The sequence below is a fragment of the Rana temporaria genome, chromosome 6, assembly GCF_905171775.1.
Source record: "Rana temporaria chromosome 6, aRanTem1.1, whole genome shotgun sequence".
Classification (NCBI taxonomy): Eukaryota; Metazoa; Chordata; class Amphibia; order Anura; family Ranidae; genus Rana; species Rana temporaria.
The window spans coordinates 6987065-7057759 of record NC_053494.1 but is presented as its reverse complement, the minus strand read 5'-3'; the positions used below and the strand labels follow the sequence as shown (position 1 = coordinate 7057759).

The 70695-nt window shown below is 51.1% G+C and overlaps 4 protein-coding genes across 4 annotated transcripts in view; 2 read left to right on the top strand and 2 right to left on the bottom strand.

The window, feature by feature from the left end:
* Window positions 1-4474, top strand: part of LOC120942979 (interferon-induced very large GTPase 1-like) — a 15658-nt gene extending 11184 nt beyond the window's left edge. Inside the window, exon 4 of the mRNA XM_040355990.1 lies at window positions 1-4474. This exon is cut by the window's left edge and continues 1072 nt beyond it. Coding sequence (XP_040211924.1) covers window positions 1-3628 — 3628 coding nt within the window. The 3' untranslated portion in view covers window positions 3629-4474.
* Window positions 4475-10391: 5917 nt separating this feature from the next.
* Window positions 10392-16975, bottom strand: LOC120942978 (vitamin K epoxide reductase complex subunit 1-like protein 1). The gene is made up of 3 exons (XM_040355989.1): window positions 16770-16975; window positions 14794-14903; window positions 10392-11111 (listed from the first exon to the last, which is right to left on the bottom strand). Exons 1-3 carry the CDS (start codon window positions 16922-16924, stop codon window positions 10873-10875), a joined length of 504 nt encoding a protein of 167 aa, XP_040211923.1. The 5' UTR covers window positions 16925-16975; the 3' UTR covers window positions 10392-10872.
* Window positions 16976-21860: 4885 nt separating this feature from the next.
* MAPK7 (mitogen-activated protein kinase 7) lies at window positions 21861-40598 on the bottom strand. Its single transcript, XM_040355988.1, has 7 exons — window positions 40407-40598; window positions 35341-35560; window positions 33062-33227; window positions 30846-32032; window positions 26613-27565; window positions 24053-24180; window positions 21861-23335 (listed from the first exon to the last, which is right to left on the bottom strand). The coding sequence occupies exons 1-7, from the start codon at window positions 40590-40592 to the stop codon at window positions 23182-23184; spliced, it is 2994 nt and encodes a 997-aa protein (XP_040211922.1). The 5' UTR covers window positions 40593-40598; the 3' UTR covers window positions 21861-23181.
* Window positions 40599-49504: 8906 nt separating this feature from the next.
* Window positions 49505-69797, top strand: LOC120942976 (zinc-binding protein A33-like). The gene is made up of 6 exons (XM_040355987.1): window positions 49505-50940; window positions 52669-52764; window positions 56118-56351; window positions 59162-59184; window positions 65492-65622; window positions 68688-69797. Exons 1-6 carry the CDS (start codon window positions 50590-50592, stop codon window positions 69230-69232), a joined length of 1380 nt encoding a protein of 459 aa, XP_040211921.1. The 5' UTR covers window positions 49505-50589; the 3' UTR covers window positions 69233-69797.
* Window positions 69798-70695: the final 898 nt, after the last annotated feature.

Here is a 70695-nt window from a genome sequence, read left to right as displayed (position 1 = left end):
TTATTACATCGCCCTGGAGGAGATGTCTCACATAGCCGCAGATCTAGGCATATGCATTGACGAGGGTTCAGAAGAACAACAAAATACAAGGACACTTGCGCTGGAAATTACCAAGAATGTGAAAGATGTTGTGCAGTACAAGAATGAGACAATGGTACTACAAGGAGAATATTGGAAACAGTTGGCCAGAATCGAAAAGGAAATGTGTCGAATGAAAGGACTGGGTAGTGAGAAAGCAGAGGATTACAGAGCCAAGCTAATAAAGAAGTGTGCCGGCCTAAGGAGGAAACAAAGCGAGTGCAGTATGCCTGATGGAATACTCACATTTATAGCTGCACTCAACAACCTGCCACGTATTGAGAAACATTATTTTTTGAAGTGGATGAAACTCTACCTCGATTCAGTCACTAGAAATCATCTTTCAGCACTCCAAGCTGAGTACAAGGAGCAGTACTTTAAAGTTAACCCCAACGTAGAAAGACTGAAGGAACTAGATCAAATCATGATGAACAGCTCACTAGGAGTAGAACATTTCATTCGAGAAGTTGGCCAGTTTTATGAAGCGGAGCACTTCCTCGCAGATGGATGTACAAATAATCAAGAGCTTCATAAGCTACCAAGTATTGCTGCTGATCTATTGTTGGATGGGTTCCCATTGGAGCTAATTGATGGAGATGCCTCAAACATCCCCATGCAGTGGATAACTGATGTCCTGACAGAGTTGGACGCCAAGACAGGGGGACAATGCAGAATTAAAGTGATAACTGTACTGGGAGTTCAAAGTACTGGGAAATCCACCCTTCTCAACACCATGTTTGGTCTGCAGTTTCCAGTGGCCAGTGGGCGGTGTACACGAGGGGCCTTCATGACTCTCCTAAAAGTGAAAAACAACTTAGTGGATGACCTTGGGTGTGAATTAATTCTTGTAATTGACACAGAGGGTCTGAAAGCTCCTGAGTTGGCTTCTGTTGAAGACAGTTATGAGCACGACAACGAGTTAGCAACCTTTGTGGTTGGGTTGAGCGACATTACTATAATTAACATGGCCATGGAAAATACTGCAGAAATTAAAGATATTTTGCAGATAGTGGTCCATGCATTTCTGAGGATGAAAGAAATAGGTAAGAAGCCCAACTGCCAGTTTGTTCATCAAAATGTTAGCGATGTGTCTGCTCATGACAAGAACATGAGAGACAGGCAGAAACTCCTGGAACAGTTAGATGAAATGACCAAAGTAGCTTCTAGAATGGAAGAAAAAAGTAACATGGCCAAGTTTTCAGATGTCATGGACTACGATATTGAGAAGCACAGCTGGTATATTCCAGGATTTTGGCACGGAGTTCCACCAATGGCTTCAGTAAATACTGGGTACAGTGAAAAAATGTTTGAACTAAAGAGGCAACTATTTGAAACCATGAAAAGGCAGCTAGAGTCCAGAAGTCCTCAGAGTATATCTGATTTTATCAAATGGATAAAGAGTTTGTGGAATGCGGTGAAGTACGAGAAATTTATTTTTAGCTTCAGAAACAGCTTGGTGGCCGAGGCCTACAATCAACTATCAATAAAATACTCAGAACTGGAGTGGAATTTCCGAAAGAGAATGCACACGTGGATTAACGAGGCTGAAAATGAGATCTTTAATCAGCCGGCTTCAGAACTTGAAACTGAAATTTGGGCTGGCATTAAAGAGGACATGTATCAAGTTTTACAAGAAGAAGAGAAAGTCATGCTGGAAGCCCTGGAAGAATACTTTGAGAGCGGGAACAAATACGTGCACCTTGTAGAGAGATACAGGGAAGATTTCTTTAGGAGTGCAACAACCCTTAAGAATGAAGTTGAAGACAATTTAACTGTCAAATGTGAAGAAGCGATCCGCATACAGAAAGGAAGACATGAAATACAGTTTGTTCAGAACAGCTATCTGAGGATCATTGAAGAGAAAGCCACCAGCCTCTTGGACAACTGCAAAAATGCAAAACATCAGCTTAGCAACGAGGAACTAAAATCTGAGTTTGAGGTCATGTGGAATAAAACAATATCCGTGTTACAGTTTAGCAGTTTAAAAAAGCACAACATCAGCCAAGAAATGATCGACCAACTCAGGAAAGACATGAGGCACAAAGCGGGTTACATTAATGAAAAGCTGAATGAAGTAAAAAATTTAGATGACTATGGACAAAACGGGCTGGACTTGGATAAGAAATACACTCAGAGCAGTTGGTATGAAAACATGCCGGAAGTGAAAAATGAGGAATACTGGAATAAGGTGAGCAGTCTTGTGACTTCTTTGAAAGAGCAGTGCAATCGCTACGTAACAGAGCAAGTAAACACAATGAAAGATTACGATCAAACATATTGCCAAGAACTTCTAAATGTTGTTAACGAAAGACTCAATGAGGAGGTGGTCAGGAGTCTTCATCTCACGCCATTGTTCGAGCTGGATCTGAAGCTTCTCCTACTGGGTCAGGCTGCCCCGGTCTTCCAGAAGAAGCACAATATTTTTTTCCAGGAAAATAATATGAAGTCCTACCTTGATAAAATAAAACCTCAGTACTTCTCCACATTTAAGAATGTCTACCAAAAGAAAGACGAGTCTAAAGTCAGAGCCCAGAGATTCTGTGAGGTGTGCCTAAAGCCGGCTCTTACAGACTATGTGTTCAAACATTTGGGTGGTGAAATTGTGAACGACGTACTAACCAGCAGAGATTCGATCAGGTACAGCAGTAGAACCTTCTTCCAATACACTTTGCTCGAAGAGCTTTTGGAAGACCACGATTTCACCCGTTACATAAAATACAACAGTCAATACGAGATCTTTGTAAAAAACTGGATAGTCAAATTTATTACCAACAAATACAAGGATTCCACCTCCCTTGAAACGTTAAAGTCAAATATTCTTGCCTGCGTCATGAAAAAGGTAAGGCAAACCCTAAAGGATCCAAGAGTACGAGAAACACCTAATGTTTCCCAGTGCTTAAAAACATTTTGCGCAATATTAAAGAAAGATTTGGTCATTGTGCAGAACGAGATGAAAGTAATTACGTTTCAGAACAATGCGAGTCCTGTCCAGTTTTCGGTTGACATTGGAGAGTTCCTGGAAGGTGCCGAGAAAGAAATTATCACCGAAATCAAACACTTCACTATTGAGTATGTGCTGAACAAGAAAACCTTTAAACCACAAGATGTATTGTTTATGAAGGTCTTTGGATGTGGTAAGCAGTGTCCATTCTGTAAAGCCCCCTGTGAGGCCGGGGCCGCTAATCACAAGGAGCACTTTGCATCGGTCCATCGGCCTCAAGGTTTAGGAACGTACCGCTGTACAGAATCCAAAGCTCTCTCGCATTCGATATGCACCACCGATGTGGTCGGAAACACGACGTTCCTAAATTCAGACACTGACTGGAAGCCATGTCTTTACAAAGAATACCGCAAAATTTATCCCGATTGGACAATACAGCCCGATGCCACCATTGGAGCCTCCAATTACTGGAAATATGTCTTCAAGGAGTTTATTAAACAGTTTTCAGATTACTACAATGGAAAGCCAGCTACCCTACCAGAGGACTGGTATAAAATCACCAAAGAACAAGCTCTTCAAAACCTAAAGGAATCTTTCAATATGAACTAAATTGCATATTATCTGATTGTAGGTTCCAATGAAACACAGGACAAATAACATGGGACTAAATAAACAAAGTAAAGAAGAGCCTATCAGGTCAAGTAGGTTCTTTTTTCATCCTGGCAATTCGTAAGTACACAGGTCAATCTGGACTGTAAGACCCCGTGGCTGCTCGTAGCCTGGTACGCTAGTGAAGGTGAATAATTCTAGGCCATCAGTCTCACTGCAGTTTAATTACACACACCAGTCATTCAACGAGAAATAATTCACACCCTACTAATACCCAACCACAGTTTACAGCATAGGAATGATATCTTGAGGAGAAAGTGGCAAGAGGTTGCGGTACCCGACTCTGGAAGCCGTGAAATATCGGCGGTGATAAAACGACATAAAACTCAAATTAAATAGAACACGTGGACAGAAAATGTGAATTGTGTGGAAAAATGTCAACCCTACAACCACCAGCTTCTATGAACAATTCTGAGATGTTATATATTCCTTGTATGTGACATACTAATGGTCGTGGTTGCACAGTGCTCAAACTCTTCACTCAAAAAAAAAAAATCAAAAGCGAATAGGAACATCCAAACTGAAGCCTGAGTCTAGAGATATGGCAAGAGGATCTTGCTGTTTTAGGTTTTCTAAGACATAATGAAAGTGAAACAAAAACAATCTTTTTGTGGACTGATCCTTTAAAGATGATGTAATTTATCAAAAAAATATTTTAATATTTTTTTAAAAATATGCTCTGTAACACTGAGTGAGGTCAGACAATAAGTCTAATACATAAGTGTATTCAAGGCAACGCCCCCCAATATCTATGCGAAAAAATAAAAGCCCATAACCCCAATCGCATTCTGCGATCCACCAATCAAAACCTCCTCCAGATACCCAAAGCCAGATACAAGTCCAAAGGAGATCGAAGATTTGCAGTCCAGGGACCTCGGCTGTGGAATGCACTACCAACCACCATCCGACTGGAGTCAGACCACTTGGCCTTCAGGAGAAAGATTAAAACCCATCTCTTCTGAGGTCAAGGGGTTCCTTACCCATGAAATGGATACAGCGCCCAGAGATGATTCAGTTCACATGTGTTGCGCTTTACAAGTCTCTCACTCACTCACTCTCACTCACTCACTCACAATGGCAGCTCCCAGGTATTTACCTATTGAGGGACCACTTGAAGGACATTTGGTTATTTTCTAATTGTGAGCTACAGCAAAGCCTACAATCAACTATGCAGCTGAGGGATCGAAGAAAAGAACAACTCGAGGATTCAATGGAGGATGAAACTTTGTGGAGTCTTATATTCCCTTTAATGAGAGCTTATTCCAAAAAAAATATATATATTTAAAATGTTGCATACATTCTCCCTCTTCCAGTTGTACAGAGCCTGTAAAATGCCAATATCAAGTCAAACACGGGTACTTAAAGTGCTAGATTTAAAATAAATAAATGTAATGATTTATTCATGGATACAGAGATGTATTAATTTGTCTCTTTTATATCTGCCTGGAGTTCAGAATTAAGGTGGATTCAACCCATTAAAGTACTTAAAAATCCTGAATTAAAATAAATAAATATAATGATATATTTATGAATACAATTTGTGTTTTTTATATCTGCTTGGACTTCAGCTCTATGGTGGATTTCACCCAGGTGGAAGTAATATTTTTTAAACCTTGTAAGTATAATTATAAAGGGTGAAATCACCAAATGTGGAAGGTAGACTAAAGCCCCGTACACACAACCGGGATTCCCGGCGGTAAAAAGTCCGCTGGGAATCCGGGGCGGGGGGGGGACCGCGAGAACCTGCTCAGTCACTTTCCCCCTGTACACACCAGAGGTTTTCCCGTGGGGAAAATTGCGGTGAGAGCTTTGGCCGGGAATCCCGGCCGTGTGTATGCTCCATCACAGTGTTTCTCATAGGAAAACTGCCGGCTTAAAAACCGCTGCGAATACCGGCGGGAAAAAAAGAGAACCAGCTCTCTTTTTTTCCCGTCTCGATTCGCGGCAGTTTTCCTGTCGGGAAAACTGCCATGGAGCATACACACGGCCAGTTTTCCCGGTCAAAAGCTGTCATGGCAGTTTTCCCGACGGGAAAACTGGTCGTGTGTACGAGGCATGACAGTTGGTCTTACCATTTCAACACTTTGTTATTCAAATTATTCTATACAATGAATATCACTAGATGGGTCCAGTCTGCCTTTGATTTGTCTGGCTGGAGCCTGGGGGTGCTCTGACCTGGTTGGTTCTCTCATAGCAGCAGTCAGGCTGAAACATGTAATTGAAAAACCTGTATGAGTGACACAATAAAATACAATTGTGCCCCTAAACAATGGGGCACAATTCCTCCCAATGAAACCAATGATGGGGAACAAGTCCTCCCAATGACACCAAAGATGGGGTACAATTCCTCCCAATGACACCAATGATGGGACACAATTCCTCCCACTGAAACAAACGATGGGGCATTATTTTTACCCACTGAAGTCAGGACCTTTTCTACTCCCAATAGCGACAGTCCGGCCCCCCTAAAGTCTGAAGGACAGTCAACTGGCCCTTTGTTTAGAAAGTTTGGAGACCACTGATTTAGGGAGAAGTGGAAGGAACCAGGGCACAGAGTGGAGGACAAAGGCATCCAGCACTTCCAGAGATTTTGAATGCTGAAGAGGCTTATGGTGACTACAGTGCTAGAATGGAGGGAAATTTGGTGACATGGAACACTGGCGAGGCAAGTATAATAACTCTTCTATTATAGGGAACGGAGGGGAGATAGGAGACAGGGGACAAAAGAGAGGCAAGTATAACACTTTTACTATTACAGGGAACAGAGAGGAGGTAGGAGACAGGGGACACCGGAGAGGAAAGTATAATATATTTTCTATTACAGGGAAAAGAAAGGAGGTAGGAGACAGGGGACACCGGAGAGGCAAGCATAATACCTCTTCTATTACAGGGAACAGAAAGGAGGTAGGAGACATGGGACACTGGAGAGGCCAGTATAATACCTCTTCTATTACAGGGAACAGAAAGGAGGTAGAAGATAAGGGGCACCGGAGAGGCAACTCTTCTATTACAGGGAACATAGAGGAGGTAGGAGATAGGGGACACCGGAGAGGAAAGTATAATAATTCTTCTATTACAGGGAACGAAGGGGAGGTAAGAGACAGGGGATAACGGCTAGGGGAGTAGAATACCTCTTCTACTACAGGGAACAGAGAGGAAGGTAGAGACCGGGGACACCGCCAAGGGGAGTGTAACGGGAGTCACTTTTGGGTACAGATTGAGCCAGGAAATAATGGACATATCTTGAATTGTTTTAGCATGGAACAGTAATCCACAATATATTCTTTAATGTCTAGAAGAATATTACAAGTTGTTCATTCTGAACCCAACAGATCAAGAGTGTTTCATTCAATGAGGGGACACATACTTTTGAGGTGTTAATTGAGTCGGGCTCCTAAGATATTTCATTGTCTATTGTGTGATGCTAATTACCCTGTATTGTGTGAAAGTTCTGTTGATGATAGATGTGTGTTGGCAGTCTGAAAGGTCAGATGTCTGACCTTTCAGGTGTAGTGGATTAGCATGTCAATTATGTTTACTAAAGGAATGTGTTTTATGTAGCAGGTGAGAATAACTTATCGCAGAGTCAGAACGTCTGGGGAATGATTAGTAATTAGCTCATCTGAATGTCATTATCTAACGGAATGTGTATTGAGCACCCATTGTGTCATGTTGTGGGTGGAGTCGAGTCATTGTCCATATTTGGCTTCTAACTGTATAAAATCCTGAGAGTTTACCATTAAAGTGTTCATTCGTTTTGGAACCAGAGACAGAGCTGTGTGTGTCTCGTTTCTGGGAAAAATCCAATGGGTCCTGTCTGCTGGATGGTGGAGTGTCGATAAGCTGTCTTGGGTGGAATGGAATATCGTAAACGGCGTTAACCCCTGACCGTTACAGGGAGTATAATACCTCTTCTATTACAGGGAACAGAGAGGAGGTAGGAGACAAGGGACACCAGAGAGTCAACTGTCTGTAACACCTCTTCTATTGAAGGGAGGTAAAAGACACCGAACACAGGAGAAGTGTAATACCTTTTCTATTGAAGGGAACAGAAGGGACGTAGGAGACATGGAACATACACACACACATATATATATATATATATATGCACACACATATACATAGACTACTCTATTACAGGGAATGGAGAAGAGGCAGGAGATAAAGGACACTGGAGAGGACAGTATAATACAGTATAATACCTCTTCTATTACAGGGAATGGAGGGGAGGTAGGAGACAGGGGACACCGGAGAGGGGAGTATAATAACTCTTCTGTCAGAACATGCATTTTGATTCATTTAGAGACTGGCCAGGGTATTTTTATATTCCCATACTGGATTTATATGCTGTAGATCTTGCCCATTCACACTTGGTCCACTATATGGAAGGAACACTTGTGTGTAAAGTGCAGCCAAACTTACAGTAAATATAAAACACACATCACAAAGCACATGGCGCTCTCCACCTTAATCTAAACTTAATGACACTGACCTAATATTTCCATGTGGCCATAGTAGGTCAATGATGTCATGAACCTCCCTGCCCCTTTGTGTACATGCAGGTGCGGGGAGTGCCCCTGGGTGTTGCTGATTGGCCCAGCAGGGATGCGATCACATGACGGCTTCCCAAGGGTTCTGCAGAAATGGGTTCGGCCCGAACCCAGCTCATCCCTAGTGAGGATACAGGTGTGATGCTTTTGAACCGTAATCTGAATATGAGTATATTAAAACTTTCTATACCTGTGGGGGGTGTACACGATTTGTACTTTGATTCCACTTCAACTGGAGGATTTTCAGCCCATAACCAACCAGGGAGTCTGAAAGCCGATGTGCTACTTGGATTGTGACTGTACTGTATGGATGTACAGATCCTGGATTCCACTGTGCCAGCCTGACTTGCATTTGAGATGCTTCCTAGATCATTCAGATGTTCTTCTAAAGCAGTGGTCTCCAAACTGAGGCCCTTTGCTTGCCTTTATCTGGCCCTTGGGGCACTGTTCCTCTCACTGATACAAGATATTATTCCTCCCACTGACACCAATGATGGGACACTATTCCTCCCACTGACACCAATGATGGGACACTATTCCTCCCACTGATACCAATGATGGGACACTATTCCTCCCACTGACACCGATGATGGGACACTATTCCTCCCACTGACACCAATGATGGAGAACTCTTCCTCCTACTACCAATGATGAAATTTGACGTCAAAATGAACACTGGGGAGTTCAGAGCCTTGTAAGGCCAGATTCACATTATAGGAACGCTTTATGGTGCCGTAACACTGCTGATCACTGTATTGGTGTCACTGGTCTCCAAAAAGTGTCACTTTGTGTCCGATTTGTCCGCCTCAATATCGCAGTCCCGCAAAAAAAAAAAAAGCACAATTCCTAGCAAAAAAAAAACAAAACACACACCATAAAAATATCCCATAGTTTGTAGACGTGATCATTTTTCCAATTAATATACACTTATTGGGATTATTTTTTTTACTACTTTAATACCAGCCACTTTTTAACCCTTTCTGCCCAGGCCAATTTTGAGCGTTGTCGCTGTTTAAATGACAATTGCGCGGTCATGCTACACTGTACCCAAACAAAAATTGGATAATTTTGTTCCCACAAATAGAGCTATTTGAACACCTCTGCGGTTTTTATTTTTTGCTAAACAAATAAAAAAAAGACAGAAAATTTAAAAAAAAAAAGTTTTTCATTTGTTTTGGTTATAAAAATTTGGTAAATAAGAAAGTTTTCTCCTTAACTGATGGGCACTGATAAGGCGACACCGATGAGGTGGCATTGACAGGCACTGATATGCATTGATAGGCGGCACTGATAGGCATTGTGGGTGGGCATTGATTGGCAGCTGCCTGGGCACAGATTGGCATTCCATGGTGGTCTAAGGGGGGGCATACCTGGTGGTCCAGTGTGGTGGCCATCCTGGTGGTCCTGGGCGGGCATCCGAGGGGGGGCTGCACTGATAACTATCAGCACAGACCCCCGTCCCGTCAGGAGAGCAGCTGATCGGCTCTCCTCTACTCGCGTCTGTCAGACGTGAAGAAAAGCCGATTAACGGTTCTTCCTGATTACATCGTGATTGGACATGGCTGCTCGCGTGGTAAAGAGTTGCGGTGTGGCAGACCCCACCCCCGGGGGAGCACAGCGGCTTGTTATCCTGCGGACGTCACATGACGTCCAGTCAGCATAACGGAACCACTTTGCCAACGTCATTTTGCTATATGGCGGGCGGCAAGTGGTTAAACCAGGTAGCAAAATACATATTTATACCACCAAAAAAAAAAAAGCTCTATTTGTAAAGAAAATTAGGATACGGCACTGCTTCGCTGTTAAAGCGAAGCAGTGCCGTATCGCAAAAAATGGCCTGGTCATGGGGGGGGGGGGGGAAAACCTTCTGGGGCTGAAGTGGTTAAATTACATATTATACTTGTTATAAAGCACTGAGTTACGAAAAAATGCAACGCGCAGCGATGTAGCAAGATATAGCGTGAACAGTCCCTATGAGCGGCAAGGCTTTTTGCCTTCACTTTTCTAATGGGATGGTGTTTGGAAACCCTGCCAATCGGTGTTGGTGTGAATGAGCCCTAACCTACATTTTGGGTGGGGTGACCCCAGTATAATAGGAAATCGAGGTGTAAAGACTGGTTTTTAATTCGGGTGTAGACACTCGGAGGAAGACATTGTGTAAAACATCCAATTTATTAGAAGACAACACAAGACTTGGAATGGTGGAGACACAGGATGACCCTTTACTGAAGGCACTTAGCGGCATAAATGATACACAGACAGTTCTATCTGCAGGCGGTCATATGCTGTTGTGTTAAAAACCACACAACTAGAGGATTATGGGTAAGAAAAGAGTCCGATAAATTCAGTCTTGAGGTACCTAGAAAAGGGAAAATTGGGAACCACCAATTCCTGAGCTGTTCCTCATTGGCTTCAATCTTCCCAAAAATTTCTCAGCCACCCCCAGGAAGGTCCTCATATCAAGCAGAATATATTTCAGACAGAACCGCTCTACTCATCCTGAACCGCGACAAAACCACTAAGAAACCTTTAAAAATAAAAATGTCGATTTCTATAAAAAAAAGTTGTAATACTGTCAATTAAAAATTCCTGAGTGTCGTTGCCGACATAATGCAGAAAGAGTCACGGCAATCGTTAGTGTGTCTTGCGCTTGTTCTTCTTCGTCTTCTTCTTCTGGGGCTTGGCGGTGAGGTAGCGCAGCCGCACCACGTTCAGCAGCAGCAAGGAGAAGTTTAGGGCGTAGGTGGTGATGCAGATGACGCAGAAGTCCTCCAGGATGTAGAAGAGGATGTAGGCCAGGTAGAGGGAGCCGGCGATGGACACCAGTGATGTCACTAGGAGGGTGGCGGCTGCGGCCAACGAGGGCACAAATCCTGAAGAGAGATAAAAACCCATTAACAGCGAGAAAGTGGACATTGTGATGTGAAGATACAGTACAGGCTGCTCTCCGATACGGAATTTTCTTACTCAGAGTGGAGTTCACGTTTCCTCCTCCAACTGGCCCCCCATCTCTGTAAACCCCCCTCCATGCCACTGCTATCCTCCTGGGTTCTGCTCTCCCCCACCATGCTCTGTGTCCCCCCCCCTTCTGTACCGCTGCTATCCTCCTTGGCTCTGCGCTCCCCCTCCATGCACCGTGTCTCCCCTCCATGCCACTGCTATCCTCCTGGGTTCTGCTCTCCCCCTCCGTGCCGCTGCTCTCCCCCTCCGTGGTGTCACTCTCCATGTCCTCCTCCTCCACCCCCTCTGTCAGGATGGAGAGCGGGGTAGGAGCCGCTGAACCTGGCTCCTATCTTTTTCGAATGAACAGAGTCAGTGATCACTGACTCTGTTCATTCATACAACTGAAACATCGTAACCTGTGTTTACAATGTTTCAGTTTATGAATGGAGAGGAGCCTCTGTCTTCTCTCCATTCATTTTCAGTGCATCTGATAAAGGGACTGTCCTTAGTCTCTTTCTCTGTCTCAAAGGGGAGATGTCAGAGGTCTGTTAAGACCCCCTGATATCTCACCAAAGCCCCCCAACAGGGCTAAGAAAAAAATATATAGCAATAAATAAAGATAATTAATTGTAAAAAATATTACATATCCAAAAAAAAAAAAAAAACACCACACTGAAACCATCCAATCCCCCCCCCCCAATAAAGCATTGTAAAAAAACAACAACAAAATTTTTTGAAAATCTTTAATTGTAAAATAAAAATAAAAATACTGACACGACATAAAAAAATAAATAAATAAAAAAATAAGTATCGGTATCGGCTAGTACTTAAAAAAAGGTATCCGTACTCGGTCTTGGTCTTAAAAATGTGGTATCGGGGCAACCCTAGAAAACATCTTCAACGTCAATCAACACTAAGAACAGGATGGGTTCCTGTAGATGTTTCTTCTCCACGCCGTTTTTGGACAATCAACACTGTACACACTCCATGGTGAGAAGATTGAGGTGTGTGCTACCTATGTGTATATAAAATCTTGACACCCATTGGAACTGAAGAAATGTCTTGCTAAAGCCATGAAACATCTTCAACATCAATCAACATTGTCCAAGAACAGGATGGGTTGTTATAGAGGTTGATTGCTCATTCTGGTCTTGGACAATCAGCATCTACAATGGATATAAAAAAGGTAGGACATGCGCCTGACTTTTATTGAAACTGAAGTGGCGGCTAGGAGATGCTACAGTACAAAACATCTCATGCACATGCTGACTGCCCGAGAACGGCATGGGTTCGTGTACATGTTGGCTGGCCAAGAATAGGATGGGTTCTTATAGATGTTTGTGGTCCATCTTGTTCTTGGACAATCAACATCTACACATTCCATGGAGAATGTATGAAGGTGTTGGTGCTACCTGTGTGGACACAAATGTTGTAGTATCTTCCTGACACTAATTAGAAACAAACATCAATCACTATTGTGCCGAACGGCATGGGTTCGTCTACATGTCGACTGGCGGAGAACGGCATGGGTTCGTCTACATGTCGACTGGCCGAGAACGGCATGGGTTCGTCTACATGTCGACTGGCCGAGAACGGCATGGGTTCGTCTACATGTCGACTGGCCGAGAACGGCATGGGTTCTTGTACATGTCGACTGGCAGAGAACGGCATGGGTTCTTGTACATGTCGACTGGCAGAGAACGGCATGGGTTCTTGTACATGTCGACTGGCCGAGAACGGCATGGGTTCTTGTACATGTCGACTGGCCGAGAACGGCATGGGTTCTTGTACATGTCGACTGGCCGAGAAGATGGGTTTGTCTACATGTCGACTGGCCGAGAACGGCATGGGTTCGTCTACATGTTGAACATGGAAAAGTGGAAATGGATGGACAGCTGCACTCCAAAAGGAACTTGAAGAAGTAGTCTTTATTAATAAAAACTGGACATGTAAATCCAAATATACAGTCACATAAGGGGCAGCCGACGCGTTTCGCACACAGTTAGTGCTTAGTCATGTTGAATGGCCGAGAACGGCATGAGTTCGTCTACATGTTGACTGTCCGAAAGCGGCATGGGTTCTTGTACATGATAACGGCATGGGATTGTGTACATGTTGAATGGCCGAGAACGGCATGGGTTCTTGTACCTGATGAGAACGGCATGGGTTTGTGTACATGCTGACTGGCCGAGAACGGCATGGGTTCTTGTAGATGTTTGTGGTCAGGGCCGATCCGCCCTATAGGCTCACTATGCAAGCCGCTTAGGGCCCCCCAAATTGCTAGAGGCCCCGTCTGGTGACAATTCGCTGGCTGCATGGGAGAAGAGGTAAGAAGTCAGCACCCCCACTTCTCACTTTAATGTAAGATGTCATTTCCGACAGCAGAACACCCCCTCCCCCCGCTTGTCAACTTTAATGAATGTGACATGTCATTTTGATTTTGCTTAGGGCCCCAGGGAGGTCAGGATCGGCACGGTTTGTGGTTCATCTTGTTCTTGGACAGTCAACATGTACACATTCCATGGAGAATGGATGACGGTGTTGGTGCTACCTGTGTGGACACAAATGTTGGAGTATCTTCCTGACACTCATTAGAATCGAACATCAACCAACATTGTGCCGAACGAGACGGGTTCGTCTACATGTTGAATGGCCGAGAACGGCATGGGTTCGTCTACATGTCGACTGGCCGAAAACGGCATGGGTTCGTCTACATGTCGACTGGCCGAAAACGGCATGGGTTTGTGAACATGTTGGCTGGCCAAGAACAGGATGGGTTCTTGTAGATGTTTGTGGTCCACCTTGTTCTTGGACAATCAACATGTACACATTCCATGGAGAATGGATGACGGTGTTGGTGCTACCTGTGTGGACACAAATGTTGGAGTATCTTCCTGACACTCATTAGAATCGAACGTCAATCAACATTGTGACTAACAAGATGGGTTTGTCTACATGTTGAATGGCCGAGAAGAAGATGGGTTTGTGTACATGCTGAATGGCCGAGAACGGCATGGGTTCATGCACATGATTGGCTGGCCAAGAACGGGATGGGTTCTTGTAGATGTTTGTGGTCCATCTTGTTCATGGTCAATCATCATCTACACATTCCATGGAGAATGGATGAAGGTGTTGGTGCTACCTGTGTAGACAAATGTTGGAGTATCTTCCCGACACTCATTAGAATCGAAGACGTATCTGGGATAAAACTACGAAAACATCTTCAACATGACAATTAAGTCCAGTTGACTACAACTACTTGGACGATATCATGACTGGTGGCCAATTGTTTTCTCCCAATGCAGCTCCAGACAGATCAGATTGGGTATTTGCGGTTGAATGGTGAAGGTTGAATTCGTATCGGGAATCCCAATAATAAAAAATGAAGCTTGCCTATCCAGAACGGGAGGATATGGGAGGATTATCTGATATCTGAACCACGGCCATTGTTCTTATTAGAGTGCAGTGTCCTGTCCGATGTCGTGATCTACGGCTCAGGAGAAGGGGAGGAGCTTGGATTGAGGGGTCTCGTGCCTCGGTTGCCTGTGGTAACAACATGTGGAATAATGTTGGGGTTCCCCGTGCTCTGAAGGGTTTCCCCCCAATACTCACCGAGTACAATCTGCAGGGTGTAGAACAAGATCCCGAACACACTATTGGGCTGATTGAGGGGACTCCGTGCTCCCAAAATACCTTCAACCAATCCAAAGCCTCGACCCCATCTGGAAGAGAGGGAAAGAAGATCGAAGAGAAATCAGACAGGAATCGCACAAAATCATAACTTGTTACACATTCTACAATCTACATCACACATTGGGGGGAGGGGTCCTATAGTGTTAGGAGTGGTAAGGATGTGGAACTCCCTTCCACCATCGGTGGTTTCGGAGGGAAGTGACAATTTTAAAAAACTTTTAGATGGGCATCTTATGGATCACAATATACACCAATCACAGCTACTGGGGAATAAGAACTCTGCTTACCATTACTGAACAGGGGTATGTCCCGCCCCCAAGGGGTGATCTCTACCGGAGCCCCGCCCCCAAGGTGTGACCTCTACCGGAGCCCCGCCCCCAAGGTGTGACCTCTATACTGACATGGAGGCGATCCCTATGAAGGACACACTGATCCCTATGAAGGACACACTGATCCCCATACACCGATTCCTAGGTAGGACTCTCTGATCCCTATACACTGACCTGGAGGTGATCCCTATATAGAGTACACTGATCCCTATAGATCGATCCCCATGTAGGGCACACTGATCCCCATGTAGATCCCCTGTACACTGATCCCCATGTAGAACTCTCTGATCCCCATGTAGGGCTCTCTGATCCCCATACACTGATCCCCATGTAGGGCTCTCTGATCCCCATGTAGGGCTCTCTGATCCCCATGTAGGGCTCTCTGATCCCCATGTAGGGCTCTCTGATCCCCATGTAGGGCTCTCTGATCCCCATGTAGGGCTCTCTGATCCCCACACTCTGATCCCTATGTAGAGTACACTGATCCCTATGTAGGACTCTCTGATCCCCATACACTGATCCCCATGTAGGACTCTCTGATCCCCATACACTGATCCCCATGTAGGGCTCTCTGATCCCCATACACTGATCCCCATACACTGATCCCCATGTAGGGCTCTCTGATCCCCATGTAGGGCTCGCTGATCCCCATACACTGATCCCCATGTAGGGCTCTCTGATCCCCATACACTGATCCCCATGTAGGGCTCTCTGATCCCCATACACTGATCCCCATGTAGGGCTCTCTGATCCCCATACACTGATCCCCATGTAGGGCTCTCTGATCCCCATACACTGATCCCCATGTAGGGCTCTCTGATCCCCATACACTGATCCCCATGTAGGGCTCACTGATCCCCATGTAGGGCTCTCTGATCCCCATACACTGATCCCCATGTAGGGCTCTCTGATCCCCATGTAGGGCTCTCTGATCCCCATACACTGATCCCCATGTAGGGCTCTCTGATCCCCATGTAGGGCTCTCTGATCCCCATACACTGATCCCCATGTAGGGCTCTCTGATCCCCATGTAGGGCTCTCTGATCCCCATACACTGATCCCCATGTAGGGCTCTCTGATCCCCATGTAGGGCTCTCTGATCCCCATGTAGAGTACACTGATCCCCATGTAGAGTACACTGATCCCCATGTAGGACTCTCTGATCCCTATGTAGAGTACACTGATCCCTATGTAGGACTCTCTGATCCCTATGTAGGACTCTCTGATTCCCACACTCTGATCCCCATGTAGGACTCTCTGATCCCCACACTCTGATCCCCATGTAGGACTCTCTGATCCCCACACTCTGATCCCTATGTAGGACTCTCTGATCCCCCATGTAGGACTCTCTGATCCCCACACTCTGATCCCCATGTAGGACTCTCTGATCCCCATGTAGGACTCTCTGATCCCCACACACTGACCTGGAGGTGATCCCTATGTAGAATACACTGATCCCCACACACTGATCCCTATGTAGGACTCCCTGATCCCCCATGCAGGACTCTCTGATCCCCACACTCTGATCCCTATGTAGAGTACACTGATCCCCACACACACACTGACCTGGAGGTGAAGACCTTGGAGCAGCTGATGTCGGGGTTGATGTCACACAGGGCGGTGTATTCCGGGTCTCTCTCCCGGGAAGTCTCCACATGATAGGCGTACACCGACAGCCCGATCCCCGCCGCACACAGCACGACCCTCGCCGCCCGCTCCATCCTCCGATCACCGCTGACGTGTCCCGCCTGCCCGGCCCCGCCCACCTACTTCACTACAGAGGCGGGGACGGGGGCGGGCTGCAGAGACCGTCATCACTCACAGGGGGCGGGGCCGGCCATAAACTACATTGTATCAATTGTAGGGGGCGGAGCATGCGCAGCAGCTAATAGAATGGAATCACTCTCATGGGGCGGGGCTGATGATAAAGTACTTTGTATCTCTTAGGGGGGGCGGAGCTTGCGCTGCAGCTAATAGAATGGTATCACTCTCATGGGGCGGGGCTGATGATAAAGTACTTTGTATCTCTTAGGGGGGGCGGAGCTTGCGCTGCAGCCAATACAATGTGTCCTTCTGAGATTGGAGAAGATACAGAGAGCTGAGATTAGAGAAGTGCAATGATTGTACAGAGGGGGAGGGGATCAGCGCTGGTCATACACAGGACATTGTATATATTATATATCATATGGAAATATGATCGGAGGGTGGAATCGATCATTCCATACACGATCACATCGATCTCCTACAATCACATCTTCCCATCCACAATAATAAAAATATTTTTCCAAAAAAATCAATCAGTTTTGCTTGTAATCGATCAATCGGTCTTTCCAATAATTCACTGATAATCCATATCCCATCCTGTATTATTCAATCAGTCTGTTACCTACGAGTGCTGACCATACACTGTACAATTATTATACATATGGTGGCAATTGATGGGCACAGTGGCTGCGTTTGATGGCACAGTGGCTGCGTTTGATGGGCACAGTGGCTGCGTTTGATGGGCACAGTGGCTGCATTTGATGGGCACAGTGGCTGCGTTTGATGGGTACAGTAGCTGTGTTTGATGGGCACAGTTGTAGCAATTGATGGCACAGTGGTTGCGTTTGATGGGCACAGTGGTTGCGTTTGATGGGCACAGTGGTTGCGTTTGATGGCACAGTGGTTGCGTTTGATGGGCACAGCGGCTGCGTTTGATGGGCACAGTGGCTGCGTTTGATGAGCACAGTGGCTGTGTTTGATGGGCACAGTGGTTGTGTTTGATGGGCACAGTGACTGCGTTTGATGGGCACAGTGGCTGCGTTTGATGGGCACAGTGGCTGTTTGATGGCACAGTGGCTGCGTTTGATGGGCACAGTGGTTGCGTTTGATGGGCACAGTGACTGCGTTTGATGGGCACAGTGGCTGCGTTTGATGGGCACAGTGGTTGCGTTTGATGTTACTGTGGCTGTGTTTGATGGGCACAGTGGTTGCGTTTGATGGCACAGTAGCTGTGTTTGATGTTACAGTGGCTGTGTTTGATGGGCACAGTGGTGGCAATTGATGGGCACAGTGGCTGCGTTTGATGGGCACAGTGGCTGCGTTTGATGCCACAGTGGTTGCGTTTGATGGGCACAGTGGCTGCGTTTGATGGGCACAGTGGCTGCGTTTGATGGGCACAGTGGCTGCGTTTGATGGGCACAGTGGTTGCGTTTGATGGCACAGTGGTTGCGTTTGATGGGCACAGCGGCTGCGTTTGATGGGCACAGTGGCTGCGTTTGATGGGCACAGTGGCTGCGTTTGATGGGCACAGTGGCTGTGTTTGATGTTACAGTGGCTGTTTAATGGCACAGTGGTTGCGTTTGATGGCACAGTGGTGGCAATTGATCGGCACAGTGGCAGCGTTTGATGTTACAGTGGCTGCGTTTGATGGGCACAGTGTCTGCATTTGATGTTACAGTGGCTGCGTTTGATGGCACAGTAGCTGTGTTTGATGGCACAGTGGCTGCGTTTGATGGCACAGTGGCTGCATTTGATGTTACAGTGGCTGCGTTTGATGGCACAGTAGCTGTGTTTGATGGGCACAGTGGCTGCGTTTGATAGCACAGTGGTGGCAATTGATCGGCACAGTGGTTGCGTTTGATGGCACAGTGGCTGCGTTTGATGGGCACAGTGTCTGCATTTGATGTTACAGTGGCTGCGTTTGATGGCACAGTAGCTGTGTTTGATGGCACAGTGGCTGCGTTTGATGGCACAGTGGCTGCATTTGATGTTACAGTGGCTGCGTTTGATGGCACAGTGGCTGCGTTTGATGGCACAGTAGCTGTGTTTGATGGGCACAGTAGCTGCGTTTGATGGGCACAGTGGCTGCGTTTAATGGGCACAGTGGCTGCGTTTGATGGGCACAGTAGCTGTGTTTGATGGGCACAGTGGCTGCGTTTGATGGGCACAGTGGCTGTGTTTGATGGGCACAGTGGTTGCGTTTGATGGCACAGTGGCTGCGTTTGATGGGCACAGTGGCTGCGTTTGATGGGCACAGTAGCTGCGTTTGATGGGCACAGTGGCTGCTTTTGACTTTTTTTTTTTTTTTTCAGTTTGTTTGCCCCCCTAAAACATTTTGATCACCAGCCGCCCACTGCGCTCCACCACATCCCAAAGGGTCTCTATTGGATGAGATGTGGTGAGTGTGGAGGCCATTGGAGGACAGGGACCTCATTGTCCAGGGGTGAGATGATTGGAGATTTGTGACATGGTGACATAGGGCCAGATTCTCAGAAGAGTTACGACGGAGTATCTCAGGATACTCCATCGTATCTCTCTTTTTTGGCCCGCGTATCTATGCGAGTGATTCTTAGAATCATTTTCGCATAGATACGCTGAAGATCCGACATGTGTAAGTCACTTACACTGTCGGATCTTAAATGTAATTTCCCTACCGGCCGCTAGGTGGCGTTTACGTTCAGGTCTCATTTGTTTATGCAAATGAGCCTGATACGCCGATTCCCGAACGAAATCGTGTCGCGTAACCGTCGTTTGCGTAAGCGGAAGGTTACCCCTGCTATACGAGGGGGTAACCTTACGCCAGTCCCACGTATGCCATGTAAAGTATGGCGTCGGGTCCGCGTCGTCTTTTCCCGTCGGGTACGTCGTTTTCCTAAGTCGTTCTTGAATACGACTTTACGTCAATGACGCACACGTCGGCGTCATTGACGTTTTCCGCCGAGAACTGGAGCATGCGCACTGGGCTATTTTTAGCCCGGCGCATGCGCAGTTCGATCGAAACGGGGGCGCGCTTAATTTGAATATAAGCCGCCCCCTTTGAAATACGCGGGGATACGCCGGGCCTTTTACACTACGCCTCCGCAAACTACGGAGCAAGTGTTTGAGGAATACGGCACTTGCTCCAGTAAGTTGCGGCGGCGTGGTGTAAATAGCTTACGCGATGCTGCCGCAGAATATTGGAGAATCTGGCCCATTATCCTGCTGGGAGGAGCCATCAGAAGATGGGGACACTGACGTCATAAAGGGATGGACATGATCAGCAACAATCCTCAGGTAGGCCACCATATAGACAAATGCCAGAGGAGCGGGTGGCTCTTGTTCTAGGATGACGTCATACGATGACACCAAGACTCGCCGTGATCTCATGCCCGTGACAATGTCCCCCTACATTTTGTAAATTCGGAAATTTGTAAACACGAATGAAAATCCCCAGCGTAGGAAAGTTACGTCGGTCGTAGCAAGCCTATTTTCAGGCGTATCTTGGTTTATGGGCACGGCGCACAGATACAAAGGCGCATACTTACACTTATGCGGCGTATCTGGAGATACGTTGGCGTAAGTGCTTTGTGAATCCGGGCCAAAGTGTCATTTCTTCAGTGTTGTCACATGAAAAGATACAAGAAAAATATTTACAGAAATGTGAGGGGTGTACTTACTTTTGTGAGATAATGTACGTGCCAATATCCACTTAAGGACCGCCTCCTGCACATATACGTCGGCAGAATGGCACGGCTGGGCACAAGCACGTATATATACGTCCTGTACTTGTACCCAGCCCTGGGTTGCGGGCGCGCTCCCACGACCCGGTCCGAAGCTCCGGGACCGCGGGTCCCGTGGACCCGATCGCCGCTCGAGTGCGGCGATCGCTCCCCGGAGCTGAAGAACGGGGAGAGCCATGTGTAAACACGGGTTCCACGTGCTTCACTGTGGCGGCGTATCGATCGCGTCATCCCCTTTATAGGGGAGACACGATCGATGACATCACACCTACAGCCACACCCCCCTACAGTTGTAAACACTCACACAGTGAACCCTAACTCCTACAGCGCCCCCTGTGGTTAACTCCCAAACTGCAACTGTCATTTTCACAATAAACAATGCAATTTAAATGCATTTTTTGCTGTGAAAATGACAATGGTCCCAAAAATGTGTCAAAATTGGCCGAAGTGTCCGCCATAATGTCGCAGTCACGAAAAAAATCGCTGCTCGCCGCCATTAGTAGTAATAAAAAAAATAATAATAAAACTATCCCCTATTTTGTAAACGCTATAAATTTTGCGCAAACCAACCGATAAACGATTATTGTGATTTTTTTTACCAACAATATGTAGAAGAATACGTATCGGCTTAAACTGAGGAAAAAAAAAAAATTATATATGTTTTTGGGGGATATTTTTTATAGCAAAAAGTAAAAAATATTGCATTTTTTTCAAAATTGTCGCTCTATTTTTGTTTATAGCGCAACAACTAAAAACCGCAGATGTGATCAAATACCACCAAAAGAAAGCTCTATTTGTGGGGAAAAAAGGACGCCAATTTTGTTTGGGAGCCACGTCGCACGACCGCGCAATTGTCTGTTAAAGCGACGCAGTCCCGAACTGTAAAAACACCTTGGGTCTTTAGCCAGCATATTGGTCCGGGGCTTAAGTGGATATACATCCCACTGATATTTCTTGAAAAAAAAAAAATTTCACAAAAAGATAAATAAATATAAATTTTATTAACAATAAACTGAAGACATCGCAGCGTCAGAAGCAGGAGCAGCGCTGTAGTTTTCGGCCTGGTTTATACTTGAGGCTGGTAAAAATAGGCAACTGATCCACCGACCCCCCCCCCAACCATTAAAGTGTCTGTAAAGGTTTTTTTATTCATTCTCTGCATTAAGATAGAAAAAAAAAAAAAAAATGTGTGTTCAGCTCCCCAAATACTTACCTGAGCCCGATCTCAATCCAGTGCTGTGCCTGAGAGCCGCGGCTTTCTCCCTCCTTACTGGACATGGAGGCAGCCATTGGCTCCTGCTGTTGTCAATCACAGCCTGTAAGGAGACAGCAGGGGGGGGGGCAGGGCTAAATCTACTGATACGCCGGCCTAAGTCTCTCTGAATCCACCTAATTATGGGGATTATTCAGGACAGAGTGTGGGGGGCTTTTCAGGTAGGTGGAAAATTCCTCACATTCAGATTTTTCGGCACGTTGAGAAGTTTCGAAGGCCTTTGTTCCGTGTTCATTGGTTCAGGTGGCTCAGCGCACCTTGGTCATAAGATATCGAAGGGGACCTGTCACTCAGACGTGGTCACCTGTGTAGGTCTCTTCCTCTATAGGGCCCCCAGTGAAGCTCCAACATGTGTAAATGACAGGTGCTCACGCGGCTGACCCGCCCACACAGGTCCCGGGTCTCCTATGGCAGAAGAGCCGACCCAAGTGATACCTAACCGGAGTGTGCGAGACGACGGGTGGGCTCCTGATCCTCATCCTATTTCATCCTCTATTGTCTTTCCATGCAGTCTGTACACAAGCCTAGACCTCCAATAACGATCTAGATCTGGCTCCTGGAGACTACGGGGCCCTCACCTACCAAGAGAGTGTCTGGGAGAAGAACTGCCGGGGTGTTGCCCAGAGAAATACCAGCTGAAATCAGGCTTGTAGTGGGGGAGGAGCAGCTTTTTAATACGGGTGGGATGTGGAAGTACCTAGGTTACCCTACAGGAGGGAAGGGCTCAGGGTGGTGCCACCGGGGTGGTGCCGAGGGGCCCAACAAGCTCACAGGAGGCCCTCCAGGACTATGAAGAGAAAAGAAAGGTGAGGGATTTCAGTTGGGCGTTGATGACCGGTTCCTTCTCGTCTTTAGCCATCCCTTATTTTAATAAGTGCAAGTTGCCCTTTAAGTCCCCCCAGTGGCATAGCGTGGGGGGTGCGAGGGGGGCCATGGCCCCAAGCGCAACATTTTGGGGGAGAAATCCCGCACCAGTGTGTGTCCCCCGGCTCCTTCCTGTGTCTCCATGCTTCGGCCGCCATGTTCTGTCACAGGCGCCCTGTGATTGGGGGAATGGAGCCTTGCCCCGGGCGCTGACAACCCACGCTACGCCACCGAGTCCCCCTATGGTCAGTGCTCATCGATCTGACTGGCAGCCAGGAGCAGATCAGACAGTTCTCATTTCAGAGACACACAGGATAAGGTTCTGTCCCCCCCACGGAGACCTCCGTCCTGCGTGTCCTCAGCTGTCTTGGAGGTCGGGAATGTCGGAGAGGATCATGGGAGATCCCAGCTGCAGGTCTTCCTGGAGGGCGGTCAGGTCTGCGGGATTCATGCGATGAACCTCCAGCCAATCGGCTAAGAGTGATGCTGAAAGAGGGGCGGAGTCTACCAGGCTGAAAGAAAGAGAGACGCGGTGTCAAGAAACAGGCCCACAAATGTGGATGAATAAATCCCCGACATGTCACATTATATAATAACAGGGACCCACTGGACAGTACCAAGCCCTGATAAAGGGGGACCCACTGGACAGTACCAAGCCCTGATAAAGGGGGACCCACCAAACAGTACCAAGCCCTGATAAAGGGGGACCCACTGGACAGCACCAAGCCCTGATAAAGGGGGACCCACTGGACAGCACCAAGGCCTGATAAAGGGGGACCCACTGGACAGTACCAAGCCCTGATAAAGGGGGACCCACTGGACAGTACCAAGCCCTGATAAAGGGGGACCCACTGGACAGTACCAAGCTCTAATGAAAGGGGGACCCACTAGAAAGTACTAAGCCCTGATAAAGGGGACCCACTGGACAGTACCAAATTCTAATGAAAGGGGGACCCACTGAACAGTACCAAGCCCTGATAAAAGGGGGACCCACTGGACAGTACCAAATGCTAATAAAAGGGAGACCCACTGGATAGTACCAAGCATTGATAAAGTGGGACCCACTAGACAGTACCAAGCTCTAATGAAAGGGGGACCCACTGGACAGTACCAAGCACTGATAAAGGGGGACCCACCGACCAGTACCAAGCCCTGCTGAAGATGAATCCATTGAAGAGGACTGAGCCCTGATGAAGGGGGAACCCCTGATCCCTTCCAAGCCCTCTTACCTCTCGCGGCTCTCCGATGCCATATCGAAGGACTGGTTCAGAAACTCCTCAAGATCGAAGCCCAATCCGTACCCAGCGCCACTTCCTTTTGGTGTGACAGAGAAGACGGGGGGCAGGACATCCTCCACCTGGGAGTGTTCAGGGAAAGATCAGTAGATAAAAAATTGTGTTAAAAAAAAAAAACTTCTGCGCAAATATCACATGACCTAAAACAATTGCAACGCCCCCTGTTTTATTCTCTAGGGCCGGGGGCTCAAACTGGCGTCCCTCCGGCTGTTGCGAAACTACACGTCCCATGAGGCATTGCAAGGCTGACAGTTACAAACATGACTCCTCCCACAGGCAGAGGCATGATGGGATTTGTAGTTTCGGCATTGCTGGGGGGCCGCCAGTTTCAGACCCCGGCTCTAGGGCCTCTGTTTAACCACTTAAGGACCGCCTCCCGCACATTTACGTCGGCAGAATGGCACGGCTGGGCACAAGCACGTACAGGTACGTCCTCTGCTAGTGCCCAGTCCGAAGCTCCGGGACCGATGACGTCACACCTACAGCCACACCCCCCTACAGTTAGAAACACATATGAGGTCACATTTAACCCATTCAGCGACCTCTAGTGGTTAACTCCCAAACTGCAATTGTCATTTTCACAATAAATGCATTTTTATAGCATTTTTTTGCTGTGTAAATGACAATGGTCCCAAAAATGTGTCAAAATTGTCCGAAGTGTCCGCCATAATGTCGCAGTCACGAAAAAAAAACGCTGATCGCCGCCATTAGTAGTAAAAAAATAATAATTAATAAAAATGCAATAAAACTATCCCCTATTTTGTAAACGCTATAAATTTTGCGCAAACCAACCGATAAACGCTTATTGCGATTTTTTTTTACCAAAAATAGGTAGAAGAATACGTATCGGCCTAAACTGAGGAAAAAATAAGTTTTTATATATTTTTTGGGGGATATTTATTAGAGCAAAAAGTAAAAAATATTTGCCCAGATTCAGGTACATTTGCGTTTTATTTGCGGAGGCACAGGGCTACGATTTTGCCCTGCGCCCACGCAAATATTTTGCGCTGCCCTCGATTCACGGAGCAGTAGCTCCGTAAATTGCGAGGGCGCGCCGGCAAAATTGCCCGGCGTAAGCACGCGCAATGTAAATGATCCCGCCGGGGGCGGGAATCATTTAAATTAGGCGCGCTCCCGCGCCGAGCGCAAGGACGTCATTTGCTTCAAAGTGAACGTGAATGGCGTCCAGCGCCATTCACGAATCACTTACGCAAACGACGTAAAATTTGAACGTCGCGACGCGGGAAGGGCGGTATACATTAGCATTGGCTGCCCCTACTATTAGAAGGGGCAGACTTACACTAAAGACGCCGTACGGAAAATCCGTAACTTGTGTACGCAGGGCCCGCGCAACTTTGTGAATCGGTGTTAGTATGCAATTTGCATACTATACGCTGACCACAATGGGAGCGCCCCCTAGCGGCCAACGCAAGAATGCAGCCTAAAATCAGCGTGGCATAAGAGCCTTATGCCACGCAGATTTTAGGCTGCAGTCGGCGTTACGATGTTCCTGAATCAGGAGCATTCGTAACGCCGGCGCAAGTAAGTAATTGCGCTGCGTAACCTATGGTTACGCAGGCGCAATTGCTTACTGAATCTGGGCCACTGATTTTTTTTCAAAATCGTCGCTCTATTTTTGTTTATAGCGCAAAAAATAAAAACCGCAGAGGTGATCAAATACCACCAATAGAAAGCTCTATTTGTGGGGAAAAAAGGACGTCGATTTTGTTTGGGAGCCACGTCGCACGACCGCGCAATTGTCTGTTAAAGCGACGCAGTGCCGAATCGCAAAACCTGGCCAAGTCCTTTAGCTGCCTAAAGGCCGGGTCTTAAAGCGGGGGTTCACCCTAAATTTTTTTTTTTTTCTAGCATGCCATCAAGCATACTAGCGCAATCTACAGTACGCCTTTATTTTATTTTTTGGCGCCGTACTCACAGTTTACTGCCGTAGTGAAGTTTCAGACTCCCCGCGGGGAATGGGTGTTCCTATGCAGAGGGAAGATGATTGACGGCCGGCAATGGCGCGTCACGCTTCCCGAAGATAGCCGAAATAGGACTTGGCTCTTCACGGCGCCTGCGCAGTCAGCTCCGATGTCTGTGCGCAGGCGCCGTATAGCGCCGTGAAGAGGCAAGTCCTATTTCGGCTATCTTCGGGAAGCGTGACGCGCCAGAGCCGGCCGTCAATCATCTTCCCTCTGCATAGGAACACCCATTCCCCGCGGGGAGTCTGAAACTTCACTACGGCAGTAAACTGAGTACGGCTCAAAAAAAAAAAAAAGAAAGGCATACTGTATCTCGCGCTAGTATGCTTGATGGCATGCTAGAAACTTGTATTTTAGGGTGAAACACCGCTTTAAGTGGTTAAAAAAAGATCTATATAATGTTTGGGCGTAAATAATACCGATTTGTAAAAGTATCAGAAGTGGCCTGGTCTTGACTATACGGCATTTCTTGGGTTTAGGGTTCTGAGGGGCGTAGTGGTTGACGCTCCTACCTGAGACTTTGAGAACTGTTGGGTCACCAGGTTGATATCTGGAGAGGTGGAGGTGGAGGGGTCGGCTGCGTTGAAGGTGGTGGGTCGGAGAGGTATCAGATCTTGGGGTTTGGGCTCCTCTTGAAGGCGACAATCCACCCCACCGGGGAACGTTATTCCGGGGACTTGCGTCGGTTGCGCGATGTCAGTGGGGTTGCGTAGGAAGAGCGCTGGATCCACAGTGACGGAATTCCGCTTCCCGTCTCCCGCGTCGGCCGCTGGCCAGCTTTCCTGGTGCCCTCCTCTGCTCCATGTTGGGTTGATTCTGGCCTGAGCAGAGAAAGCCCCGGGCAGAACGTGCCCGCTGGAAAGAAATTTGACATCTGGGGGAAGCTGGCTGGCGATTGGAGGAGCCACCGGCTTCACTTGGGGAGCCAGCACCACAGGGGCAATCTGGAAGGGTGCTGGGGTGGGTGGCACATAATGGAGCAGGTTGGGCACAGGGCAGGGGTTCAGGCACCTTGGAATAAACTGGATATTTGGTGCGACAACGGGAGCCGAGATGGTTCCGTTCTGCTGGCATCGGACCTCAGGAACTGGATTGAGATTGGCCATGCCAAACACTGTCTGTTGGGGAAGGGGCGGAGTCATGGTGCCCATGTCTGGACAGGGAGCTGGTTTTGGCACGGTTGGCGTTGGGTTGGTGGGAGGCGGGGCCTGCTGGGGAAGCGGCTGTTGCTGCGTGTGGTCGATCATCCGCGTCCACCGCTCCAAAAGGTTCTTGTCATTTTCGCTCAAAATCAACCCGCCGAATCCGTCCGCTTTCTCACGCCGCTCCTTCTCTTTCTGCTTCTTTTCCTTCTCCCGGGCGCGCTCCTGACGCCGCCTCCTCTTCTCCTCCCTTTCACGCTGTCGCTCCTGTGCCGTGATTGGCTTCTTTAATTCCGGGGTCTCAGGAATGGAACTGGGGGCGTCTACGGGAGAGACACGAGGACAAGAATTAGGAACAACAGAGGATTACATTATTGGTGTAAAGATAAAGGATTGGGGTTTGTGCCCTTATCATTGGGGGGCTTCTAGTAGGCGGGGCTTCATCCAGAACCTCCGGGGCCCTGGTGCAAGAAACCATGAAGGGCCTCCTGACCCAATGATCCTGGGGCCCTTTCCTCTGGGCACAGGCCCCTTCTCACTGATCCAGTGGCCCTTTTTTATGGTCCAGCAGTGGGACCCTTTCCTGCCATCTTGGGGTGATAGACCAGGGCCGGTCGCAAGTGTGACCTTTGCAACCCTGGTAGTTCTGCCACTGTCTCACCACAAATGATCACGCACATGGCTCACCTCCCCCAATCGCACGCACATGACTCACCTCCACCGATTGCAAGCACAAGACTCACCTCTCCCGATCGTACGCACAGGACTCACTACCCCCAATCGTACGCACAGGACTCACCTCCACCGATGGCAGGCGCAGGACTTGCCTCAACCGATCGCACGACCAAGACTCACCTCCGCCGATTGCAAGCACAAGACTCACCTCCACCGATAGCAGGCACAGGACTCGCCTCCCCCGATCGTACGCACAGTACTCACCTCCCCCAATCGCACGCACAGGACTCACCTCCCCCAATCGCACGCACAGGACTCACCTCCCCCAATCGCACGCACAGGACTCACCTCCCCCAATCGCACGCACAGGACTCACCTCCCCCAATCGCACGCACAGGACTCACCTCCACCGATGGCACACACAGGACTCACCTCCCCCAATCGCACGCACAGGACTCACCTCCCCCAATCGCACGCACAGGACTCACCTCCCCCAATCGCACGCACAGGACTCACCTCCACCGATGGCACACACAGGACTCACCTCCCCCAATCGCACGCACAGGACTCACCTCCCCCAATCGCACGCACAGGACTCACCTCCCCCAATCGCACGCACAAGACTCGCTTCCCCCGATCGCACGCACAAGACTCGCCTCCCCCGATCGCACGCACAAGACTCGCTTCCCCCGATCGCACGCACAAGACTCGCTTCCCCCGATCGCACGCACAAGACTCGCTTCCCCCGATCGCACGCACAAGACTCGCCTCCCCCGATCGCACGCACATGACTCACCTCCACCGATTGCAAGCACAAGACTCACCTCCCCCGATTGTAAGCACAAGACTCACCTCTCCCAATCGTACGCACAGCACTCACCTCCACCGATGGCAGGCGCAGGACTTGCCTCAACCGATCGTACGCACAGGACTCACCTCGACGATCGCATGCACAGGACTCACCTCCACCGATCGCATGCACAGGACTCACCTCCCCTGATCGCACGACCAAGACTCACCTCCGCCGATTGCAAGCACAAGACTCACCTCCCCCAATCGCACGCACAGTACTCACCTCCCCCAATCGCACGCACAGTACTCACCTCCCCCAATCGCACGCACAGTACTCACCTCCCCCAATCGCACGCACAGTACTCACCTCCCCCAATCGCACGCACAGGACTCACCTCCCCCAATCGCACGCACAAGACTCACCTCCGCCGATTGCAAGCACAAGACTCACCTCCCCCAATCGCACGCACAAGACTCACCTCCCCCAATCGCACGCACAGGACTCACCTCCCCTGATCGCACGACCAAGACTCACCTCCGCCGATTGCACGCACAAGACTCACCTCCCCCAATCGCACGCACAGGACTCACCTCCCCCAATCGCACGCACAGGACTCACCTCCCCTGATCGCACGACCAAGACTCACCTCCGCCGATTGCAAGCACAAGACTCACCTCCCCCAATCGCACGCACAGTACTCACCTCTCCCAATCGCACGCACAAGACTCACCTCCCCCAATCGGACGCACAGGACTCACCTCCCCCAATCGCACGCACAGGACTCACCTCCCCCAATCGCACGCACAGAACTCACCTCCACCGATGGCACACACAGGACTCACCTCCCCCAATCGCACGCACAAGACTTGCTTCCCCCGATCGCACGCACAAGACTCGCTTCCCCCGATCGCACGCACAAGACTCACCTCCCCCAATCGCACGCACAAGACTCACCTCCCCCAATCGCACGCACAGGACTCACCTCCCCCAATCGCACGCACAGGACTCACCTCCCTGATCCCACACACAGGACTCACCTCCACCGGTGGCAGGCATAGGACTCACCTCCCCCAATCGCACGCACAGGACTCACCTCCCCCAATCGCACGCACAGGATTCACCCCCCCCCCCGATCACAAGCACAATACTCACGTCCACCGATCGCTCGCACAAGACTCACCTCCCCTGATCGCTCGCACAGGACTCACCTCCCCTGATCGCACGCACAGGACTCACCTCCCCTGATCGCACGCACAAGACTCACCTCCAACGATCCACTGAGTGTTTACAAACACTGCATTTGACATTTAAACATATAGCTGGATTCAGACAGCCCGCCGCATCTTTCCGGCGGCGTAGCGTATCGTATTTACACTACGCCGCCGTAAGTTAGCTAGGCAAGTACTGTATTCACAAAGCACTTGCCTGCTAAGTTACGGCGGCGTAGCGTGAATAGGCCAGCGTAAGCGCGCCGAATTCAAATGAGGATGTGGGGGGGCGTGTTTTATGTAGATTAACTGTGACCCGACATGATTGACGTTTTTTACGAACGGCGCATGCGCCGTCCGTGTACATATCCAAGTGTGCATTGCGGCAAAGTACGCCGCAAGGACGTTTTGGTTTCGACGTGGACGTAAATTACGTTCAGCCCTATTCATGGACGACTTACGCAAACAACGTAAAATTTTCAAATTTCGACGCGGGAACGACGGCCATACTTAACATTGACTACGCCTCCTAGGGGCAGCTTTATCTTTAGGCGGCCTATCTCTTACGGAAACGGCGTAACTTTACTGCGACGGGCGCACATACGTTCGTGAATAGGCGTATCTAGTGATTTACATATTCTACGCCGAACTCAATGGAAGCGCCACCTAGCGGCCAGCCTAAATATTGCACCCTAAGATCTTAGATAGGTTTAAGTGTATCGCTGTTTGAGAATACACTTAAACTTAGGACGGCGCAGATTCCGAGTTAGGTCGGCGTATCTACTGATACGCCGGCCTAACTCTTTATGAATCTAGCTAATAGTGTACAGGCTTGTGTGGATGGGCTTTGTTTACAAACACTGCATTGTGCATTTGAATGTAGCGCAAAGAGAAGCAGGTCAGACACTTGAAAAGCCTTTAGCTCACCTTTGGATTTGTTGCGCAGGGCCGACTTCAGCAGAGCAGCTTTCAGCGCCGCCTTGGTGTCGTCAGAAATGGCGCCCTCTCTCTTTGGCACTGGCTCGGGATCAGTCTTAATCACTGGCGCCTCCTCTTTCACCTCCGTACTTTCTCTCGTTGGCACAATATCTTCAATCTCCGAGGGAGAGGTCAGGTCGATGGTCTCCGGCTTGACGGGCGCTCGTGGCGACTCCATGGGGAAATCACCTCTTTCCCTGGCAGAGTTGGCACTTGGCATATCCACATCAAACCCTTGAGGGGGCGGCGGGAGCGGCGGTGACTGGAAGTCATCTGAGCGAATGACGTGGTCGCTCACCGGGCCCTCATCTGCTGGTTTCAGGACGGGTTTGAAGCTGATCTGCCGTCGGATGCCCTCTCTCCTCTGGTGGAAGCCGTCTATCTCCGCCACGATGGCCTCTTTGATCTTCTCTTTGGTCAGGATCTGCTTGTCAAAGTCAAAGTCGAACGCTGGCACACATTCCGGCTCGTCGTCCGGGTCGTGGTACTTGGATAGGAAAGGGTGCCGCAGGGCTTCGCACACGGATATGCGCTCACGCGGGTCAAACCTCAACATTTTGGAGAGCAGATCCAAGGACTTCCTGTCTCCTTGAGGGTACAGGCTCGTCCAGGGTACCGGCTGGCGAGAGGGCAAGCTCTGGATGTAGGCTCGGACCCTCTCCGCCCCGATGGCGCGGATCACCTGGCTGGAGGGCGTTCCAAGCACCGTCATGATGAGCTGAAGCTGGTGGATATAGTTCTTGCCGGGGAAGATCTGTTTGCGGCCCAGCATTTCGGCAAAGATGCAGCCCACGGACCACATGTCGATGGCCTGAGTGTACTCGTGGAGCGACAGCATGAGCTCCGGGGCGCGGTACCAGCGGGTGGCCACGTACTCCGTCATGAAGTATTTGTACTCGTCGGGCTTGGTGCAAAGTCCTCGGGCCATGCCGAAGTCGCCAACCTTCAGCTCACAGTTCTCATTGATCAGAAGGTTACTTGGCTTCAGGTCGCGGTGGAGAACGTTTGCCGAGTGGATGTATTTTAGACCCCTCAGCAGCTGGTACAGGAAGTACCGGGCGTGTTCCAACGTCAGCGGCTGCGAGGAGTGGATGATCTGGTGAAGATCACTCTCCATGAGATCCAGCACCACGTATCTGAAGATCAGAAAAAAAAAAAAAATACTATTAAAAGCAGTAAAAATAGGTCACGGAGCGGCAGAACGGGGGGATGCCGGTGTAAACAAAGCATTTCCTTGTTCTGCATTGTGACACGACACTGATCTACTGCTCCCTGTCATCGGGAGCGGTGATTAGTGTCGTGTCACTGGTATCCCATCCCCTACACAGTTAGAAACACTCCCTAGGACACACTTAACCCCCTTCCTCGCCCCCAAGTGGGTAACCCCTTCACTGACCAGTGTCATTTACACAGTAATCAGTGCATTTATTTTTTAGCACTGTTCGCTGTATAAATTACAAGGGTCCCAAAATAGCGTCAAAAGTGTCCGATATGTCCGCCGTAATGTCGCAGTCACGATAGGAATGGAGAGCTCTCTATCCCCCCCTCACCTAGGAATGAAGAGCTCTCAATCCCCCCCTCACCTAGGAATGAAGAGCTCTCTATCCCCCCCTCACTTAGGAATGGAGATCTCTATATCCCCCCTGACCTAGGAATGGAGAGCTCTCTATACCCCCTCACCTAGGAATGGAGAGCTCTCTACCCCCCTCACCTAGGAATGGAGATCTCTCTATCCCCCCTGACCTAGGAATGGAGAGCTCTCTATCCCCCCTAACCTAGGAATGGAGAGCTCTCTATCCCCCCTAACCTAGGAATGGAGAGCTCTCTATCCCCCCTAACCTAGGAATGAAGTGCTCTCTATCCCCCCTCACCTAGGAATGGAGATCTCTCTATCCCCCCTCACCTAGGAATGCAGATCTCTCTATCCCCCCTCACCTAGGAATGGAGAGCTCTCTATCCCCCCTCACCTAGGAATGGAGATCTCTCTATCCCCCCTCACCTAGGAATGGAGATCTCTCTATCCCCCCTCACCCAGGAATGGAGAGCTCTCTATCCCCCCTCACCTAGGAATGGAGATCTCTCTATCCCCCCTCACCTAGGAATGGAGATCTCTCTGTCCCCCCCTCCCCACCGCAGGAGAAGGAAAAGAAATGCGCGGTTCTTACACAGATTTGAACTCGGAGTACGGCACCGAGGGCTTCAGGATGTCTTTGATGGCGATGACGTTGTCGTGTTTGAAGTGCTTCAGAATCTTCAGTTCTCGTAACGTCCGCTTGGCGTGCGTCACCACATCGAAGGCGTTGGGGATCTTCTTAATGGCGACCTTCTGACCTGCAGAGGAACAGGAACATATATACCATATAATATATACACACAGTATGTCACAAAAGTCAGAACACCCCTCAGTCACATTTCTGTGACAACACTGAAGAAATGACACTTTGTATCTACAATGTTGTGTAGTGGGTGTACAGCTTGTATAACGGTGTACATTCACCGTCCCCTCAAAATAACTCAACACACTGAAAACTAAACTGCTGGCAACAAAAGTGAGTACACCCCTAAGTGAAAATGTCCAAATTGGACCCAATACACACAGGCCCGGATTCACAGACAGCGGCGCACATTTATGCCGCCGTAGCGTATCTTCTTTACGCTACGCCGACGCAGCGCAGAGAGGAAAGCAAGGAATTCACAAAGCACTTCCTCCCAAATCTGCGCTGGGTTTCTTAGGCGTAAGTCGGCGTAAGTGGAAGTGGGCGTGAGCCATGCAAATGAGGCGTGACCCCATGCAAATGATAGCTGAGTCTCAGACAGATACGAATAACGAACGGCGCATGCACCGTCCCCTGGACGCATCCCAGTGCGCATGCTCAGACTCACGTCCGGACAACTGCCTAAGATACGCCGGATCACTGCCTACGGCGTGAATGTAACCTATGCCCAGCCATATTCACATCCTACGTAAAATACGTCGGCTTGTGTTCCCTTTGCATGGATGCTGCCGAGTTACACCTCCTTTATGGGGCTTAACTTTACGCCGGACGTATGATTTTACGCGCACTGCGTCGGGCGCACGTACGTTCGTGAATCGGCGTATCTCCCTCATTTGCATATTTGAATAGAAAATCAATGGGAGCGCCAAATGCGTCCAGCGTAAATATGCGCCCACTCTACGCCGACAAGTTACGTCGGTCGGATAAAGCCTGTTTTTAGGCGTATCTTAGTTTGTGGGTCCGGCGCACAGATACGACGGCGCATATTTGCACTTACGCGGCGTGTCTGGAGATACGTCGGCGTAAGTGCTTTGTGAATCCGGGCCACACACTGTGGAAACTAGCAGAATTCAAGCCACAGCACTGTGCAGTACCCCGTTTGGCCTGAGGTGGGGGTGCGCCGGAGCCGAGCAGAGGCGTTCGGAAAAACTCAGAAATACTCCATTCCTAAGCCTTTCCGAGTTCAGCCCGAGCTGTCCTCTGGCCTTTCCGAGGCTTTTTGGCGCCCCCCCCCCACCTCTGGCCACATGCGGTATTGCATGCCGTTGAAGTCAATTCGGAACAAATTATTTTCGTTTCCATTGGGCTAGATTCAGTAAGCAATTGCGTCTGCGTATCCATAGTTACGCAGCGCAATTGCTTAGTTGCGCCGGCGTATCGACTGCTCCTGATTCAGGAACCTCGTTACGCCGACTGCAGCCTAAGATATGACTGGCATAAGGCTCTTATGCCGTCGTATCGTAGGCTGAATTCTTACGATGGCCGCTAGGTGGCGTTCCCGTAGTGGTCAGCGTAGAGTATGCAAATTGCATACTAACGCCGATTCACAACCGTACGCCCGCCCGGCGTTCGCATTTTACGTCGTTTGCGTTCGTCGGTTTCTGCGTAAGGCTGCCCATGCTATTAGCAGGGGCAGCCAATGCTAAGTATACCCGTCGTTCCCGCGTCGCGATTTTTGAAAATTACGTTGTTTGCGTAAGTGAATCGTGAATGGCGCTGGACGCCATTTACGTTCACGTTGAAGCAAATGACGTCCTTGCGACGTCATTTACCGCAATGCACATCGGGAAAGTTTCCCAACGGAGCATGCGCACTACGTTCGGCAGGGGAACGCGCCTAATTTAAATGATCCACGCCCCCTACGGGATCATTTAAATTACGTGCGCTTACGCCGGCCTCTTTTACGCTACGCCTCTGCAACTTTACCGGCAAGTGCTTTGTGAATCAAGCACTTGCCAGTAAAACTTGCGGAGGTGTAACGTAAATTTCTTATGTTACGCAAACGCAGTTTTGCGCGCCCCTACTTGAATCTACCCCAGTGACTTCTATGGGGAAACTCGCTTTGATATGAGAGCGCTTTGGATTACGAGCATTCTCCTGGGACGGATTATTATCCTCGTAATCCGAAGTTCCGCTGTATATTACACACAGTATATAAACACGATTACCAGAGCCCTTCCTGCGAGCGGACGACACCACGCCGTAAGCTCCAGTGCCGATGGTCTCGATGATCTCGTATTCGTCTCCCACGTCGAAGGTAATGTCGAAGGAGCGCTCTTTCAGGATGGCGAGGTTCTTGGCCGCGGTGGACGTGCAGTGAGACGCTTCCAGTTTGGACGGATCCCTGTCCTGCGCAGGATCTTCAGGATTCTTCTCCGCCATGGCTGCCTGAAGGAGGGAGAAGAGAGCGAGAAAAGGCCGCAGGTTAGACGCTAGAGGGTCTATTTATATAAAAAATGGAAATTGTATTTACATTCGATCTGATTTTTTTTTTTTTTTTTTTTAAACATTCGATCTGATGCTAAATCAAATGTTTAAGTCCATTTATAATGAACATAGTGTGACTCCGGAGTAATACCGCCTTATGGCCACTAGATGGAGCCGAGGATCCCAATAAATAAATACATCTAGGTAAGAAAAGATACAATGTAACAGTTTTGTAGAACTCTGGAGGAAAGCAGCCAATCAGTGAGAAGCCGGGAATAGCAACCGTTACATTTGTTTGCCGATTCTGTAGGAGGATACATTGTATCTCTTCTCACCAAGGTGTGTTTATTTCCTATGGTCTCCAGCGCCATCAGGTGGCCATATTTATGCACAGGAGAGAAAGGAGCGTTTGATTGGCCCATTCCTCAGAGCACCTGGGTACTTCCCCTCCCTGTACACAGCGTCTCATTGGACGAAGAGCCGTGCAAAGTATTTTATAAAGGCAGCCATTCAATCCATAGGAGTGAGGACATCTTGTGGTGAAAAGGGGGTACTGCGGGGGGAGCATTGCAGCTGTAATCTCTTTCTGTTTATTTACCCCCAGTGAGGGGTGTACCTCCATTATATACCCCCAGTGAGGGGTGTACCTCCATTATATACCCCCAGTGAGGGGTGTACCTCCATTATATACCCCCAGTGAGGGGTGTACCTCCATTATATACCCCCCAGTGAGGGTGTACCTCCATTATATACCCCCAGTGAGGGGTGTACCTCCATTATATACCCCCAGTGAGGGGTGTACCTCCATTATATACCCCCAGTGAGGGGTGTACCTCCATTATATACCCCCAGTGAGGGGTGTACCTCCATTATATACCCCCCAGTGAGGGGTGTACCTCCATTATATACCCCCCAGTGAGGGGTGTACCTCCATTATATACCCCCAGTGAGGGTGTACCCCCATTATATACCACCAGTGAGGGTGTGTCTCCATTATATACCCCCAGTGAGGGTGTGTCTCCATTATATACCCACAGTGAGGGGTGTACCTCCATTATATACCCCCAGTGAGGGGTGTACCCCCATTATATACCCCCCAGTGAGGGTGTGTCTCCATTATATACCCCCAGTGAGGATATACCCCCATTATATACCCCCAGTGAGGGGTGTACCCCCATTATATACCCCCAGTGAGGGGTGTACCTCCATTATATACCCCCAGTGAGGGGTGTACCCCCATTATATACCCCCAGTGAGGGGTGTACCTCCATTATATACCCCCAGTGAGGGTGTACCTCCATTATATACCCCCAGTGAGGGGTGTACCTCCATTATATACCCCCAGCGAGGGGTGTACCCCCATTATATACCCCCAGTGAGGGGTGTACCCCCATTATATACCCCCAGTGAGGGGTGTTCCCCCATTATATACCCCCAGTGAGGGTGTACCTCCATTATATACCCCCAGTGAGGGGTGTTCCCCCATTATATATCCCCAGTGAGGGTGTACCTCCATTATATACCCCCAGTGAGGGTGTACCCCCATTATATACCCCCAGTGAGGGTGTACCTCCATTATATACCCCCAGTGAGGGGTGTACCCCCATTATATACTCTCAGTGAGGGTGTACCCCCATTATATACTCTCAGTGAGGGTGTACCCCCATTATATACCCCCAGTGAGGGTGTACCCCCATTATATACCCCCAGTGAGGGGTGTACCTCCATTATATACCCCCAGTGAGGGGTGTACCCCCATTATATACCCCCAGTGAGGGGTGTACCCCCATTATACCCCCAGTGAGGGGTGTACCCCCATTATATACCCCCAGTGAGGGGTGTACCCCCATTATATACCCCCAGTGAGGGTGTACCTCCATTATATACCCCCAGCGAGGGGTGTACCCCCATTATATACCCCCAGTGAGGGGTGTACCCCATTATATACTCTCAGTGAGGGTGTACCCCCATTATATACCCCCAGTGAGGGGTGTACCCCCATTATATACCCCCAGTGAGGGTGTACCCCCATTATATACCCCCAGTGAGGGTGTACCCCCATTATATACCCCCAGTGAGGGGTGTTCCCCCATTATATACCCCCAGCGAGGGGTGTACCCCCATTATATACCCCCAGTGAGGGGTGTACCTCCATTATATACCCCCAGTGAGGGGTGTACCCCCATTATATACTCTCAGTGAGGGTGTACCCCCATTATATACCCCCAGTGAGGGGTGTACCCCCATTATATACCCCCAGTGAGGGTGTACCTCCATTATATACCCCCAGTGAGGGTGTACCCCCATTATATACCCCCAGTGAGGGGTGTTCCCCCATTATATACCCCCAGCGAGGGGTGTACCCCTATTATATACCCCCAGTGAGGGGTGTACCCCCATTATATACCCCCAGTGAGGGTGTACCCCCATTATATACCCCCCAGTGAGGGGTGTACCCCATTATATACCCCCAGTGAGGGGTGGTCCCCCATTATCTACCCCCAGTGAGGGGTGTACCCCCATTATATACCCCCAGTGAGGGGTGTACCTCCATTATATACCCCAGTGAGGGGTGTACCCCCATTATATACCCCCAGTGAGGGTGTACCCCATTATATACCCCCAGTGAGGGGTGTACCTCCATTATATACCCCCCAGTGAGGGTGTACCCCATTATATACCCCCAGTGAGGGGGTGTACCCCCATTATATACCCCCAGTGAGGGTGTACCCCATTATATACCCCCAGTGAGGGGTGTACCCCCATTATATACCCCCAGTGAGGGGGTGTACCTCCATTATATACCCCCCAGTGAGGGGTGTACCTCCATTATATACCCCCAGTGAGGGGTGTACCCCCATTATATACCCCCAGTGAGGAGTGTTCCCCCATTATATACCCCCAGTGAGGGGTGTACCCCCATTATATACCCCCAGTGAGGGGTGTACCCCCATTATATACCCCCAGTGAGGGGTGTACCCCCATTATATACCCCCAGTGAGGGTGTACCCCCATTATATACCCCCAGTGAGGGGTGTACCTCCATTATATACCCCCAGTGAGGGGTGTACCCCCATTATATACCCCCAGTGAGGGGTGTACCCCCATTATACCCCCAGTGAGGGGTGTACCCCCATTATATACCCCCAGTGAGGGGTGTACCCCCATTATATACCCCCAGTGAGGGTGTACCTCCATTATATACCCCCAGTGAGGGGTGTACCCCCATTATATACCCCCAGTGAGGGGTGTACCCCCATTATATACCCCCAGTGAGGGTGTACCCCCATTATATACCCCCAGTGAGGGGTGTACCTCCATTATATACCCCCAGTGAGGGGTGTACCCCCATTATATACCCCCAGTGAGGGGTGTACCCCCATTATACCCCCAGTGAGGGGTGTACCCCCATTATATACCCCCAGTGAGGGGTGTACCCCCATTATATACCCCCAGTGAGGGTGTACCTCCATTATATACCCCCAGCGAGGGGTGTACCCCCATTATATACCCCCAGTGAGGGGTGTACCCCCATTATATACCCCCAGTGAGGGGTGTTCCCCCATTATATACCCCCAGCGAGGGGTGTACCCCCATTATATACCCCCAGTGAGGGGTGTACCTCCATTATATACCCCCAGTGAGGGGTGTACCCCCATTATATACTCTCAGTGAGGGTGTACCCCCATTATATACCCCCAGTGAGGGGTGTACCCCCATTATATACCCCCAGTGAGGGTGTACCTCCATTATATACCCCCAGTGAGGGTGTACCCCCATTATATACCCCCAGTGAGGGGTGTTCCCCCATTATATACCCCCAGCGAGGGGTGTACCCCTATTATATACCCCCAGTGAGGGGTGTACCCCCATTATATACCCCCAGTGAGGGTGTACCCCCATTATATACCCCCCAGTGAGGGGTGTACCCCATTATATACCCCCAGTGAGGGGTGGTCCCCCATTATCTACCCCCAGTGAGGGGTGTACCCCCATTATATACCCCCAGTGAGGGGTGTACCTCCATTATATACCCCAGTGAGGGTGTACCCCCATTATATACCCCCAGTGAGGGGTGTACCCCCATTATATACCCCCAGTGAGGGGTGTACCCCCATTATATACCCCCAGTGAGGGGTGTTCCCCCATTATATACCCCCAGTGAGGGGTGTACCCCCATTATATACCCCCAGTGAGGGGTGTACCCCCATTATATACCCCCAGTGAGGGTGTACCCCCATTATATACCCCCCAGTGAGGGGTGTACCCCATTATATACCCCCAGTGAGGGGTGGTCCCCCATTATCTACCCCCAGTGAGGGGTGTACCCCCATTATATACCCCCAGTGAGGGGTGTACCTCCATTATATACCCCAGTGAGGGGTGTACCCCCATTATATACCCCCAGTGAGGGGTGTACCCCCATTATATACCCCCAGTGAGGGGTGTTCCCCCATTATATACCCCCAGTGAGGGGTGTACCTCCATTATATACCCCCAGTGAGGGGTGTACCCCCATTATATACCCCCCAGTGAGGGGTGTACCCCCATTATATACCCCCCAGTGAGGGTGTACCCCCATTATATACCCCCAGTGAGGGGTGTACCCCCATTATATACCCCCAGTGAGGGGTGTACCCCCATTATATACTATTTTCCATCCTCAGTGAAGGGCACTGCACAGTTCATACCTCTGTACACAGACAGTGTAACCGGAGCCCTCCCCTCACCCCCCCCCCCGGACCTACACACCCCCTCCACCCCACCCGGAAGAGTCGGGCACAGCGGCCCCTTTAAGAGAACTCACCCAGCGGCCGAGCCGCCGCAGGACCCGGATGTTCGGCGGAGAGCGGAGGGCGGGGCCAGAGTCACCGCTGTCCAAGCGCCTCCGCCAATCAGAGGCGGGGAGAACGCCGAGCGTCGGAGGGAAGAGGAGAGAGCGTAGGGAGGCGTGTCCTGTCTCTAGGAAACGGGGGAGGCCGACCCCGCCCATTATCGGGAAGCATCTCGGACACAGAGGGGGCGCGGCACCTGGGCATACAGGGGGCGGAGCTGGCTTGCTAAAGGGGTGTGGCAGTGGGTGGGGTCTCTATGGCGCTCGGCCACGTGGTCTGATGTCTCCCTTTCCAGTGTGTGAGATCCGGGGGAGGGGCCAGAGGGGTCACCGGATGGGCTGATTGGCTGATTCCTGAGATTGTACAATCAGATTGTATAGTATTTGGTCAACCTAAATCACCACACACACACCATACAATCTGATTGTACAATCTCATGTAGGGTCTCCATACACCATACAATCTGATTGTACAATCTCATGTAGGGCCACCATACACCATACAATCTGATTGTACAATCTCATGTAGGGTCTCCATACAATCTGATTGTACAATCTCATGTAGGGTCTCCATACACCATACAATCTGATTGTACAATCTCCTTGAAGCTCCATGCACGCCTTATTCTTTTAGATGCCTGAAAAGCAGCAGTAGAAAAACAAAATGTGGTAAATGCTGTGTTTTTTTTGCATGCTCTTGGAGTGATTGAATTCTATTGGCCGGAATATTCACCCCCTTTGCGTTGGCCCTTTTAATGCCCCGATGTCTGAGGCTCCAATCGCACACCCAGGCGTTCGGAATCATGGGCCAAAACGCGGCGGAGCCCCTTTCACGCTCAGACCGCCCGAGCGTTAGCGGCAATGTGCGGGGGTGAGAGTGGGGCACTTTGCGGGTGAGTGGGGCGCTTTGCCGGCGATGTGCGGAGGCGAGAGTGGGGCACTTTGGCTGCGATGTGCGGGGGTGAGAGTGGGGCACTTTGGTGGCGGTGTGCGGGGGGTGAGAGTGGGGCACTTTGGCGGTGATGTGCGGGGGTGAGAGTGGGGCACTTTGGCGGCGGTGTGCGGGGGTGAGAGTGGGGCACTTTGGCGGCGATGTGTGGGGGTGAGAGTGGGGCACTTTGGTGGCGGTGTGCGGGGGGTGAGAGTGGGGCACTTTGGCGGCGGTGTGCGGGGGTGAGAGTGGGGCACTTTGGCGGCGATGTACGGGGGTGAGAGTGGGGCGCTTTGCCGGAGGTGTGCGGGGGTGAGAGTGGGGCACTTTGCTGGCGGTGTGCGGGGGTGAGAGTGGGGCGCTTTGCCGGAGGTGTGCGGGGGGTGAGAGTGGGGCGCTTTGCCGGAGGTGTGCGGGGGTGAGAGTGGGGCACTTTGCTGGCGGTGTGCGGGGGTGAGAGTGGGGCACTTTGGCGGCGATGTGCGGGGGTGAGAGTGGGGCACTTTGCTGGCGGTGTGCGGGGGTGAGAGTGGGGCACTTTGCTGGCGGTGTGCGGGGGTGAGAGTGGGGCACTTTGGCGGCGGTGTGCGGGGGTGAGAGTGGGGCACTTTGCCGGCGATGTACGGGGGTGAGAGTGGGGCACTTTGCTGGCGGTGTGCGGGGGTGAGAGTGGGGCACTTTGGCGGCGGTGTGCGGGGGTGAGAGTGGGGCACTTTGCCGGCGATGTACGGGGGTGAGAGTGGGGCACTTTGCTGGCGGTGTGCGGGGGGGAGAGTGGGGCACTTTGCTGGCGGTGTGCGGGGGTGAGAGTGGGGCACTTTGGCGGCGGTGTGCGGGGGGGGGGAGTGGGGCACTTTGCTGGCGGTGTGCGGGGGTGAGAGTGGGGCACTTTGGCGGCGGTGTGCGGGGGTGAGAGTGGGGCACTTTGCTGGCGGTGTGCGGGGGTGAGAGTGGGGCACTTTGCTGGCGATGTACGGGGGTGAGAGTGGGGCACTTTGCTGGCGGTGTGCGGGGGTGAGAGTGGGGCACTTTGGCGACGGTGTGCGGGGGGTGAGAGTGGGGCACTTTGGCGGTGATGTGCGGGGGTGAGAGTGGGGCACTTTGGCGGTGATGTGCGGGGGTGAGAGTGGGGCACTTTGGCGGCGGTGTGCGGGGGTGAGAGTGGGGCACTTTGCCGGAGGTGTGCGGGGGTGAGAGTGGGGCACTTTGGCGGCGATGTGCGGGGGTGAGAGTGGGGCACTTTGGCGGTGATGTGCGGGGGTGAGAGTGGGGCACTTTGGCGGCGATGTACGGGGGTGAGAGTGGGGCGCTTTGCCGGAGGTGTGCGGGGGTGAGAGTGGGGCACTTTGCTGGCGGTGTGCGGGGGTGAGAGTGGGGCACTTTGGCGGGGGTGAGAGTGGGGCACTTTGGCGGCGATGTGCGGAGGTGAGAGTGGGGCACTTTGCCGGCGATGTGCGGAGGCGAGAGTGGGGCACTTTGCTGGCGGTGTGCGGGGGTGAGAGTGGGGCACTTTGGCGGTGATGTGCGGGGGTGAGAGTGGGGCACTTTGGCGGCGGTGTGCGGGGGCGAGAGTGGGGCACTTTGGCGGCGGTGTGCGGGGGCGAGAGTGGGGCACTTTGGCGGCGATGTGCGGGGGCGAGAGTGGGGCACTTTGGCGGCGATGTGCGGGGGTGAGAGTGGGGCACTTTGGCGGCGATGTGCGGGGGCGAGAGTGGGGCACTTTGGCGGCGATGTGCGGGGGCGAGAGTGGGGCACTTTGGCGGCGGTGTGCGGGGGTGAGAGTGGGGCACTTTGCTGGCGGTGTGCGGGGGTGAGAGTGGGGCATTTTGGCGGCGGTGTGCGGGGGTGAGAGTGGGGCACTTTGGCGGCGATGTGCGTGGGTGAGAGTGGGGCACTTTGGCGGCGGTGTGCGGGGGTGAGAGTGGGGCACTTTGGCGGGGGTGAGAGTGGGGCATTTTGGCGGCGGTGTGCGGGGGTGAGAGTGGGGCACTTTGGCGGCGGTGTGCGGGGGGTGAGAGTGGGGCACTTTGGCGGCGGTGTGCGGGGGTGAGAGTGGGGCACTTTGGCGGCGGTGTGCGGGGGTGAGAGTGGGACACTTTGGCTGCGATGTGCGGGGGTGAGAGTGGGGCACTTTGCCGGTGATGTGCGGGGGTGAGAGTGGGGCACTTTGCCGGTGATGTGCGGGGCGAGAGTGGGGCACTTTGGCGGCGATGTGCGTGGGTGAGAGTGGGGCACTTTGGCGGCGGTGTGCGGGGGTGAGAGTGGGGCACTTTGGCGGCGGTGTGCGGGGGCGAGAGTGGGGCACTTTGGCGGCGGTGTGCGGGGGTGAGAGTGGGGCACTTTGGTGGCGGTGTGCAGGGGTGAGAGTGGGGCATTTTGGCGGCGGTGTGCGGGGGTGAGAGTGGGGCACTTTGGCGGCGGTGTGCGGGGGTGAGAGTGGGGCACTTTGGCGGCGGTGTGTGGGGGTGAGAGTGGGGCAATTTGGCGGCGATGTGCGGGTGTGAGAGTGGGGCACTTTGGCGGCGATGTGCAGAGGCGAGAGTGGGGCACTTGGGCGGCGGTGTGCGGGGGGGGAGGGTGGGGCACTTTGGCGGCGGTGTGCGGGGGTGAGAGTGGGGCACTTTGGCGGCGATGTGCAGAGGCGAGAGTGGGGCACTTTGGCGGCGGTGTGCGGGGGGTGAGAGTGGGGCACTTTGGCGGCGGTGTGCGGGGGTGAGAGTGGGGCACTTTGGCGGCGATGTGCAGAGGCGAGAGTGGGGCACTTTGGCGGCGGTGTGCGGGGGGTGAGAGTGGGGCACTTTGGCGGCGGTGTGCGGGGGTGAGAGTGGGGCACTTTGGCGGCGATGTGCGGGGGCGAGAGTGGGGCACTTTGGCGGCGATGTGCGGGGGTGAGAGTGGGGCACTTTGGCGGCGATGTGCGGAGGCGAGAGTGGGGCACTTTGGCGGCGGTGTGCGGGGGCGAGAGTGGGGCACTTTGGCGGCGGTGTGCGGGGGGCGAGAGTGGGGCACTTTGGCGGCGGTGTGCGGGGGGTGAGAGTGGGGCACTTTGGCGGCGGTGAGCGGGGGTGAGAGTGGGGCACTTTGGCGGCGGTGTGCGGGGGTGAGAGTGGGGCACTTTGGTGGCGGTGTGCAGGGGTGAGAGTGGGGCACTTTGGCGGCGGTGTGCGGGGGCGAGAGTGGGGCACTTTGGCGGCGGTGTGCGGGGGGTGAGAGTGGGGCACTTTGGCGGCGGTGAGCGGGGGTGAGAGTGGGGCACTTTGGCGGCGATGTGCAGAGGCGAGAGTGGGGCACTTTGGCGGCGGTGTGCGGGGGGTGAGAGTGGGGCACTTTGGCGGCGGTGTGCGGGGGTGAGAGTGGGGCACTTTGGCGGCGGTGTGCGGGGGCGAGAGTGGGGCACTTTGGCGGCGATGTGCGGGGGTGAGAGTGGGGCACTTTGGCGGCGATGTGCGGAGGCGAGAGTGGGGCACTTTGGCGGCGATGTGCGGGGGGTGAGAGTGGGGCACTTTGGCGGCGGTGTGCGGGGGCGAGAGTGGGGCACTTTGGCGGCGGTGTGCGGGGGCGAGAGTGGGGCACTTTGGCGGCGGTGTGCGGGGGTGAGAGTGGGGCACTTTGGCGGCGATGTGCGGAGGCGAGAGTGGGGCACTTTGGCGGCGATGTGCGGGGGGTGAGAGTGGGGCACTTTGGCGGCGGTGTGCGGGGGCGAGAGTGGGGCACTTTGGCGGTGGTGTGCGGGGGCGAGAGTGGGGCACTTTGGCGGCGGTGTGCGGGGGTGAGAGTGGGGCACTTTGGCGGCGATGTGCGGGGGGGTGAGAGTGGGGCACTTTGGCGGCGGTGTGCGGGGGCGAGAGTGGGGCACTTTGGCGGTGGTGTGCGGGGGCGAGAGTGGGGCACTTTGGCGGTGATGTGCGGGGGCGAGAGTGGGGCACTTTGGCGGCGGTGTGCGGGGGGTGAGAGTGGGGCACTTTGGCGGCGGTGTGCGGGGGTGAGAGTGGGGCACTTTGGCGGCGGTGTGCGGGGGCGAGAGTGGGGCACTTTGGCGGCGATGTGCGGGGGTGAGAGTGGGGCACTTTGGCGGCGATGTGCGGAGGCGAGAGTGGGGCACTTTGGCGGCGATGTGCGGGGGGTGAGAGTGGGGCACTTTGGCGGCGGTGTGCGGGGGCGAGAGTGGGGCACTTTGGCGGCGGTGTGCGGGGGCGAGAGTGGGGCACTTTGGCGGCGGTGTGCGGGGGTGAGAGTGGGGCACTTTGGCGGCGATGTGCGGAGGCGAGAGTGGGGCACTTTGGCGGCGATGTGCGGGGGGTGAGAGTGGGGCACTTTGGCGGTGGTGTGCGGGGGCGAGAGTGGGGCACTTTGGCGGCGGTGTGCGGGGGTGAGAGTGGGGCACTTTGGCGGCGATGTGCGGGGGGTGAGAGTGGGGCACTTTGGCGGCGGTGTGCGGGGGCGAGAGTGGGGCACTTTGGCGGTGGTGTGCGGGGGCGAGAGTGGGGCACTTTGGCGGCGGTGTGCGGGGGTGAGAGTGGGGCACTTTGGCAGCGGTGTGCGGGGGTGAGAGTGGGGCACTTTGGCGGCGGTGTGCGGGGGTGAGAGTGGGGCACTTTGGCGGCGATGTGCGGGGGCGCGAGTGGGGCACTTTGGCGGCGATGTGCGGGGGTGAGAGTGGGGCACTTTGGCAGCGGTGTGCGGGGGTGAGAGTGGGGCACTTTGGCGGCGGTGTGCGGGGGTGAGAGTGGGGCACTTTGGCAGCGGTGTGCGGGGGTGAGAGTGGGGCACTTTGGCGGCGGTGTGCGGGGGTGAGAGTGGGGCACTTTGGCGGCGATGTGCGGGGGTGAGAGTGGGGCACTTTGGCGGCGATGTGCGGGGGTGAGAGTGGGGCACTTTGGCGGCGATGTGCGGGGGTGAGAGTGGGGCACTTTGGCGGCGATGTGCGGGGGTGAGAGTGGGGCACTTTGGCGGCGATGTGCGGGGGCGCGAGTGGGGCACTTTGGCGGCGATGTGCGGGGGTGAGAGTGGGGCACTTTGGCGGCGAGAGTGGGGCGCTTTTTTTTTAAACCCGCGCTTATTGTAGTAAAAAGGTTACAAAGCAAAGTTCGGATGACAGTCGGTCCTGCAAGTTTTATTATGAAAGCTTCATTGAAGAAGCTGAAGTCAGAATCTGATTGGCTCTCAGGCTCCTCAGCTCCGGATCTCTCCAGTTTTAGTAAATTCCACTTCTTTGTTTTCTACTTTGTTATTCTATAGATTCCCCCTCCCCCTCCCCCATTGATACTTTGTATTGTAAAGGATTTCTCTTTGTTTAGAATTCTGGCCCCTCCCCCCATTGATACTTTGGCTGGCCACACACGGCTCGAATTTCGGAAGAATTTTGTCTTGAAAATCAGAAATTTTGTGCGTTTTGCGATCTGATGGCGCCAACATTGATTTGAAAATTCGACCGACCGAACCTTCAATTTCCCTCCATGTTCCTGGCCGGGAATCTTCTTTTCCTTCCGGGAATTTTATTTTCTTGCGCATTTCTTTTTCGATTGCATTTCTCGCGCGATTCTCCCGCCATTGGTTACAAAACTGTTAGTTTAAAAAAAAAAAAAAAACATTCAACATGTCCGATTATTACAATTCGATGGCCGCGCGAAAATCGGCTGTTGCTGCCGCCCAATAATGGTGCGAAATGCAAAGGAAGATTTGTTACATTGTATAAAGTTTCGGAAGCCCCTCCCCCTCCCCCATTGATACTTTGGGGTTGATGTACTAAAGGCAAACAGACTGAGGACTTTGTAAAGTGCGGTTGCTCCAGAGGTGAAGCTTCACTTTGCAATGAAGACCCAATCACATGTAAGGAACATAATAAAAAAAAACAGCATTTTTTGCTTGCACGTGATTGGATGATGGAAGTCAGCAGAGCTTCCCCTCATTTACTAAGCTCTGGAGAAACTGCACAGTCTATTATCTATATCTGAAGTATCTGAGGATTTGTTACATTGTATACAGTCCTGGATCCCCCTCCCCCCATTGATACTTTGGGGTTAATTTACTAAAACTGGAGAGTGCAAAATCTGGAGCAGCTCTGCCTGGGAGCCAATCAGCTTCTAGCTTCAGCTTGACAATAAAACCTGGAAGCTGATTGGCTCCCAGGCACGGCTGCACCAGACTTCTCACTCTCCAGTTTTAGTAAATAAACCTCAATGTATTTGTTACATTGTATAGAATTCTGGATGTCTCTTTGTTGATATTATAAAGATTTGTTACTTTGTATAGAATTCTGGATCTTTCCCCTCATTGATACTTTGTATCTGAGGATCTGTTACATTGTATACAGTTCTGGATCCCCCTCCCCCACATCAATACAATATAAAGCATCAATAAAGGGACATTCCGAATTCTATACAATGTAACAAACACATTGAGGTGATTTACTAAAACTGGAGAGTGAGAAATCTGGTGCAGCTCTGCCTGGGAGCCAATCAGCTTTCAGCTTCTTCAGTGAAACTTTGACAATAAAACCTGGAAGCTGATTGGCTCCCAGGCACGGCTGCACCGGATTCTGCACCCTCCAGTTTTAGTGAATCAACCCCCAATGTATTTGTTACATTGTATATAATTCCGGATGTCTCTTTGTTGATATTATAAAGATTTGTTACTTTGTATGGAATTCTGGATCTTTCCTCTCATTGATACTTTGTATCTGAGGATTTGTTACATTGTATAGAATTCTGGATCTTCCCCCCATAATACTTTGTATCTGAGGATTTGTTACATTGTATAGAATTCCGGATGTCTCTTTGTTGATATTATAAAGATTTGTTACATTGTATAGAATTCTGGATCTTTCCTCTCATTGATACTTTGTATCTGAGGATTTGTTACATTGTATAGAATTCCGGATGTCTCTTTGTTGATATTATAAAGATTTGTTACATTGTATAGAATTCTGGATCTTCCCCCCATAATACTTTGTATCTGAGGATTTGTTACATTGTATAGAATTCCGGATGTCTCTTTGTTGATATTATAAAGATTTGTTACATTGTATAGAATTCTGGATCTTTCCTCTCATTGATACTTTGTATCTGAGGATTTGTTACATTGTATAGAATTCCGGATGTCTCTTTGTTGATATTATAAAGATTTGTTACATTGTATGGAATTCTGGATCTTTCCTCTCATTGATACTTTGTATCTGAGGATTTGTTACATTGTATAGAATTTTGGATCTTTCCTCTCATTGATACTTTGTATCTGAGGAATTGTTACATTGTATAGAATTCCGAATGTCTCTTTGTTGATATTATAAAGATTTGTTACATTGTATAGAATTCCGGATGTCTCTTTATTGATACTTTGTTTCAGTGATCCCTTTTCTCGGCGTTGGTCGCTGTGACCTCCTCGCTGTATCGGGAGGGGGGGGTCACGTCACGTGATTGTCCACTTTGGCGCTCCCCCGGCACATAACGCAGTGCGACATTCTGCAGACGCTCTAATAAATAATGGCGCTCTCTCCTCTCTCCTCGCCTTCCACGAGCGCCCGGCGCCCCCATAATTCCACGCCAGACCCCATTTTCTTTCCACCCCTCCGCCCTCTGATCCTCCATCATCCCCCTCCCCCTCCCCTCTCTTCCTCCTTCTTCTCCAAAAACACGCAATTAACCCCTCGCCCTCCCGGATACAATGTAACCACACATGTAGGAAGAAGAGCTTGCACTCTAATCCCAGGGAGCACATGGCTTTAGGGAAGCAGCAGCCTGAATCCCCCCCACCCCCCCCCCCCCATGGCTGCTTTGTTTGCAGCTTCCCCCTCCTCTCCTGTGCCCCTCCCTTCCCTCTCCCCCTCCCCCTCTCCCCCTATTATTGTATGAGCCCCCCCCTCGCCTCCTCCCCTTCCCCCCCTTCCTCCTCCCTTCCCCCTCCCTCCTGCCGCTCAGAGACAGACGCACCACACAGGGGAGGAAATAGGGGCGAGAGAGAGACACCCAGGAAGAGGATAGGGGTCACTCAGAGACAGCCAGGCCTGCAGGGAATAAGAGACAGCAAGGGGCAAGCAGGGAGACTGCTGGGAGCAGAGAGACAGCCAGAGGGGGAGAGACATCTGGGAGAATAGGAGAGACAGCCTGGGAGAGAGACATCTGGGACCATCTGACACAATAGAAGAGACAGCTGGGAGAAGAGGGGGCAGAGAGACAGCCAGAGGGGGAGAGACATCTGGGACAATAGGAGAGACAGCCTGGGAGAGAGACATCTGGGACAATAGGAGAGACAGCCTGGGATAGAGACATCTGGGACAGAAGGAGGGACATCCTTGGAGAGAGACATCTGGCACAATAGAAGAGACAGCTGGGAGAAGAGGGGGCAGAAAGATAGCCAGAGGAATAGAGACATCTGGGACAATAGGAGAGACATCCTGGGATAGAGACATCTGGGGCAATAGGATAGACATCCTGGGATAGAGACATCTGGGAAAATAAGAGAGACATCCTGAGATAGACATCTGGAGCAATAGAAGAGACATCCTGGGATAGAGACATCTGGGACAGAAGGAGGGACATCCTGAGATAGAGACATCTGGGACAAGAGAAGAGACTGCAAGGCTGAGACACAGCAGAGATTGCTACTGAGATAGAGACATCTAGGACAAGGCAGAGAGACAGCAGAGACAACCACAAAAAAAGAGACAGCTGAGAGAAGTGGGGACTAAGAGACAGTCAGCGGTATAGAGAGACCTGGGCGAACAGGAGAGACAGAGGAGAGTGAAGAAGCCAGAGAGACAGCAACCCTGAGAGACCGAGGGATCATAGAGAGGTCGAGAGACATCAGCACTTCCGAGAGACAGGTGGTTCAGACACTAGAGAGGGAAAATTTGAGTTCAGGGAAACTTCAGAGTCACCAAGAGACAGTCAGAGTTCAGGGAGACTTCAGAGAGACAGTCAGAGTTTAAAGAGACTTCAGAGCTTTATAGAGACAGTCAGAGGTCAGAGAGACCGTCTGAGTTCACAGAGACTTCATAGTCACGAGAGACAGTCAGATTTCAAAGAGACCTGAGAGACTGTCAGAGTTCACAGACTTCACAGGGACAGTCAGAGTTCAGGGAGACTTCAGAGAGACAGTCAGACTTCAGAGAGACAGCGTGAGTGGCAGAGACGCCCATAGCTGAGAGACCCCTAGTCGCAGAGACAGCCAGAGTGACAGCCTGAGGCCCGGTGGGACAGTCTGAATCAGGAGCCCCAAACTGCAGCAATGGCCAGCAGCCCCAGTCCATTGCCCCTTCTGCCCTCCCTGAGCTGTGTCATGTGCCACGATGTGCCCCGTGAGCCCGTCACCATGTCCTGTGGGCACTGCCTATGCAGGGGATGCTTGGAGCGATCTTGGAGGGGACAAGAGGCTTACCCGTCGTGCCCAAAATGCCGCCCACCGCCGGTGCAGTCCCCCGATGGTGGGCAGAGGAGCGTGTGTTCGGAGCACGGGGAGAAGGTTCAGTTTTTCTCCACCCAAGACAGCCGTCTCTTGTGCCCCCGCTGCAGAGGGTCCTCCGAGCCCCTGCCTGGGCATACACTAATCCCCATACAGGAGGCCGTGGGGGGATACAAGGTGAGTCTACATGTATACTCCACACCCAAGTAGGAGGTCACCGCACTCTATATGGAGAGAGGTGGTCGGTACAGAGGATCGCCCTCCGCCTCGTACAGAGGATCGCCCTCCGCCTCGTACAGAGGATCGCCCTCCGCCTCGTACAGAGGATCGCCCTCCGCCTCGTACAGAGGATCGCCCTCCGCCTCGTACAGAGGATCGCCCTCCGCCTCGTACCATCGCCCTCCGCCTCGTACAGAGGATCGCCCTCCGCCTCGTACAGAGGATCGCCCTCCGCCTCGTACAGAGGATCGCCCTCCGCCTCGTACAGAGAATCGCCCTCCGCCTCGTACTATTGTCCTTCGCCTTGTACCATCGTCCTCTGCCTCGTACAGAGGATCGCCCTCCGCCTCGTACAGAGGATCGCCCTCCGCCTCGTACAGAGGATCGCCCTCCGCCTCGTACAGAGAATCGCCCTCCGCCTCGTACAGAGAATCGCCCTCCGCCTCGTACAGAGAATCGCCCTCCGCCTCGTACGATTGTCCTTCGCCTTGTACCATCGTCCTCTGCCTCGTACAGAGGATCGCCCTCCGCCTCGTACAGAGGATCGCCCTCCGCCTCGTACAGAGGATCGCCCTCCGCCTCGTACAGAGGATCGCCCTCCACCTCGTACAGAGAATCGCCCTCCGCCTCGTACAGAGAATCGCCCTCCGCCTCGTACGATTGTCCTTCGCCTTGTACCATCGTCCTCTGCCTCGTACAGAGGATCGCCCTCCGCCTCGTACAGAGGATCGCCCTCCGCCTCGTACAGAGGATCGCCCTCCGCCTCGTACAGAGGATCGCCCTCCGCCTCGTACAGAGGATCGCCCTCCGCCTCGTACAGAGGATCGCCCTCCGCCTCGTACCATCGTCCTCCGCCTTGTACCATCGCCCTCCCCCTCGTACCATTGTCCTCCGACTCGTACAGAGGATCGCCCTCCGCCTCGTACCATCGCCCTCCCCCTCGTACCATTGTCCTCCGACTCGTACAGAGGATCGCCCTCCGCCTCGTACCATCGTCCTCCGCCTCGTACCATCGTCCTCCGCCTCGTACCATCGCCCTCCGCCTCGTACCATCGCCCTCCGCCTCGTACCATCGTCCTCCGCCTTGTACAGAGGATCGCCCTCCGCCTCGTACAGAGGATCGCCCTCCGCCTCGTACAGAGGATCGCCCTCCGCCTTGTACAGAGGATCGCCCTCCACCTTGTACAGAGGATCGCCCTCCGCCTCGTACCATCGCCCTCCGCCTCGTACCATCGCCCTCCGCCTCGTACAGAGGATCGCCCTCCGCCTCGTACCATCGTCCTCCGCCTCGTACCATCGCCCTCCGCCTCGTACAGAGGATCGCCCTCCGCCTTGTACAGAGGATCGCCCTCCACCTTGTACAGAGGATCGCCCTCCGCCTCGTACCATCGCCCTCCGCCTCGTACCATCGCCCTCCGCCTCGTACAGAGGATCGCCCTCCGCCTCGTACCATCGTCCTCCGCCTCGTACCATCGTCCTCCGCCTCGTACAGAGGATCGCCCTCCGCCTCGTACCATCGCCCTCCTCCTCATACAGAGGATTGCCCTCCGCCTCGTACAGAGGATCGCCCTCCGCCTCGTACAGAGGATCGCCCTCCGCCTCGTACAGAGGATCGCCCTCCGCCTCGTACCATCGTCCTATGCCCCACAACATGATATTCATATTTTTGTATTTTCGTGCCAACAGGAGGAGTTGATGTCGGCGATTTCCCCTCTGGAGTCGCGCCTGAAGGAGCTGCAGCAGATGCAGTGTGCCCAGGAGCAGATGATCGCCCAGCACCGGGTAAGTTGTCCATCCTCCACCATCTCCTATAGAATCAACAACTGTCCATCCATGGCAGCCTTTCCCAACCGTTTTACCTCGGAGAAACCCTTGGCGTAACTTTTAGGTCTTGGGGAACCCCTGCTAAGAAAAATTCACTGTGGTCAGGGAAAAAATGGCCCTTACATTGGGGGTCAGGGAAAAAATGGCCCATACATTGGGGGTCAGTGGGAAAAAATGGCCCATACATTGGGGGTCAGTGGAGAAAATGGCCCTTACATTGGGGGTCAGTGGGAAAAATGGCCCATACATTGGGGGTCAGGGAAAAAATGGCCCATACATTGGGGGTCAGTGGAGAAAATGGCCCTTACATTGGGGGTCAATGGGAAAAATGGCCCTTACATTGGGGGTCAATGGGAAAAATGGCCCTTACATTGGGGGTCAGTGGGAAAAATGGCCCATACATTGGGAGTCAGTGGGAAAAATGGCCCATACATTGGGGGTCAGTGGAGAAAATGGCCCTTACATTGGGGGTCAGGGAAAAAATGGCCCATACATTGGGGGTCAGTGGGAAAAATGGCCCATACATTGGGGGTCAGTGGAAAAAATGGCCCTTACATTGGGGGTCAGTGGGAAAAATGGCCCATACATTGGGGGTCAGTGGAAAAAATGGCCCATACATTGGGGGTCAGTGGGAAAAATGGCCCCCTTACAGACAGCTGAAAAGATAATTGGTGTCACTCCGTAGGCTCTGCCAAGTGCAAGAATTATGCCAGTACCAGAGAAGTCATCAACAGGAGGAAGGAGGTCCTGATCCCCCCAAATAGATCTTTATATCACTAGAGGGGTCACCAGCAGGAGGAAGGAGGTCCTGATCCCTCTATATAGATCTTTCTATCACTAGAGGGATCACCGGCAGGAGGAAGGAGGTCCTGATCCCTCTATATAGATCTTTATATCACTAGAGGGATCACCAGCAGGAGGAAGGAGGTCCTGATTCCTCTATATGGATCTTTATATCACTAGAGGGGTCACCAGCAGGAGGAAGGAGGTCCTGATTCCTCTATATAGATCTTTATATCACTAGAGGGGTCACCAGCAGGAGGAAGGGGGTCCTGATTCCTCTATATAGATCTTTATATCACTAGAGGGGTCACCAGCAGGAGGAAGGAGGTCCTGATCCCTCTATATGGATCTTTATATCACTAGAGGGATCACCGGCAGGAGGAAGGGGGTCCTGATTCCTCTATATAGATCTTTATATCACTAGAGGGGTCTCCAGCAGGAGGAAGAAGGTCCTGATTCCTCTATATAGATCTTTATATCACTAGAGGGATCACCAGCAGGAGGAAGGAGGTCCTGATTCCTCTATATAGAGCTTTATATCACTAGAGGGGTCACCAACAGGAGGAAGGAGATCCCGATTCCTCCATATAGATCTTTATATCACTAGAGGGATCACCAGCAGGAGGCAGGAGGACCTGATTCCTCTATATAGATCTTTATATCACTAGAGGGGTCACCGGCAGGAGGAAGGAGGTCCTGATTCCTCTATATAGATCTCTATATCACTAGAGGGATCACCAGCAGGAGGAAGGAGGTCCTGATTCCTTTATATAGATCTTCATATCACTAGAGGGATCACCAGCAGGAGGAAGGAGGTCCTGATTCCTCTATATAGATCTTTATATCACTAGAGGGGTCACCAGCAGGAGGAAGGAGGTCCTGATTCCTCTGTATAGATCTTTATATCACTAGAGGAATCACCAGCAGGAGGAAGGAGGTCCTGATTCCTCTATATAGATCGTTATATCACTAGAGGGGTCACCAGCAGGAGGAAGGAGGTCCTGATTCCTCTATATAGATCTTTATATCACTAGAGGGGTCACCGGCAGGAGGAAGGAGGTCCTGATTCCTCTATATAGATCTTTATATCACTAGAGGGGTCACCAGCAGGAGGAAGGAGGTCCTGATTCCTCTATATAGATCGTTATATCACTAGAGGGGTCACCAGCAGGAGGAAGGAGGTCCTGATTCCTATATATAGATCTTCATATCACTAGAGGGATCACCAGCAGGAGGAAGGAGGTCCTGATTCCTCTATATAGATCTTTATATCACTAGAGGGGTCACCAGCAGGAGGAAGGAGGTCCTGATTCCTCTGTATAGATCTTTATATCACTAGAGGAATCACCAGCAGGAGGAAGGAGGTCCTGATTCCTCTATATAGATCGTTATATCACTAGAGGGGTCACCAGCAGGAGGAAGGAGGTCCTGATTCCTCTATATAGATCTTTATATCACTAGAGGGGTCACCGGCAGGAGGAAGGAGGTCCTGATTCCTCTATATAGATCTTTATATCACTAGAGGGGTCACCAGCAGGAGGAAGGAGGTCCTGATTCCTCTATATAGATCGTTATATCACTAGAGGGGTCACCAGCAGGAGGAAGGAGGTCCTGATTCCTATATATAGATCTTTATATCACTAGAAGGATCACCAGCAAGAGGAAGGAGGTCCTGATTCCTCTATAGATCTTCATATCACTAGAGGGGTCAGGTAGTATCCGGTCCTGTGCCACTTGGGAGAGCCGCCTGCATGACTCCAATTAATGTTTTAGCTATTTCTAAGGGTGGCATTGGGGCAATGGGGCACATGTGCCCTACTGGTCATCATTGTAAGCTGCACTTCTTCAATTGACCCCCCAATGAGCTGCAACTGGATGGGCTTCCCAAGACCTATATCTTATTGGAAGGGTCCCCCTGAGGTAAGGCGTTTGAGAAGACTAACTACAGTGTTATGCCCCGTACACACGAGCAGAATTCCCGTCGGAAAAAACGTGGATGTTTTTTTTCCGACGGAATTCTGCTCAAGCCTGCCTTGCATACACACAGTCACACACAAGTTCGGTGGACTTTTGACTGCCAAGAACGCGGTTACGTAAAAGACTACGACGAGCCAAGAAAATTAAGTTCTATGCTTCCGAGCATGCGTCGGAATTTAGCGCGTCGGGATTTGTACAAATGATCGGATATTCCGATCAGATTTTTTCCCGACGTGAAAACAGTTTTCCCGTTGGAAAAAGTCTGATGGAGCATTCACAAGGTCGGGATTCCCGACCAAAAGCTCTCACCTGACTTTTTCCGACGGGAAAACCGAACGTGTGTACGGGGCATCAGTGACATATTCTGATGATGGTCTTCACAGTGCCAGTTGTTTGGTTGTGTCTGGCTCTGGTAATGGTGTCTGATAGGAACACACCGATGGACCGTCTATGTGGGATTGGTCTGGGATAGGTCCACCAGGACGTAGGATATAAGACCAGTTGGAGGTCCCGCATGATGATATGTAACCAGTGAACTGTTTGTTTGCCAGGGGAACCTCCTGAACACCAAACACCATGTCAGTATGGAGTTTGAGAAGCTTCACCAGTTCCTGCGGGAGAGAGAAGAGAGACTGCTCAGAGACCTGCAGCAAGAAGGAGACCTCATCCTTTCCGAGATGGAGGAAAGTCTCAGCAAGATAAAACAGAACTGTCAGGGGATCCTACAGACCATAAGCAGCACCCAACCACGGCTGTACGAGCAGGACCCGGTCTCCTTCCTGACTGTGAGTATACTCCACCCATAGTCTTACCCAGTCTCCTTCCTAACTCTGAGTATACTCCACCCATAGTCTTACCCAGTCTCCTTCCTAACTCTGAGTATACTCCACCCATAGCCTTACCCAGTCTCCTTCCCGACTCTGAGTATACTCCACCCATAGCCTTACCCGGTTTCCTTCCTGACTCTGAGTGTACTCTACCCATACCTAGTCTTCTTCCTGACTCTAAGTGTGCTCTACCCATAGCCGTACCCAGTCTCCTTCCTGACTCTGAGTGTACTCTATCCATCTCCTTCCTGACTCTGAGTGTACTCTACCCATAGCCTTACCCAGTCTCCTTCCTGACTCTGAGTATACTCCACCCATAGACTTACCCAGTCTTCTTCCTGACTCTGAGTATACTCTACCCATAGCCTTACCCAGTCTCCTTCCCGACTCTGAGTATACTCCACCCATAGCCTTACCCAGTCTCCTTCCTGACTCTGAGTATACTCTACCTATAGCCTTACCTAGTCTCCTTCCTGACTCTGAGTATACTCCACCCATAGCCATACCCAATCTCCTTCCTGACTCTGAGTATACTCCACCCATAGCCTTACCCGGTCTCCTTCCTGACTCTGAGTATGCTCCACCCATAGCTGTACCCGGTCTCCTTCCTGACTCTGAGTATACTCCACCCATAGCCTTACCCGGTCTCCTTCCCGACTCTGAGTATACTCCACCCATAGCCTTACCCAGTCTCCTTCCTGACTCTGAGTATACTCTACCCATAGCCTTACCCAGTCTCCTTCCCGACTCTGAGTATACTCCACCCATAGCCATACCCAATCTCCTTCCTGACTCTGAGTATACTCTACCCATAGCCGTACCTAGTCTCCTTCCTGACTCTGAGTATACTCCACCCATAGCCTTACCCAGTCTCCTTCCTGACTCTGAGTATACTCCACCCATAGCCTTACCCAGTCTCCTTCCTGACTCTGAGTATACTCCACCCATAGCCTTACCCTGTCTCCTTCCTGACTCTGAGTATACTCCACCCATAGCCTTACCCAGTCTCCTTCCTGACTCTGAGTATACTCCACCCATAGCCTTACCCGGTTTCCTTCCTGACTCTGAGTGTACTCCACCCATAGCCTTCCCCAGTCTCCTTCCTGATTCTGAGTATACTCCACCCATAGCCTTACCCAGTCTCCTTCCTGACTCTGAGTATACTCCACCCATAGCCTTACCCGGTTTCCTTCCTGACTCTGAGTGTACTCCACCCATAGCCTTCCCCAGTCTCCTTCCTGACTCTGAGTATACTCCACCTATAGCCTTACCTAGTCTCCTTCCTGACTCTGAGTATACTCCATCCATAGCCTTACCTAGTCTCTTTCCTGACTCTGAGTATACTCCATCCATAGCCTTACCCAGTCTCCTTCCTGACTCTGAGTATACTCCACCCATAGCCTTACCCGGTCTCCTTCCTGACTCTGAGTATACTCCACCCATAGCCTTACCCGGTTTCCTTCCTGACTCTGAGTGTACTCCACCCATAGCCTTCCCCAGTCTCCTTCCTGACTCTGAGTATACTCCACCCATAGCCTTACCCAGTCTTCTTCCCGACTCTGAGTATACTCCACCCATAGCTGTACCCGGTCTCCTTCCTGACTCTGAGTATACTCCACCCATAGCCTTACCCGGTCTCCTTCCTGACTCTGAGTATACTCCACCCATAGCCTTACCCGGTCTCCTTCCTGACTCTGAGTATACTCCACCCATAGCCTTTCCCGGTCTCCTTCCTGACTCTAAGTATACTCCACCCATAGCCTTACCCGGTCTCCTTCCTGGCTCTGAGTATACTCCACGCATAGCCGTACCCAGTCTCCTTCCTCACTCCGAGTATACTCCACCCATAGCCTTACCTAGTCTCCTTCCTGACTCTGAGTATACTCCACCCATAGCCTTACCCAGTCTCCTTCCTGACTCTGAGTATACTCCAACCATAGCCTTCCCCAGTCTCCTTCCCGACTCTGAGCATACTCCACCCATAGCCTTCCCCAGTCTCCTTCCTGAATCTGAGTATACTCCACCCATAACCTTACCCAGTCTCCTTCCTGACTCTGAGTGTACTCCACCCATAGCCTTACCCGGTTTCCTTCCTGACTCTGAGTGTACTCCACCCATAGCCTTACCCAGTCTCCTTCCTGACTCTGAGTATACTCCACCCATAGCCTTACCCGGTTTCCTTCCTGACTCTTGAGTGTACTCCACCCATAGCCTTCCCCAGTCTCCTTCCTGAATCTGAGTATACTCCACCCATAGCCTTACCTAGTCTCCTTTCTCACTCTGAGTATACTCCACCCATAGCCTTACCCAGTCTCCTTCCCGACTCTGAGTATACTCCACCCATAGCCTTCCCCAGTCTCCTTCCTGACTCTGAGTATACTCCACCCATAGCCTTCCCCAGTCTCCTTCCTGACTCTGAGTGCACTCCACCCATAGCCTTACCCGGTCTCCTTCCTGACTCTGAGTATACTCCACCCATAGCCGTACCCAGTCTCCTTCCTGATTCTGAGTATACTCCACCCATAGCCTTACCCAGTCTCCTTCCTGACTCTGAGTATACTCCACCCATAACCTTACCCAGTCTCCTTCCTGACTCTGAGTATACTCCACCCATAGCCTTCCCCAGTCTCCTTCCTGACTCTGAGTATACTCCACCCATAGCCTTACCCTGTCTCCTTCCTGGCACTCCCATTGGTCCCCTTAAATGCTGAGGATTGGCTGAGAGACAATACAGTCAGTGATATTTGTTTTCTCTTTTTGTTTTGCAGGATATAAAGTCCTGTATGGATATGTGAGTATCTGCTGATCATCATAGACATGTAATGTTCTGTATATTGATATTCTCTATGCTGTGAGGTTAGAATTATTGTCTTTCACACCTGGGGCTCCGGACTCCACCAGGGACACGATCTACATGAATATTACATATGGTGTCACTCACACAGCCTTCACCAAGTCTCCCAAATAAAATCATAGATGTCCGGGTGTTAAAGAGGAAGTAAACCCTGATGGCTTTTACTACCTCTTTATTTCCCTGCAAAGGTAAAGCATAATGGGCAGCCCATTATGTGTCACTTATCTGAAAACAAAGCCTGCAATGTCACCGCTGTCCCCACTGGCTGGAATCGTCCATCTTCACCCCCCTTCCTTCCGGGGCCGTAAACTCCGGCTCTGTGACTGGCTGGAGTCGCGTGACGTGACTGGCCAGAGCCGCCAGTCCCGGCATGACCCCTTTAGAAACGGCATGATTTCCTCTTTCTAAAGTGCGCATGCGCTGAAGACATCGGCGCACGCTTTATTGTAAATATCTACTATTTTTTTCCCATCGGGATGAACGAAAAAGAATGAACTGCTCAGGAGGAGCCGCTGTACTAACTATGCAAAGTTAGTACATCGATCTCCCCTCCCCCCACCATTGGCTGAGAGCTCTGATCAGATGCCGATCGGCAGACCTTTTGCAGTCATGCCAGTTTCTGTTGGACCGGCTGCCGTACACACAGGCCAATTATCGGGTGTTTTTTATTGAACCGCCCAACATTCAGTCCATGTGTCTGGTCAGTGCACTAAGCAATCAGCACTTAGTAACATACAGACATGGTGTCATGGATTCACCAATCCAGGTGAATCCAGGAGGTTCAGTCCAGGAGGTTAGCGGAGCGTACCTGAGGCTGCATGGAGGTGTCACGAGAGTGTACAGGGCACCCTGGAGTCTCTGGATGACACTGGGGTAACATGGTGCATAAGGCACACTGGAGATTACAGATGGCACAGGGTACTCTGAGGTCACTGGGAACACAGGATGTTCTGGGGTCACTGGTCAACACAGGATGCTCTGGGGTCACTGGGAACACAGGATGCTTTGGGGTCACTGGTCAACAAAGGATGCTCTGAGGTCACTGGGAACACAGGATGCTCTGGGGTCACTGGGAAAGCAGGGTGCTCTGGGGTCACTGGGAAAGCAGGGTGCTCTGGGGTCACTGGGAACGCAAGATGCTCTGAGGTCACTGGGAACACAGGATGCTCTGGGGTCACTGGGAACGCAGGGTGCTCTGGGGTCACTGGGAAAGCAGGGTGCTCTGGGGTCACTGGGAACACAGGATGCTCTGGGGTCACTGGGAACGCAGGGTGCTCTGGGGTCACTGGGAAAGCAGGGTGCTCTGGGGTCACTGGGAACGCAAGATGCTCTGAGGTCACTGGGAACACAGGGTGCTCTGTGGTCACTGAGAACACAGGGTGCTCTGGGGTCACTGGGAACACAGGGTGCTCTGAGGTCACTGGGAACACAGGATGCTCTGGGGTCACTGGAAACACAGGGTGCTCTGGGGTCACTGGGAACACAGGGTGCTCTGGAGTCCCACTCGTCTGTATGGTTCTGTTCCTTGTCTGCATGGTTCTCTTCCTTGTCTGCGTGGCTCTCTTCCTCGTCTGTGTGGTTCTCTTCCTCGTCTGTGTGGTTCTCTTCCTCGTCTGTGTGATTCTCTTCCTCATCTGTATGGTTCTCTTCCTCGTCTGCATGGTTCTCTTCCTTGTCTGTAAGGTTCTCTTCCTCGTCTGTATGGCCCTCTTCTTCATCTGTATGGTTCTCTTCCTCGTCTATATGGTTCTCTTCCTCGTCTGTATGGTTCTCTTCCTCGTCTGTATGGTTCTCTTCCTCGTCTGTGTGATTCTCTTCCTCATCTGTATGGTTCTCTTCCTCGTCTGTATGGCTCTCTTCCTCGTCTGTAAGGTTCTCTTCCTCGTCTGTAAGGTTCTCTTCCTCGTCTGTATGGTTCTCTTCCTCGTCTTTATGGTTCTCTTCCTCGTCTGTATGGTTCTCTTCCTCATCTGTATGGTTCTCTTCCTCATCTGTATGGTTCTCTTCCTCGTCTGTATGGCTCTCTTCCTCGTCTGTATGGTTCTCTTCCTCGTCTGTATGGCTCTCTTCCTCGTCTGTAAGGTTCTCTTCCTCGTCTGTAAGGTTCTCTTCCTCGTCTGTATGGCTCTCTTCCTCGTCTGTATGGTTCTCTTCCTCGTCTGCATGGTTCTCTTCCTCGTCTGTATGGTTCTCTTCCTCGTCTGTATGGTTCTGCTCCTCGTCTGTATGGTTCTCTTCCTCGTCTGTGTGGTTCTCTTCCTCGTCTGTATGGTTCTGCTCCTCGTCTGTATGGTCCTCTTCCTCGTCTGTATGGTTCTCTTCCTCGTCTGTATGGTTCTCTTCCTCGTCTGTATGGTTCTCTTCCTCGTCTGTATGGTTCTCTTCCTCGTCTGTATGACTCTCTTCCTCGTCTGTATGGTTCTCTTCCTCGTCTGTATGGTTCTCTTCCTCGTCTGTATGGCTCTCTTCCTCGTCTGTATGACTCTCTTCCTCGTCTGTATGGTTCTCTTCCCCGTCTGTAAGGTTCTCTTCCTCGTCTGCATGGTTCTCTTCCTCGTCTGTATGGTTCTCTTCCTCGTCTGTATGACTCTCTTCCTCGTCTGTATGGTTCTCTTCCTCGTCTGTATGGTTCTCTTCCTCGTCTGTATGGCTCTCTTCCTCGTCTGTATGACTCTCTTCCTCGTCTGTATGGTTCTCTTCCCCGTCTGTAAGGTTCTCTTCCTCGTCTGTAAGGTTCTCTTCCTCGTCTGTAAGGCTCTCTTTCTCGTCTGTATGACTCTCTTCCTCGTCTGTATGGTTCTCTTCCTCATCTGTATGGTTCTCTTCCTCGTCTGTATGGCTCTCTTCCTCGTCTGTATGCTTCTCTTCCTCGTCTGTAAGGTTCTCTTCCTCGTCTGTATGGTTCTCTTCCTCGTCTGTAAGGTTCTCTTCCTCGTCTGTAAGGCTCTCTTCCTCGTCTGTATGGTTCTCTTCCTCGTCTGTATGGTTCTCTTCCTCGTCTGTATGGTTCTCTTCCTCGTCTGTATGGTTCTCTTCCTCGTCTGTATGGTTCTCTTCCTCGTCTGTATGGTTCTCTTCCTCGTCTGTAAGGTACTCTTCCTCGTCTTCCTCGTCTCTTCCTCGTCTGTAAGGCTCTCTTCCTCGTCTGTATGGTTCTCTTCCTCGTCTGTATGGTTCTCTTCCTCGTCTGTATGGTTCTCTTCCTCGTCTGTATGGTTCCCTTCCTCGTCTGTAAGGTTCTCTTCCTCGTCTGTATGGTTCTCTTCCTCGTCTGTATGGTTCCCTTCCTCGTCTGTATGGTTCTCTTCCTCGTCTGTATGGTTCTCTTCCTCGTCTGTATGGTTCTCTTCCTCGTCTGTATGGTTCTCTTCCTCGTCTGTATGGTTCTCTTCCTCGTCTGTATGGTTCTCTTCCTCGTCTGTATGGTTCTTTTTCTTGTGTGTATGGTTCTCTTCCTCGTCTGTATGGTTCTCTTCCTCGTCTGTATGGTTCTCTTCCTCGTCTGTATGGTTCTCTTCCTCGTCTGTATGGTTCTTTTTCTTGTGTGTATGGTTCTCTTCCTCGTCTGTATGGTTCTCTTCCTCGTCTGTATGACTCTCTTCCTCGTCTGTAAGGTTCTCTTCCTCGTCTGTAAGGTTCTCTTCCTCGTCTGTAAGGTTCTCTTCCTCGTCTGTAAGGTTCTCTTCCTCGTCTGTATGGCTCTCTTCCTCGTCTGTATGGTTCTCTTCCTCGTCTGTATGGTTCTCTTCCTCGTCTGTATGGTTCTCTTCCTCGTCTGTATGGTTCTCTTCCTCGTCTGTATGGTTCTCTTCCTCGTCTGTATGGTTCTCTTCCTCGTCTGTAAGGTTCTCTTCCTCGTCTGTAAGGTTCTCTTCCTCGTCTGTATGGTTCTCTTCCTCGTCTGTATGGTTCTCTTCCTCGTCTGTAAGGTTCTCTTCCTCGTCTGTATGGTTCTCTTCCTCGTCTGTATGGTTCTCTTCCTCGTCTGTATGGTTCTCTTCCTCGTCTGTATGGTTCTCTTCCTCGTCTGTATGGTTCTCTTCCTCGTCTGTATGGTTCTCTTCCTCGTCTGTATGGTTCTCTTCCTCGTCTGTATGGTTCTCTTCCTCGTCTGTATGGTTCTCTTCCTCGTCTGTATGGTTCTCTTCCTCGTCTGTATGGTTCTCTTCCTCGTCTGTATGGTTCTCTTCCTCGTCTGTATGGTTCTCTTCCTCGTCTGTATGGTTCTCTTCCTCGTCTGTAAGGTTCTCTTCCTCGTCTGTAAGGTTCTCTTCCTCGTCTGTATGGCTCTCTTCCTCGTCTGTATGGTTCTCTTCCTCGTCTGTATGGTTCTCTTCCTCGTCTGTATGGTTCTCTTCCTCGTCTGTATGGTTCTCTTCCTCGTCTGTATGGTTCTCTTCCTCGTCTGTATGGTTCTCTTCCTCGTCTGTAAGGTTCTCTTCCTCGTCTGTAAGGTTCTCTTCCTCGTCTGTATGGTTCTCTTCCTCGTCTGTATGGTTCTCTTCCTCGTCTGTAAGGTTCTCTTCCTCGTCTGTATGGTTCTCTTCCTCGTCTGTATGGTTCTCTTCCTCGTCTGTATGGTTCTCTTCCTCGTCTGTATGGTTCTCTTCCTCGTCTGTATGGTTCTCTTCCTCGTCTGTATGGTTCTCTTCCTCGTCTGTATGGTTCTCTTCCTCGTCTGTATGGTTCTCTTCCTCGTCTGTATGGTTCTCTTCCTCGTCTGTATGGTTCTCTTCCTCGTCTGTATGGTTCTCTTCCTCGTCTGTAAGGTTCTCTTCCTCGTCTGTATGGCTCTCTTCCTCGTCTGTATGGTTCTCTTCCTCGTCTGTATGGCTCTCTTCCTCGTCTGTAAGGTTCTCTTCCTCGTCTGTATGGGTCTCTTCCTCGTCTGTATGGTTCTCTTCCTCGTCTGTAAGGTTCTCTTCCTCGTCTGTATGGGTCTCTTCCTCGTCTGTATGGCTCTCTTCCTCGTCTGTATGGTTCTCTTCCTCGTCTGTATGGTTCTCTTCCTCGTCTGTATGGTTCTCTTCCTCGTCTGTATGGGTCTCTTCCTCGTCTGTATGGCTCTCTTCCTCGTCTGTAAGGTTCTCTTCCTCGTCTGTATGGGTCTCTTCCTCGTCTGTATGGTTCTCTTCCTCGTCTGTAAGGTTCTCTTCCTCGTCTGTATGGGTCTCTTCCTCGTCTGTATGGCTCTCTTCCTCGTCTGTATGGTTCTCTTCCTCGTCTGTATGGTTCTCTTCCTCGTCTGTATGGTTCTCTGCCTCGTCTGTATGGTTCTCTTCCTCGTCTGTAAGGTTCTCTTCCTCGTCTGTATGGTTCTCTTCCTTGTCTGTATGGTTCTCTTCCTCGTCTGCATGGTTCTCTTCCTCGTCTGTATGGTTCTCTTCCTCGTCTGTATGGCTCTCTTCCTCGTCTGTATGGTTCTCTTCCTCGTCTGTATGGTTCTCTTCCTCGTCTGTATGGTTCTCTTCCTCGTCTGTATGGTTCTCTTCCTCGTCTGTATGGTTCTCTTCCTCGTCTGTATGGTTCTCTTCCTCGTCTGTATGGTTCTCTTCCTCGTCTGTATGGTTCTCTTCCTCGTCTGTATGGCTCTCTTCCTCGTCTGTAAGGCTCTCTTCCTCGTCTGTAAGGTTCTCTTCCTCGTCTGTATGGTTCTCTTCCTCGTCTGTATGGTTCTCTTCCTCGTCTGTAAGGCTCTCTTCCTCGTCTGTATGGCTCTCTTCCTCGTCTGTAAGGTTCTCTTCCTCGTCTGTATGGTTCTCTTCCTCGTCTGTATGGTTCTCTTCCTCGTCTGTAAGGCTCTCTTCCTCGTCTGTATGGCTCTCTTCCTCGTCTGTATGGTTCTCTTCCTCGTCTGTATGGGTCTCTTCCTCGTCTGTATGGTTCTCTTCCTCGTCTGTAAGGTTCTCTTCCTCGTCTGTATGGGTCTCTTCCTCGTCTGTATGGCTCTCTTCCTCGTCTGTATGGTTCTCTTCCTCGTCTGTAAGGCTCTCTTCCTCGTCTGTAAGGTTCTCTTCCTCGTCTGTATGGTTCTCTTCCTCGTCTGTATGGTTCTCTTCCTCGTCTGTATGGTTCTCTTCCTCGTCTGTATGGGTCTCTTCCTCGTCTGTATGGTTCTCTTCCTCGTCTGTATGGTTCCCCTCAGCTTCTGTGCTGGATTGTCTGGTGGGGACGGCTTTGTGGACTCGGAATTAGCTGGAAATATAGAAATGAATATGAGTTTGATGGACTTCCCTCTCTCCAGATGTTACGGAGGATACAGAGACGGTTTTCCGGCTCACAATGTGGTGACTCCTCGGGATTTTGGCTATGGAGCGGTGAAGGATCTGATCCAATACACGGCCTGGAAGGATATGAAGTCCTACATCAGTCCCGGTGAGAACTGCAATGTCATTGGCTTGCCTCTCGCAGCTATTAGCTTTCAATGCCATCAATCGTGTTTGATCTTTGTCATGTGTGGGTGCGATCTATGGGGCTCGAGTAGGTCACTGTTCTAATATTCTTAAACATTATATGAAAGAACACATCTCTGGCATCCCTTTATACATGCATCCTTTTGCCCAGTGTGCAATCTGCTCATAAGTGGTTTGAATACTCTATATCAGAGTATACACAAGCCACCGATCAATGGATTGCAGCAGTACCCACTAGGCAGCAGAGAAGAACATGCACGTCTAAAGGGATGCTATCAATTTGTTCTTTCTTATAAAGCCGAAGACAGGGTGCTGTGACATTTACAGGAGCCTGCCCACCAAACATGATCTTGCTACAGAGCAAAGGCCAGCAAAAAGACTCAATGATGATGTCACTGGGTATCAAAAGTGATATTTCTTGGAAATGAAATTATTTGAAACATTTGAATTGCATGTTAGGGGGGGGAGGGGCTTCCTGTTTAATCAAATAAATTGTCTAGCCTCCCATGATGTACAAGCATTGAGATTAGGGTTGTCCCGATACCACTTTTTTAGGACTGAGTACGAGTACCGATACTTTTTTTCAAGTATTCGCCGATACCGAATACCGATACTTTTTTTTTAATGTGTCCCCAAATGCAGCCATGTCCCCCCACAAATGCAGCCATGTCCCCCCACAGATGCAGCCATGTCCCCCCCATATATGCAGCCATGTCCCCCCATATGCAGCCATGTCCCCCCATATGCAGCCATGTCCCCCCATATGCAGCCATGTCCCCCCCCATATCCAGCCATGTCCCCCCCATATCCAGCCATGTCCCCCCCATATCCAGCCATGTCCCCCCATATGCAGCCATGTCCCCCCATATCCAGCCATGTCCCCCCATATCCAGCCATGTCCCCCCATATGCAGCCATGTCCCCCCATATGCAGCCATGTCCCCCCATATCCAGCCATGTCCCCCCATATCCAGCCATGTCCCCCCATATGCAGCCATGTCCCCCCATATGCAGCCATGTCCCCCCCATATCCAGCCATGTCCCCCCCATATGCAGCCATGTCCCCCCCCATATGCAGCCATGTCCCCCCCATATGCAGCCATGTCCCCCCATATGCAGCCATGTCCCCCCCCATATCCAGCCATGTCCCCCCCCATATATGCAGCCATGTCCCCCCATATATGCAGCCATGTCCCCCCATATCCAGCCATGTCCCCCCATATCCAGTCATGTCCCCCCTATATCCAGCCATGTCCCCCCCATATGCAGCCATGTCCCCCCATATGCAGCCATGTCCCCCCCATATGCAGCCATGTCCCCCCCATATATGCAGCCATGTCCCCCCCATATATGCAGCCATGTCCCCCTTACCTACATGCTGCCGCGCCGCCGATTGGTTAATACGGGCGGGGAACATTACAGCTTTCATTTGAATAGCTGTAGTGTTTCGCGCCGCGCTGCGTATAGACACTCCCCCTTGCTCGGGATTGGACAGTTCACCCAAACAAGGGGGAGTGTCTATACGCGGCGCGGCGGGAAACACTACAGCTATTCAAATGAAAGCTGTAATGTTCCCCGCCCGTATTAACGAAGCGGTGGCGGCAGCGGGGATGCGGCGTATCGGCGTAGCGGCGGCGGGGGGGGGGGGGGGGGGGCGAGTATCGGATGAGGCATCGGGGGGCATTTGCGGGAGTACAAGTACTCCCACAAATACTCGGAATCGGTCCCGATACTAGTATTGGTATCGGGACAACCCTAATTGAGATCTTACCACCATAGACCCCAAGAGATACAAGGAGCCACTAGGTCAGGGGTCTCAAACTCAAATTACCTGAGGGCCACAAGACAAGTTTTCATATGCCATGGGGGGCCGCATGCAAACTTTCAAACTTCAAAAACAACAGTACTGGTGTCAGCGAGCACATTATTAACCCCCAGCACTGGTGTCAGCGAGCGCATTATTACCACCAGCACTGGTGTAAGTCAGGGTTTGACAGATTTGCTTGGAATCTAGGAGCCAGCTAAAAAAGTTAGGAGCCAGAAAACGCACCCCGTCCCGACGAGCTTGCTCGCAGAAGCGAACACATACGTGAGCAGCGCCCGCATATGTAAACGGTGTTCAAACCACACATGTGAGGTATCGCCGCGATTGGTAGAGTGAGAGCAATAATTCTAGCTCCTCTGTAACTTAAAACATGCAACCTGTAGATTTTTTTAAACGTCGCCTATGAAGATTTTAAAAGGGTAAAAAAGTTTGTCGGCATTCCACAAGCGGACACAATTTTGAAGCGTGACATGTTGGGTATGAATTTACTCGGCGTAACATTATCTTTCATAATATTAAAAAAAATGGGGATAACTTTACTGTTGTCTTATTTTTTAATTAAAAAAAGTGTAATTTTTTCCCAAAAAAGTGCGCTTGTAAGACCGCTGCGCAAATACGGCGTAGCAGAAAGTATTGCAACGATCGCTATTTTATTCTCTAGGGTGTTAGGATAAAAAATATATATAATGTTTGGGGGTTTTCTTTAGAGGGAAGAATATGGCAGTGAAAATAGTGTAAAATGACATTAGAATTGCTGTTTAACTTGTAATGCTTAACTTGTAATACCAACGGCCACCACCAGATGGCGCCAGCTCACATCTGGTGGTAATAACTTGTAATACCAACGGCTCACCACCAGATGGCGCCAGCTCACATCTGGTGGTAATAACTTGTAATACCAACGGCTCACCACCAGATGGCTCCAGCTCAAAAAAAAAAAAAAAAAAAAAAAATATTTTTTTTTTTTTCTTTTTGCTCCCCTTACTTCCACCCTGCCTGAGGGCCATTTATAACTGGTCCGCGGGCCGCAAATGGCCCGCGGGCCGGTACTTTGAGACCACTGCACTAGGTGGTTCAACTCTCCAGCATCCACCACAAATGAAAGCTTTGGATGTGGTGGTCCTTTAAATGATAGTGTAGGAAGAGTCCAAATAACCTTACCGGTCCTGATCTTCCAATAACTTGTCCTTAACTTTCTTCTAGCATTACCGAATATAATTATGGATCCTACTACAGCTCACCTTAACCTAGTCCTCTCCGAAGATCTGACCGGCGTGCGGTACAGCGACACCAAGCAATCCTTGCCGGAAAACCCACGCCGCTTCGACTACTGCTGTTGCGTCCTGGGCACCGAGGGCTTCTCCAGCGGTCGCCATTACTGGGTGATCGACGTCACCAACAAGACCAAGTGGAACCTCGGTGTGGCCAAGGAGTCTGTTAACCGGCGAGGTGGGATCACTTTGTCTCCTGAGAACGGCTTCTGGATCCTGTGGCTGAGGAACGGGCATGAATTCAAAGCCTTGGACGTCCCGTACCGGGCCCTAACCTTGAGAAGCAAACCACAACGAGTTGGGATATACCTAGACTACGAGGGCGGCGTGCTCTCCTTCTACAATGCCGATGACATGACTCACATCTACACCTTCGTCACCTCCTTCTCCGAGAACATCTACCCGTATTTTTGCCCATGCCTCAATGATTCCGGGAAGAACGGAGGTCCGCTGAAGGTCCTTCACCACGTACCATGACGTGGAGTCAAGGTTCGGAAACAAGGGATCAATCTCGTGAACCATTCCATCGCTAATCAGTGTCCTTTGACAAATAATCATTATTAGGAACAGGTTCTTAATCTCCAAGTATCTTCACGCTCTCATCCTCTTCCTCTGCTGGCACATAATGGTCTTCTATCGGTGTGTTCATCAAGGAACTTTCCTCCATTAACTTGGTTTTCCTGACTTGCCTCTATATACTACACTGTACGCTTCCAGCTTTTTTGGAACGCTGCTCTTGATTGGTTTGTTGTAAGGTCCTTCCTACTTTTCTGATGCCTCACAAGCTCCGCCTCACTTTTCTGATGTGTCACAAGCAACTCCTCTTTTTTTCTAATATGTTCAGAAGCTCCTCCCACTCATAGGGTTGCCTCATAAGCCCCTCCTACTGTTTTTTCACATGGGGCTCTTCTGTTCTTGAAGGTGGAAATCCCATCATGCTTGAGGAACTGGACTCTCCGCGTATGCTCCAGGGGCGGACTGACAACTCATGGGGCCCCCGGGCAATAGGAGATTATGGGGCCCCCGGGCAATGGGAGATTATGGGGCCCCCCGGGCAATGGGAGATTATGGGGCCCCCCGGGCAATGGGAGATTATGGGGCCCACGGGCAATGGGAGATTATGGGGCCCCCCGGGCAATAGGAGATTATGTGGCCCCCGGGCAATGGGAGATTATGGGGCTCACGGGCAATGGGAGATTATGGGGCCCACGGGCAATGGGAGATTATGGGGCCCCCCGGGCAATAGGAGAATATGGGGCCCCCGGGCAATGGGAGATTATGGGGCCCCCCGGGCAATGGGAGATTATGGGGCCCACGGGCAATAGATTATGGGGCCACACAATATACACACATACAGTATACACACACAGTATACACACACAATGGGCTAGATTCAGAGAACAGTTACGCCGGCGTATCAGTAGATACGCCGTCGTAACTCTGAATCTACGCCGTCGTAAATTTAAGCGTATTCTGGAAACCAGATACGAGCGGCGTAAGTCTCCTACGCCGTCGTATCTTAGGGTGCATATTTACGCTGGCCGCTAGGTGGCGCTTCCGTCGATTTCAGCGTAGAATATGCAAATGAGCTGGATACGCCGATTCAGAAACGTACGTGCGGATTTTTTTTACGTCGTTTGCGTAAGGCTTTTTCCGGCGTAATGTTACTCCTGCTATATGAGGCATAGCCAATGTTAAGTATGGACGTCGTTCCCGCGTCGAATTTTGTAAATTTTTTCGTCGTTTGCGTAAGTCGTTCGCGAATAGGGCTTTGCGTAAATTACGTTCACGTCGAAAGCATTGACTATTTGCGACGTGATTAGGAGCATGCGCACTGGGATACGTTCACGGCCGGCGCATGCGCTGTTCGTGAGAAATGTCATTTACGTGGAGTCATGTTTTATTTGCATAAAACACGCCCGCCTCTTTGAATTTCGCGC

What these genes read in the sequence shown, in the direction of transcription:
- LOC120942978 (XM_040355989.1), bottom strand. Translation starts at nt 16,924, where the DNA reads ATGGAGCGGGCGGCGAGGGTCGTGCTGTGTGCGGCGGGGATCGGGCTG. An exon ending in TCCAAGGTCTTCACCTCCAG is followed by an intron (nt 14,904 to 16,769) that starts GTCAGTGTGTGT and finishes CCTCTCTTCCAG; the next exon opens with ATGGGGTCGAGGCTTTGGAT. An exon ending in CACCCTGCAGATTGTACTCG is followed by an intron (nt 11,112 to 14,793) that starts GTGAGTATTGGG and finishes ATCTCTCTTCAG; the next exon opens with GATTTGTGCCCTCGTTGGCC.
- MAPK7 (XM_040355988.1), bottom strand. Translation starts at nt 40,592, where the DNA reads ATGGGCGGGGTCGGCCTCCCCCGTTTCCTAGAGACAGGACACGCCTCC. An exon ending in CGCTCGCAGGAAGGGCTCTG is followed by an intron (nt 33,228 to 35,340) that starts GTAATCGTGTTT and finishes GTTCCTCTGCAG; the next exon opens with GTCAGAAGGTCGCCATTAAG. An exon ending in TACTCCGAGTTCAAATCTGT is followed by an intron (nt 32,033 to 33,061) that starts GTAAGAACCGCG and finishes TCTGATCTTCAG; the next exon opens with ATACGTGGTGCTGGATCTCA.
- LOC120942976 (XM_040355987.1), top strand. Translation starts at nt 50,590, where the DNA reads ATGGCCAGCAGCCCCAGTCCATTGCCCCTTCTGCCCTCCCTGAGCTGT. An exon ending in AGATGATCGCCCAGCACCGG is followed by an intron (nt 52,765 to 56,117) that starts GTAAGTTGTCCA and finishes TTTGTTTGCCAG; the next exon opens with GGGAACCTCCTGAACACCAA. An exon ending in GAAGTCCTACATCAGTCCCG is followed by an intron (nt 65,623 to 68,687) that starts GTGAGAACTGCA and finishes ACTTTCTTCTAG; the next exon opens with CATTACCGAATATAATTATG.